The 70,627-nt window shown below is 51.3% G+C and overlaps 1 protein-coding gene across 1 annotated transcript; it reads right to left on the bottom strand.

The window, feature by feature from the left end:
* Positions 1 to 17,404: 17,404 nt before the first annotated feature.
* Positions 17,405 to 41,106, bottom strand: ADRB2 (adrenoceptor beta 2). The gene is made up of 2 exons (XM_068206190.1): positions 39,678 to 41,106; positions 17,405 to 17,755 (listed from the first exon to the last, which is right to left on the bottom strand). Exons 1-2 carry the CDS (start codon positions 40,849 to 40,851, stop codon positions 17,721 to 17,723), a joined length of 1,209 nt encoding a protein of 402 aa, XP_068062291.1. The 5' UTR covers positions 40,852 to 41,106; the 3' UTR covers positions 17,405 to 17,720.
* Between the last annotated feature and the right edge of the window lie 29,521 nt (positions 41,107 to 70,627).

Raw genomic sequence — 70,627 nt, 5'->3', positions numbered from 1 at the left:
TTGGGAGTCTCTCCCAGATTCCCCTGAGCCATCAGCTGGCTTTTGTCATTTTTATCTCGTGGTGTGGCAGGAGGATGAGCTGTGTGGTGGCTGTGCTGGGGCAGAGCACTGAGGGGCAGGGATGCATCCAAGGTGTGAAAAACACCAATCACTTGTTTTTTTAAATCTGAAAAGTTTATTAGTATAAAATAGTTATTAAAAAACAGCAATAAAATTAAAGTAATAAAAATTTGGACAATGAGGATTAGGACATTACGAGACAATAAAAAGCAAAGAATTCCGGACGTCCGGGTGTTTTTGGGCGCTGAGCTGCCAAAACCATGCCTGGTGAGCAAAGGAACAACCCTGAAAAGCAACAGCCTGGTGCACATTCATATATCTCATACATGGTGCAGAAATTCCCTGCAAATTAACAATTTTTCTGGGTTTTGTCAGCTTCTTCCCCTTACTCCTGGTGGTTCCCTAAAGACAGAGAGAAGGTGGAAGGATGTTTGTCTTTTCCGATAAGGAGGCCGGCCGTAACTCTTTGTGTGCCCTGTCGCTGTTATCTCTGTGTGAAGGGTTTCTTGATTATTTTATCCCTTTCTTGAGCTAGTAAAAAAATATCTTACATAGCATAGTTTCTATTTTAACATTGTGTTGTAACCTAAAGCTATATTTAATACACTACTTAAGAGAATTAACACAGCACAACTTTCTAACATTACACATATAACATTCATTTCAATATTTGCGAAAAGCCAATCATAAAAAATGTGTTTTTCACAAAGGGAAGCCAAACCTGGCGCCTTCAGAGCCGTCTGTCTTCTGTGCAACGCCTGTTTTGGGAGTTGTTTGGTACCCCCAGAAGATTTGGGGGGTGTCCCTGTCCTGCCTTCTCTCAGTCCTTTCTTCCTGCATCATCTGAACTCCTCCTTAAAGATCCTTTGCTGGCCTTGGCAGATTTTCTTCTGAAATCTTGCTGCTGTTTTGCTAAACTCCCAGGCATGAGCTGCTTTGTTCTCAAATCCTTTCCAAACCTGCCCTAAAAACGGGCACAAACTACTTTTGTGGTGTGTCCCTCTGCTCTCTCTGGATTCATCTCCAGCTGGAAATCCCTTGATCTTCTTATATTTCCAGCTGGAGAGGTACAACAGCCTGAGGAACACTTAGGTAGGTCTCTGTTGGACACTCTGCAAATCCTGCTGGACCTCTGGCGATTTATTTTTTGCCAGGAAGGCTCTTGCCCGTGGAATTCAGCAGGTGATGCCACAGCAGCTAAGAATTCCACCAAATTTCTCCCTGCTCACACTTTTTTTTTTTGGGTGGCCGAGATGCTGCCAGCACCCTCTGGCCCAAACCCGTGCGAGTGCAGGAGTGCAGGGCGTGGGTGTGAGAGAAACTCGGGGCTAATTAACAGCTCGTTAACATTTCCTGCTCTCCGGGCTAAAGGTCGGTACCTCGAGCAGCCTCGCAGCACTCCCAGCCCATCCCTGCCAAACCGCAGCTGCCATTCCTGTGGGATTTAGGGAAACGAGCCCTTTCCTTTTCCTTGCCCTCAAACAAGGGCGAGAGGCTTGGCTGATAGAAAAAAATAACCAGGAGCCACGATCGGGACAAAGCGGTGTCCCCGGGCCAGCTGCTGCCGTGGGAGTGCCCGGCCTCCCCTCCCCGGAATCTCCTGAACACCCTCTTCATCCCTGCGGAGTGGGATGCCGCCCAGCATCTGGATTTCTGCCTTGGTCTGGGTTCAGTTCCCAAAACCTGGCATGAAGAGCAGCGCTGCGGGAGAGGAGGGAGAGGGAAGCAGCAGGAAAGGGGGACTGGAGTGTGAAAAATGCGGATTTTATGATTGCCAGATGAACCTGTTAATTCAGCTTTAGTTACACAGTAATCACGTTTATTTAAAAAAAAAAAAAAAAAACAACAACGGATTTTTAAAAAATTACTGATATTCAATGACTGCCCAGGAGACAGGGATTGATTTCTTGCTCATTAGACAATCTTCTATTATTATTATTATTATTATTATTATTATGCATCACTGGATTGAGTTTCACATACAAAAAGTGATGAAACCCAAAGGGATAAACATGAGATACTGTTAATTTATGTGGAAGAGCTTTATTAACTATAAACGATAACTATAAATCTATAAAGCTTTTCTTATGCACATGATATTTGTCTGTTAATTGTGAGAGTCAATCCTCGCATTACTCATCTCTCACAGCTCCAAGCCTGGAACGTTCCGGGAGAGTTTTAGCCACATCCCCCCCAAAAAAGGGTTTAAAAAAAGGCCGTGTCTCACTGCCTTGAGGAGGGACAAACTCCCAGAAAAGCAGGATCTTCTCCCACCCCTCCTTCCAGCAGTGGCCACTTGGGAATGCAGGAGAATCCAGAGGGTTAAAGAATTTTGAGTGTTTTTGAGCGATTCTCGCTTCCCAAGTGCTCCCATTTCAGTGTTTGTCACCGCATCCCCTCCGAGGGGCTGTCAGGGAAATGCCGCACTCGGTGGCCCTGTCACTCCTTGGGATGTCACAGCCTCATCACGTCTCATCAGTTAATTAGAGGACAGAGGAAGAAGTCGGAGCGGCCCCAGAGAGGGTGTGGAAATGTGAAAAGGTTCAGCGAGCTCAGGCAGCAGCGCCGGAGGTGCTGCCCTGGGTGACAGCCACACCTGGGCCAGCTTGTCCCTGTCCCTGGGGATGAGCAGGGACCAGAGGTGGCTGCTGGTGACATTCCGGGACAGCTCCGCTGGGAAAAGCCGCTCAGTGCAATGGGAAAATGAGGCGGTGTTCATGAAACCAGAATAAAAAGAGAGTATCTCAGGGGAGGGAGAGAAAAGAGAAAATTCACATTTCTGCTTCCAGCAGGCGGGAGGGAACATCCCCAGAGCCCCGCTGTGCCACAGCCCGCCTGCCCAGGGCACTGCCGGGTGATTCCCGGCTGTTCCAGCCCTGGGGGTGCTGCCCGAGGTGCCTGCGATCCCTGCGGGCTGGGTGGTGCCTGCTCTGCTCCCTTTGCCCAGGGCTCGAATTCTTCCCTTCATTTATTTGCCAAACCCCAGCATTTCCCAATCTCTGCAGGCAACCACAACCAGAGAGCAAAGCCCCACCAGCACTGGAGGAGGACACGAGGAAATCTGAATTTGCCTCTGCCCAAAGCAGCTGGAAAAGTGGAAGATTTAAATTCCCAGCAGCGCTCTCCTCCTGCAGCCCCGCCACGGGCAGGGCAGAACGGCAGGAGCGACTCCTCCATGGCAAATTCCCAGAATTTGCTTTTCCAGGTTGACTTTTAAAACCCCTCTGCTGGTTATTTACTGCTGAGCTCTACATTTAGGGAGTATATTGTACCTGACTCATTTTTACGGCCTGCCTTGCCTTTTATCTTGCCTGGCTATTAATTTAACCCAGCAAATCTCTGTGTTTGTCAGCTCCGATTCCTGGGGTACCGCAGGACTTCGTTTGGAAATTGATTTGTGCTTCCTGATGCTTCAATAAAGCCATTTGGAATAAACACAGCTCTTCATTTCCCTGGCAGTACGTGGGGAACAGGCAGGAGCTGAGCACAAAAATAGACATTTATTTCACAAGTGGAGCAAGGGGAGGACAACAGGGACAGGGTTGCCTCTAAATAAGGTGAAGATTGCAGGGCAAATGAACCTGGTTTTATCCAGCAGGATCTCCTGGGTGCAATATTCTGATTTTTTGCTGCCTGCTGTGCCCAGGGAAGCTCCCCCAGCCTGGCACTGCCTCCTTGTCCTGGTATTTCCAGCCCTGGGTGTGCAACACACCGGGGAGGGGAAGAGGGAAACTCGATCAGGAATCCAGGGAAAACAAGGCAAAAGAGGGAATGGAGTTTGTCCCTCACCTTTGGAGAGGTCTCAGACTCCCTGCTGCTCCTCCCGACTGCATGAATCCCAATTTTCCATGTCCTTTCTCTCCATTCCCTTCTCACACCTGATTTCTCACCAGCTGGGAGCCCTCAGTGTGGCAGGAGAGGACAGGAGGGGTTAATTTGAAAGGTGTTAATTTGAATTTTTTTTTTTTTTGCCAGCAATTTTTCCTCTGTGTTGTCCTGCAGCATGCCAAGGCTGCAGCTTGGAGAGCTCCTCATTCCCACCCTGCCCACATTTTCCAGGGGGATGGGCAGCAGGGTGAGGTTTGGCCAGGCTGGAAGGGACCTAAACCATCCTCAACTTCCACCACCCTTCAAATGAGATGGGGAAATTCTATCATGAAGGGGGAAATTCTACCATGAAGCCAAAGAGAAGCTGAACAGAAAAAGGAGCTCAAGTGGCTGCTTTACCAAAATGCTCCATTTTCCTCTGAAATTAATTAGCTGAACCCTGACAAAACCTGTTATTAAAAGAGCACCCTTGTCTTTTTAATCATCTGAGCTGTTTATAAAGTGCTGCCAGAGGCTGGAAATCAAATCCTCTCCTCCAGCTCTTTTGTTCGTCTCTATCTGGGGGAAATTCATTAAAAAAAAAAAAAATTACTGGCAGCCCTGAGCCAACGGCAATAGGCATCTCAAAAAGTCCCGTAATGAACAACCACTGTCAAATGGCCAAATAAAAGGAAAAATAGGCCAGCAAACAAGGACTCGGGCAGTTGGCTGCCGCGGGGGCTGCAATCAGGAGCTGTGTGATTCACACCCCAGCCCTCGCCCACCGCTGCTCTTTAGAGGATGATTCAAGGATTGCATCACTGCAGCTCCCTGGGACTCTCTTTTTGGCGGTGGAAAAAAGCCATGAGGGCAGGTGGGTTGCTCTGAAGCTGCAAACGCAACTGAAAATGTAAAAGTGAAGTCGTGCTGCTGGTGGCGCGGTGCCGGGACAGCTCAGAGTCCTGGAGCTCCCTCCCTGCCACTGCGGGCTGGGCAGGGCTGCAGGGCAGGGAGCTGAGCCTGAGCCTGGGAATGGAGAGGGGATGGGGAGAGCATCCTCTGGTCCTGGGGGAGTGTCGGGATCTGTGATATTCAGATGCTCCCGGGATTGTAGAAAGTCTCTCTCTTTCAGCCCCACTGCCAAAGGAGTCGTAATTTGTCTGTGCTGGTTTTCAAGGTTGTTTATTTCTTTTTATCTAAAATATTTTCTCTCTGACTGGCAGCAGGTCTGTCCTGCAGAACAGCGTGCGGGCTCTGCCCCTCAGTGGGAATTACAAACATTATATACCAAAAACTACGTGTGCTGTATTTACAATAACGTGCCAATACCTATCACCCGTGTTGAACAGTGTGTCCCCAGCCTAAACCAACAGAAAAACGCCAACACCACAGTGAAACAGGGAGGGCGTGAAGAAGAAGAAAAAGGACAAGGCACGCCCAGTTTCCTCCATCTTGCCCCCTTTGAACCCCTTATCTAGAATCCTAAAATTCTACTTTTGCACCCGTGCCACACTAATTACTACTTATATCAAACACTCAGAGCTTGTAATTCATCCTGTGAGACTAAAAACGTTTCCATGGACAGAGATCAGAGACAGTGTCTCTCGGGGCTCTGTACAGGAGGGCACCTGACCCCTGCCAGGGTCCCAGACCTTCCAGGGCAGCCAGAGGGATGCTCTGGATTCCCACAAGGGAGGAGGCACCAGGGGAGCAGAGGGATGGAGCAGCTCTGCTGGGAGGAAAGGCTGGGGTCGCTCACCTGGAGAGGAGAAGCTTTGGGCTGAGCTCAGTGTGGCCTCACAGGGCCTGGAGGAGCTGCAGGAAACATGGAGAGAGGATTGGCAAGGGCGGGAGGGACAGGACACAGGGAATGGCGCCCACTGCCAGAGGGCAGGGTTAGCTGGGGTGTTGGGAAGAATTCCTCCCTGTGAGGGTGGGGAGGGGCTGGGATGGAATTCCCAGAGAAGCAGTGGGTGCTCCATCCCTGGAAGTGTCCAAAGATGGGGCTTGGAGCCACCTGGGGTAGTGGAAGGTGTCCCTGCCCATGGCAGGGGTGGCACTGGATGAGCTTTGAGGTCCCTCTCAGCCCATCCCACCCAGGGACCCTCTGGTGCTGTGGTTTGGCATTTTTTAAGGAGATAAAAAAGGAGGTTTGTGGTGCAGGGCATTTTTCCACAGCTGCCACGCTGTGGGGACCCTTCCCTGGTGGCACCACGTCCATGTGGTGACATGGCAGGAGTGGGCACTGCACCAACATTCATCTCTCTGCAAGCACAAACTGCTGCTGGAACTTGCTCCAGATGATTCCCATCGATCCAGCCCCGTAAATGACTCAATGCAATGTTCTCCAAACCTGTGCCTAACAGGAAAACTGATTGGATTTGCTGCTCAAGATTGGCTTGGTTTCAGTTACATTGCTGGGGATATTTTTTCCTTTTTCCCTGTGGAACATGGTGTGGTTTCACAAATGAGGAATTCCCCTGTGGTCCTTGTGTGGAGCCCTGCAGCTCTGAAGGACTCACACCTGTGTGACCACACAGCTGGGGCACCACCCGTGCCATGTCACCTCCAGGGTCCCCACAGCCGCCAGGGCAGAGCAGCTCCTGCAGCTCCTGCAGCTCCTCCAGCTCCTGCAGCTCCTGCAGCTCCTGCAGCTCCTGCAGTTACTGCAGCTCCTGCAGCTCCTGCAGCTCCTCCAGCTCCTGCAGCTCCTGCAGCTCCTGCAGCTCCTGCAGCTCCTGCAGTTACTGCAGCTCCTGCAGCTCCTCCAGTTCCTGCAGTTACTGCAGCTCCTGCAGCTCCTCCAGTTCCTGCAGCTCCTGCAGCTCCTCCAGTTCCTGCAGTTACTGCAGCTCCTGCAGCTCCTGCAGCTCCTGCAGCCTGGGCTGGCCGTGCCCAGGGAGCCCAGGCTGGAGCAGAGGGGACAGGACAGGTCCAGCAAAGGCAGAGGATCACAAAATCCCTCTGTGCCTGTGGCTGGCATCCCTAGGGACAATAACAGTTGGACAGCATGGTGCTTGTCCTGGAGAGAGCTTCCTGCCTTTACAGAGGAATTCAGAAGACAAAATGCAGGGGGGGATGGAGCTGATGTTTCAGATTTCCTCTTGGCAGCACTGGGAAGAAATCCCAAAAACAAAAACCCAGTGCAGTGCATCCATCCATCCAAACACTGCCCCTCCCTCTGCACCTCACATTTACTGTTAAATAAAAATCTCTGCTACTGACTTTGGGGTTGTTTGCACCTTAATTATGGCAGAGAAACCTCTCTAATAGTTTTAATGACCACATTTTGACAGTGGGCACCCAGAGCTTGCCCCAGCCCCGAGCTCTGTGCCTGGGCAGCCCGCTGGGAGCCGTGGGCATGGAGATGTTCCTGCTCTCCAGTCCCTGGGCCTGAGAGAAGTTGGACAAATAAAAGTGACCTGGAGGTCCAGGGCTGCATCTGGTTGGGCTCAAAGAGATGAAATCCATTTTGGGATCTCTCTCAGTGGTGTCACTCTGCTGCCAGGATTTTAAGGGCACCTGTCAGGGATATTTTGGGAAACAGAGGCTCCTGCCTGCTGCCCCTGTGCACAGAATTCCATGTCAAACAAGGTCTGCTGGAGCCCGGCTCGGGGAAAGCTGTGGTTTAGTGGGAAGCCAGGATGAGAAAGTGGCTTCTGAGCCTCCTGTGACACACAGGGCCAGCCTGGGCTCCGTGGGTTGGGGTTTGGCCTCTTCTGTGCAACTTCCACCGCTGTGGGGTCATCTGGAGCGTTGCCCATCCCCAGGGACAGGGAGAGGGCTTTTCCCAGGGACCTGCCAGGGTAGGAAGGGAAACGAGCTCAACATCTGCACATGGAGCCTGCCCCTCACACGCTGAACCAGCTCCTGGGTGCTCTGGGGTTTGGGTGCTGGGCAAGACAGGACATTCCCACAAAATTCCCACCTGAGCATTCGAGTTTCAGGAGGGGTGGGTTTGATGCCAAACCCAGAGAGGCTGAAACCCCTAAAGCTGCATGGCCTGGGGGGTCCAGCCTGGCTCTGCCCCACTGCCCCAGGACAGGGTCTGCCCACCCACAAGAGCTATTTTTGGAACGACCTCATTTTTTGTCTCCTTAATTAGGTCACAATTCCCCTGATTTTTGAGGGGCAGCACCTAAACTGACCACAGGCACCTTGCCATGGGCAGCTGGGCTTTGGCTCCACACAGAGCAGGGATTTGCTTGGATCATGCTCAGGAAAACAGGGGAAAAGCAGAGGGACAGAGCGTGTTCTGAAGCAGAAACCACAGCAGAAAATGCAGCAGGAGGAATCCTCGGAGCTGGAGAAGGACCCTGCTGTGATTTACGTGTGCACTGAGCTCCTGGGGAAGGGATGTGGGTGTGCTGCTGCTCGTGGAATGAGCAAATCTGGCAGCCAGGAACACATTTGCAGGATTATGTTGCAATTAATGTGATTTAATGTCAGAGCCTCTTTATTGCTCTTGTCCCACTCTCTCCCTACAAGACTTCATCAGACTAAAGCCTTCTCTTCAGGAATCACAGAATTGTGGGATGGTTTGGGTTGGAAGGGACTTTAAAATCATCTCATTCCATGGGCAGGGTCACCTTTCACTACCCCAGGTTGTTCCAAGCCCTGCCCAACCTGGTCTTGGGCACTCAGGGATTCCCTGGCATGGGGGAATGACCACTTCCATGAATTTCATTTATTTACGGCAGGATGGAAAGAACTGCTATTCATTCCCAAATGCAGTAAATGATCCTCTTGCTTATAAATTCTCTGCACCAGCAGAAGCATTTGATGCTGCTGAAGGCTGCATTCATCACTAAAAGACAGGAAAGCATTTCCCACTGGGGTTTACCCCTGTGCCCGGGCAGACACAGCTCTCTGGAAGGAAACTTCCCACTCAGAATCCTGGTGGTTTTCCATGGTTTCGGTTCAAAACCCCTGAGGATGGAGGCAACTGAGGAAAACAGGGATGTCAGTGTGGCTGGAGCTGCCCAGGTGCAGGAGGGAGCAGGTGAAGGTCACAGGCCAGGCGTGAGGGACACTTCTGTCATCACAGAGACACCTGGCCAGGGCAGGATGGAGCCAGGGCACTGCCCTGGGGGATTAACCCTGAAAAGCAGATGGAAAATCAGCCCTGCCATGAGTCTGGAGGGAAGTCCAGCTGCAGGTGCAGGGCACGCTGAGTCAGGCTCTTTTTCCTGCCCTCTAATAATCCCCTGAGAAGGGGCCCTGGAAGCTGGGCCACGTGAGGTCTCGGGAGAGGTTTCCAGGGTAAAGCAGAGCTTTGGGATCTCTGGAGAGCCTGGCTGTGCGTGAGTCCTGCAGGGGCTGCAGCGATGTGGGGTTTACAACCATTAAAATGAGGAGAGCCAGTTTGGATTCAGGAAACACCCCCCAAAAAACAGGCAGAAGGGACATTTTCCAGGCACAGAAACCCCCACCTGAGAGTCTTTCTGCTCCAGAAGAAAAGCCAGACAATAAATACTAGGAAAATGAATAATGGTGAATGAATAATAAATGTCATTATTGTCCCCAGTGCTGCCAGCCGTGAGCATCTTGCTCTGGACCTGCTCCATCCCATCCAGCCTGGCCTTGGGCACTGCCAGGGATCCAGGGACAGCTACATCTGCTCTGGGCACCCTGTGCCAGGGCCTGCCCACCCTCACAGGGAGGGATTTTTTCCCTAGCATTTAACCTAAATTTCCCAAGGACTCCAGCTTGGCCCTTCACTTGCCCAGCTGGGGCAGGGTTTGTGGCTGAGCAAATCCGAGCCCTCTCTTGTGCATTCGGGGCTCCTTAATCCTCCCTGCCCTCAAGCAGCTCCAAAAATAGCTCTGAGCTCCCTCCGAGGGCAGACTCAGCAACAGGTGATGCCCTGGAGGGGCTGCTTGGAGCCCGCTGGAATTTCGGCTGCTGTTATCCCAGCAGGAGCACCTGGGATGCAGCAGAGCTTGGGGTGGGGGTGGCAGGATGGGAGACCAAGGAGGGGCTCCCCTGCTCCCACCCATCCTGCCAAAATCGTGCCAAAATCCTGCCAGAATCCTGCCAGAAAGCCGCCAAAATCCTGAAACAATCCTGTCAAAATCCTGAAACAATCCTGCCAGAATCCTGAAAAAATCCTGCCAAAATCTGACAAAATCCTGCCAGAATCCTGCCAAAATCTGACAAAATCCTGCCAGAATCCTGCCAAAATCTGACAAAATCCTGACAAAATCCTGCCAGAATCCTGACAAAATCTGACAAAATCCTGCCAAAATCTGACAAAATCCTGACAAAATCCTGACAAAATCCTACCAAAAATCTGACAAAATCCTGCCAGAATCCTGTCAAAATCCTGAAACAATCCTGCCAAAATCCTGCCAGAATCCTGCCAGAATCCTGCCAGAATCCTGCCAAAATCTGACAAAATCCTGACAAAATCCTGCCAGAATCCTGACAAAATCTGACAAAATCCTGCCAAAATCTGACAAAATCCTGCCAGAATCCTGCCAAAATCTGACAAAATCCTGACAAAATCCTGCCAGAATCCTGACAAAATCTGACAAAATCCTGCCAAAATCTGACAAAATCCTGCCAAAATCCTGGCAAAATCTGACAAAATCCTGCCAGAATCCTACCAAAATCTGACAAAATGGTGCGAAAATCTTGCCCAAATCCCACCAAAATCCTGCCAGAATCCTGCCAGAATCCTGCCAAAATCTGCCCTGTTCCCAGCTTTCCATGGCATGTGGGATGCCTGTGGCTCAGCCCCAGCTGGGATTCTCCACCTCTTCACCAAAACCATCCCAAGTTTGCTCAAGGACCAGCAGGGAATTCCCAACTGCAGCCACAGCGTGGGGAGCTGGAAGTGCCACTCCACCCTGCTTAGCCACAATCTGGGGATCAAAGACCCCGATTCCATCAAACCCATCTTTTTTCTCAAAAAAAAAAAAAAAAAAAAAAAGTCATTTCTGCTTAAACTTTCCTGGGGGAGGCTTCTTAAACATAGAAAATTGAATTTTGGGTTGACGCATTCATTTCGCTCTGCTTTGGATGATAAAAGAAAAGTGGAAATTTTAATTTCCTCTTTGTTTGCTCTGTCCTGGAATGCACTTGCCGAGATGATGCCGAGGGTGTTCTCATTTCTCCCCCACCCCCCTCCTTTGCTGTTTAAAACCCACCAAAATCACAGAACCTCTCCAGCTGAGGGAGGGTGGAAGGAAGTGGAGCAATCCCTGGGTCAGTGCACTTCCCTCGGCCCTGGGAAGGGGAACAGAGCCACCATGCACTTGTGACTTCTTTGTTTTCTAGAAACAAACTTCTCAAATGACTTTTCAAAGCTGACAAACAAAACGCAGACCCTTCCCCCAAATCTGCCTGGTGTGGAATTCCTTTCTGGCTCTACGGATTTATTTTTTCTGATGTTTCTTGCAAGGCTCCAAGCCCCGAAGTCCAGCCTGGCCTTGGGCACTGCCAGGGATGCAGGGGCAGCCACAGCTGCTCTGGGCACCTGTGCCAGGGCCTGCCCACCCTCACAGGGTGGGTATTATGTATTATATATTATATATTATATATTATATATTATGTATTATATATTCTATATTATGTATTATATATTATATATTATGTATTATATATTATATATTATATAGTGTATATTATATTATATTATATTATATTATATTATATTACATTACATTACACTCCATTCCATTACATTACATTATATATTTATTTTATATGATATATTATATATAATATGCCATATAGTATATAATATATAATATATAATATATAATACATAATACATAACACATAATACATAATGTATAGTATTATATTACATAGTATTATATTATATTATGTATATCTTATATAATATATAATATAGTATAATATAGTATAATATAATAATGTAATGTAATGTAATGTAATGTAATGTAATATATTATATTATATTATATTATATTACATTATATATTATACATTCCTTCCCAATATCCAGCCTAAATTTCCCCTCTTTCTTGAACCCATCCCTCTTTGTCTGTCCGTGCTGACGAATCCTCCTTTGCTTTGCTCCTCATTTCCTGAGGTTGCCCTGACCTCTGCTGAACCAGGGATCCCTTTGGGTGCTTTTGCTTCCTCTGGGGTGTCCCCTCTGCCTGTTTTTATTCTCCTGCTTATCCCTTCTTGACCATTTAGATCCTGAGCTTCCAGGACCAGCCTCTTTCCCAGGTGGCTTCTGTGACACCTGGGGCCACCTTGGGCCCCCGTGGGCCACCTGGAGCTCCCTGCTCTGTTGCCTGGTTGCCATTGCAAACACAGCTCGTTGTCACCTGCATCCCTGGATGCCCATCCAGCCTTTCCACTGGCTTGGGGTGCCTTGGGAGGAAGATTAACCCTAAAACCAGGTGCAGGCTGCAGCCAGAACCTGCAGCAAGCAGTTAATGGTTAACAGCACTGGATAATTCCCTGCTTTTCCACTTGCCAGCCACAACGAGCTCCGGATGCAGCATGGATGAACCAGCTGGGTGTTTATAATGTCCAGATTTATTTTTGATAGGATTTTTTGTGCTTTAATGGCCATAATTTCCATTTTTGTAATGCCCCTTCTTCCTGTTTTTCGTTTCCTGCTGTCAGGTGACAGCCTGGGCTGGGCACATTCCCATTTTCTTTAGGAATTTCACTGACACAGAAAGCAAAGCAGAGCAGCCCCCATCACATCCTCAACCCTCAGCCTTAGGACTGTGCAATCCAAAGGTTCCTACCCATTTCCATGGAGACCAATCCAGAGCATCTGGGAATTCAACATTCTCCTGTTGCAATCGAAATGGTGGGAAATCACCAGCTTGGAATGCTTTCATCCAACATTTGCTGGTATTTGTGTCTTTTTAATAGATATAAGTGTGAATTCAGCTTGTGCCCCGGGAAGGAAAAGCCTCAGGAATGATTTTGGGGTTAAGGCAGCAGGGAAAAGGACATGACATCCAGAAGGGAAATAAGGAAGGTAGGGAAAGTATCTGCTGCTTATTTTAAAGCAGGATTTTAAAAGGATGCCGAGAGATGAAGGGTCATCCCAAAGGGATGTGGCTGTGCCTGGGGTGGCCGTGGCTCTTTGAGGGCACAGCTCCTCAGTCCTCCTCCATCCTCCAGCAAAATCCATGCCCAGAGGCCACAGGGCACCACAGGAGGGCATCCCACAGGGATTGCTGGTGGCTGGCAGCCCTGCTGACAAAATGACCTTAAAAATTGCAGCAGTCACACGAGAAGCCCTTGCTTTCTGTGCGGCCTCTGCAGTCTGCCGGGTAGCCCCAAATCCAGCCAGATGTGAGACTTTTAGGAACCTCTTTGCATCTGGAAACGAGGGGGCGGCCAGAGGCGACAGCGCCAGAGCCTCGAGGAACAAACAGGACAGAAAACAAGGAGCCAGGAGTGGATCTGTGGGTGGAAAAGGGGTCCTTGGATTCCTGGAAGGATTAAAGTGCCTCGTAAAACAGCCTCATTCAGCCAGCAAGCGCTGACATCTCGGTTTAACAATGCTCTTTAGCAGCCGTTTGAGAAAGCTGCTCTCAGGAGGCTTAAAGCTGCCATAATTCATGCTCATACCTCGGACCATGAAAGGATGAAGAAAGGGTTTATAGCAGCCATGTGCTGCAATCTTCTCCTCACAGCCCTTTGCTCTCAAGCTTTAGGAACTTCAGGAAGATGTCTGGACACTTGCTGGGCTGTCTGGAGGTGTGTGGGCTCTTGGCAAACAAGGCTCACACTTCTCCAGTCCCAAAACCTAGGGCTGACCCCAGAGCTCTGTAAATCCAGGTGCAAAGGCTGGGAGAAGGAAAAAATCCATCCTGGAGGAAAATCCATCCATGCCTGCAGAGGCTGGGCAAGGCTCTGAGGTGGGTGGGTGGCACACAAGGTGACTTTGGGAATGTCCACAGAGAGCAGGGATGAGCTTTTTAGTGCCCAGTGACACTAAAAAGCAGGGGGTGACTCCACAGGGATCTGTGCAGCTTTTCAGGTTGTCTTGTGGTAAAATTCCCAAATTCTCCTTTTCAGGCTGTCCTGTGATGAAATTCCCAAATTCTCCTGGCAGTGTGGCCTGCAGCTCTTGCCAGAGCAGTGTGAAACCCCAGGGTGCTGCTGCCTGGAGCATCTTTATGGATTAGGGCTCTCCAGGATCTCCACTGGTTTTAATTGGGGTGATTAATTGTCTCGTCATTAATTCAGTTGGAAATGTGTCATTTTGATTCTTCCCTTGTTTGGGGACCGATTTTTTCCCCTGCCAAACGCTCTTGAGAAGCTGCAATGCTGTCACTGCCACCCTGCCCTGGGTCACCCGGGAGAACAGCAGCGACGGGGAGCAGCAATTAAGGAGCTGATCTGAGATTTGTGTGAAGAAGCAGCCCAGGGGACAGCACGGTGCCACAGCAGACTCCAGATTCCTCCGCTGCCATCCCATGAAGCCCTTGGGATGCTCAGCACCTTCTTCATTGCCCTTCACCCTCTTTTCTCCTCGTTGGTTTGTTTGGTGCCTCCTCCTCCTGCAGCCCCACTCCCACTGCCCTGCTGTTGCCCAGCTCCACTCCGGCCCGGTCCCAGAGCCCATTCCCACCTGGAGTTATTGGCACCCACCACCCAGCAGCACCAGGAATGCCTGCAGGGGCTCTGTCCCCTGCTCCGGTGGTTGGAATAATCCCCTCCTTTTCCTGACTGACTCTCCCCCTGGTGCCACAACCCTTCCCAAACTGCCCTGGCGTTCCTGTGCTCCCACCAGCCAGGTGCAGCCCCTCCCTCTGGTGCCAGCTGGGAAAAAGAAGAGCGGCAAGAGCAGCACTTTCCATTCTTTATTTGTCGGAACAATTTGTTCTTTGACAAGAGCAGAGCTGTGACCCTCCCCGTGGTGCTTCAGCTGCACCCAGAGCTCCCCAGGCCAGCTCCCCGCGTGCCCCCAGCTCCCTGCAGCTCTGCTTCCGTGCTCAGCTGCAGCTCCAGCCCATGGGTGGGATTCCCAGGCAGGGCAGAGCACGGTTCCCCATTCCCCACATGCTCCCAGTACATCTCCACAGGGATACTGGAGCATCCCCACTGCCAGAGCTCAGGCTGGGCTTTGCTGAGCTGGGCCCAGGCTGTGTACTTGTCCCTGCCAGGGATTGCTCCCCACGGGATCACAGAGTCCCAGAATGGTTTGGGTTGGGAGGGACATTAGAGATCATTTAATTCATTAAAGGTCATGTAATTCATTAAAGATCATTCAATTCCCACCCTGCCATGGCAGGGACACCTTCCACTATCCCAGGTGGCTCCAAGCCCCATCCAACCTGGTCTTGGACACTTCCAGGGATGGGGCAGCCACAGCTTTTCTGGGAAATCCATTCCAGGGCCTCACCACCCTCACAGGGAAGGATTTCTTCCTGATATTTTGGGATACGAGTGCTCAGTGCCAACACTGATCCATTTTGGCTCCGTTTGCCCCTTCCCTGCACCCCAAATGAGGGAGGGAGCAGCAGCTGGGCACTGCCAGAGGCTGCTCCAGGGATGGGTTTGGTTTCCTCATTAATGACCAGGCTCATCCTGTGCCAGGACAGGCAGTGGCAGCAATCAGGGGGCCAGGGAGGGTCTTGGAAGGGGAAGAGGAGCCCTGGTCAAGTGGCAGGAGAACATGAACAGCAGGTGATTGAGAAGCAGCACGAGGGAAAATGGAATGAAGTTTCCAGGAGAAAACACAGGTGGAAAACTCCCAGCAGCTCCTGCTGGGGAGCACGGAGCCACCTCCCAGGGGACAGCACACTAACCCCGGGGTCAGGGCGCTCAGAAATAGATCCACCAGAGAATGGAATCCCTGGAACAAGCCTGAAGGGGCGCAGGCAGGTGGATTTGGACAGCTCTGCAAGGCAGGTCCCTGCTTTTGGCCTGGCGAATGATTGGAGTTCATCCCTTCTCTCCCTGTACCTGCTCTTGCACATCAGGGACTGGGGAGGAAGAGACCTGCCGCAACCCCATACACGTCCCTAAGCTGCAAACAACCCCAAGGACCGTGTTTCCAGTACAGAATAAGGGACTGCAGCCAGCCAGGAATCTTCTGAGGAACAGGTTTTTGTTGGGAAATATCTCCCTTCAGCAGCTTTGGACTAAGCCTTGGCAGGGCTCTTCAGAGGGAAGGGAGAAATCAGGTTCTCCTAGGGCAGCTGGGAGCTGTGCCAAGGGATTTCAGGGCATCCTGAAAGCTGTGGGAGAGCAGCAGGGCACCTGAGAGCCCCCCAGGTGAGCAACTCTCATGGCCCTGCACAGAGAGTCAGGGTAGAGGGGCACTGCTGAGCTCCTGCAGCCTCTGTCCTTCCCAACAAAGCTCTGCCTTGAAAGATCCACGTTGCATCCTCGCCCCAGCGACAGTTCTGGTCTCAGCTTTTCCTCTTCCCTCGTGTGCCCACTCCCTGCCCACAGCATCCTAGAATGGAAGGACCTTAAAGCTCAGCCAATTCCACCCCTTGCCATGGGCAGGGTCACCTTCCACCATCCCTGGCTGCTCAGAGCTCCATCCACCCATCCTTGGACACTTCCAGGGATGGGACATCCTTTTCAGATCTTAGAGAACCACAGAGTGGGTTTGCTTGGAAAGAACATTAAAGACCACCAAGTCCAACCTCCCCACCACAGCAGGACTCCCTGGTGTGGTGGGAGGTGTCCCTGTGTCCTGCCCCTCTGCTCAGTGTCCTCACACGCTGTTTGTGGGGAGGGGGCTCCTTTAGCAGCTTCACATCAAGCAGCGAGATAATAAATAAATAAATAGGATTGCACTGGAGGGAAAGGTTCTGCAGCTGGAAGCCCGAGAGGGGAGGTCTGAGATGGGGCTCCCACAGTTCAGTACCAGCACGTCCTGCCCAGGTCTGGGAGCAGCTCAGTGACCACAGAGCTGCAGCTGGGCTGCCACCTGCCAGTCCAGCACGTTTTTTATGGTTTTCAGCCAGTTTGTCCTGCTGTTTTCTGCCTGAGGCTGTAAGTCCCTCCCTCTCTTTCTCCGCTTAATGACTTAATTGACTTTCCACAATCCAAAGTCAGGAGCTCAGTGTGCTCCTTCCCACTGCTGCAGGAGAGGGATGGATGTTCTGTCATGTTCTGAGCCTCAGGTGGGAAATCTTGGCTCCCAAGGGTGGCTGGTCCTGCTAAAATGTGACTTCCTGCAAGGAAAAGGATTGCCAGGTCCCAGCCTTCCCAATGGCTGAGGTCCAGGCAGGACAGTTGGAGATTTTTTGGAGCAAGGAGAGAACAAAGGCCACATTCCTGTCCTGTGCCAATCCTTCTGCTCCTTTGTGACAGTCAGGGCCCCCCGTGCTCTCCAGAGGAGAAGAGGTAGACAGAGAAGACACCAGAAGGAGAAACAAGCACAGAATGAATCGAAGGAATCTTCCACGCTCCTCTCTCTTGGTCTTGCACAGATTCCTGTTTCACCTGGATCCCCACCCAGCCCGTGGACAGGCTGCCATGAGCACGTCCTGCTGGGGTCCTGACCTGGCCGTGAGACCTGGCTGTGCCTCTTCCAAACCAGCTGGAGACTACACGTGGGCCTGGTGCTCCCTTTGGCAAAGGCTCTTCCAAGGGGAAAAAGCCCTTGGCACCTTTGTCAGGGTTTGGACATCCCCTCCTTCAGTTCCTGTGGCTTCTCGGTGTCCTCCAAAGCTCTCAGAGCCTCTCCTGGTCCCTTGGTTGTCCTTGCCCAGCTTCTCCTGGAGGTGCTGCATGGTGGGTGATGGGTTGGGATGAGGACCTTTGCCAAGGCAGTCGCTTCCCACAGCATCCCCCGGCTCGGGGAAGCGAGGCTGTGCTCCCACTCCATCTCTGCAGAGCCCTCACGAGCTCAGGGTGGTGAGGAACAGAGGTTGGGTCATTCAGCTCTCCACCATTCCTGGGCATCCAGGGATCTCTGCGGGGAAAAAAGAAAAAGGAATACAGCATTAATTTAGCACAGCGAGGTTGGGATAGAGGAGGCCTTCGGATGCCAAAGCCAGGAGAGAGATTAAACGTCTTTCCTTGATTGTGGAGATATGAAGTGACTGACAAGTCAGATGAAAAAATGGGAAATTAACTCAGAGATAGAGAAAGGAACAAGTACAGAATATGCCAGTGTTTTTATTTTCTGGAAGTGGTACTTTTTAATAAGGACATGTAAAAGATTATCATCTGTGTGTGTAGGAGAAAAAAAACAGCTTTAAAGCCAAAATGGATCTGCAGAGAGGGGGGGAAAAAAGCCATATCTGTTCTTTGGGAACACAATGCCTCTCTCAGAAGAATTCTGGGTATCCAAACTGGAGTTGTACTTCTTGTGCAAATCAAGGATGAAGTTCCAATGTGACAGGGATGATTTGCACCAGTGTCCCTTGCCAGCATCTCTTTAAAAAGATTATTTGTACTCCATCTGCCCTGCAAACTGTGTTTATCCCTCCTTCCTTTCTTCCTTGCTCCCTACTTCCCTTCCTTCCCAACCTGTGCCAGGGCCTCCCCACCCTCTCGGGGAAGAATTTCTTCCCAATATCCCACCTCAACCTCCTCTCTCTCCATTTGAAGCCATTCCCCCTTGTCCTGTCCCTACAATTCCTGAGGAAAACTGGAAATCTTGGGGATTAGGAGCTCTTTAGAAAATCCCTGTGTGAAATAATCCCAGCTCTGCAATTCCAGCAATTTCCACAGGCAGCATTCCCCCAGGGGTCCAAGGAGCAGCAGTTTGTCCAGGGTGGACAATCCACCCAGACATGAAGGACGGATGATGAAAGCCGTGACTCTGTGCACTGTGGAATGCTGAGCACGCTGGAGATTTTCCAGAACAAATCTGGAAACTCGGCGTGAAGCTCCCCTGCCCTTTTTCATCAGCTGGGAGCCCGAGGCCTCTTCTGCAGCAATCCTATAGATGGTGCTTGTCAGCTTCCAAGGAAACCTGAATCTTTCCCGGAGCTCCCAGGACAAAGCCACTGGTGGAGATGAAGTGGGAAGGAAAAGGGGATGCTCCAAAATAATTCCATTTCTGTCTTCAGGAAATGGAGCCACAGAGCTCAGCATGGTTGTGTCTCCAGCTCTGCATCCCTCACCACTGGGGTTTAATTGCTGCTGTTGTAATTAGAGAGTTTTGCTCATTATAGTGGTGCTGCTCATCACCTCCATCCCTCCAGGGGCTGAGATCCTGGTTTGGTTTTTCCCAGGAAAACAAAGGAAGTTGATGTTTCTGGCTATCTTACCACAAGATGATCACAATAATGACTTTGTGGTGCTCCAAATCCAAGCCATGCAGTCTGACAGGAGACAGAAGTCCAAAGCCCTCGTCCTGCTGCCCCACTGCATCAGCTTCCCACCCAATCTCCAGTTTCCAAGGCAATAATCCCAGTTTGGTTTCCCTCCTGGCAAATCCACTGTGAGCAGAGCCATTCAGTGAGAAGAAAACGGGAAAATTGGGGCTGTGCTCTGCCAGCACCTCCATGGGCACCTTCCAGCTGAGAGAGGCACCTCAGAGGTCACTCTCAGAAGGTCCCAGGTCCAGCCTGATCTGCTGACCCCACGTCCTGCTTGGTGGCACCTCCAGGTCACCTGGTGCTTCTCCTGGACCTTGAAAGCAGCCGTGCCACACACGACTGCCTCTCACCCTGGGCAACCTAAGCCACTCCGAGCCATTAAAAAAGTCACTTATGAACGTTTAGAGTTGGCCAGGTGCCACCAGCAGAGGGGTGTAAATCACCCTGTGTCCAGTGGCAAGGCTGGTGGACCCTGAGGTGACCACTGGGCTCTCCAGCTTCCCTAAAATCGGCCAGCAGAATTCCAGGCACTCCTTTGCAAAGTCTCTTTAGAGTTGTATGGGGAGCCCTACAGCTTCAAGAGGAAATATCCACTTTATATCCATAATTATTAATATTAATATTCAAGAGGGAATATCCCCTGAGTGCTTAAACCCACAGGCTGCAGGCTGGAGCCACAGCAGAGAGGGGCCAGCACCTCTTTTACATTCCTTCACTTCCAATCCTTAAAAAAAATGGGAAAACCTAGAAGAACAAGTGAGGATTGACACCCTGATTGCTGCCTTCAACAACTTCTTGGGTCCTCTTGGAGGAGAAACGTGCAGCCAAGAGCAGCATTCCCACCCTCCCAGACCAGCTCTTGGCACCACTTCCAGGGGCAGCTCCTCCACGTTCTGGGACCAGCTGGGATCTCCAGTGCCTCCTTGGATATCTGCCTGGTGGCCATCATGGTATGAGGGCACCGCTGCCTGGCTCGCCATCATCATCCCAACACGAGCCAAAGGGTGGGATTGATCCCTGTGGGGCTCTCCTGGAATAGTGTCAGGCAATGGCAACAGTCACTTTACACAGGATTTATCCTTTCATTAATGCCCTGGAGCTCTTTGAGGCCCAAACCGTGCTGAAGTTACAGCTCATTTCCATCCGCTTTCATGGAAAGGGTGATAAAGTTCTGGAATGGCTGCCCGGGGAGGTGGTGGAGTCACCATCCCTGGATGTGTTTAACAAAGCCTGGATGTGGCACTGGGTGCCAGGGTTGAGTTGAGGTGTTTGGGCTGGGCTGGACTCGATAACCTTGAAGGTCTCTTCCAACACAGTGATTCTGTGAATTCTGTGAACTAATTCCAGCAATTAAAATCCATGGAATTGCTCTGCCGTCAGCACTGCACCCCAGAGCAAACCCTGCCTTGCTGCTCAGTCCCAGGACACGCTGAGCTCAAGCTCTTTTGGAGCAAATCAGCAGCACCACTCTGAAATCAAGGAATCAAACTTCGCTTCGCAATTCCACCACGGCGCCGACGTCAGCACGGCCATCCCAGATTTATCCATGTGTCACTGAGAGAGGATTTAGCCCTCGCTGATTTATTCCCCTGTAAAAGTGAGGTGCAGGGGGAGCGGGGTTTGCAGCTTGTCCAGGCCCTGATGGAAGGCAGGGCTGTCCAAAGGGCGGCATAATCCCAAGAATCCTTATTTATGGGTTCTGAGTGCGAGCGCGCGTGGAGGGAGGAGGGCTGGGAGATGGCAGCTCGAATAAACAGCACAGCCCTTCTCCCAAACATCTGCCTCGTAAAAGCACAAAATCAGATGTTGTCCTGGAATGCTGCTGGCTGCTCCCAGTGACACGGACAGAGCACAGCTCGCCTGACCCCTTCCAACATTTCCTCTGCCCTGGGAGCTGAATTCCTCAAGGTTCACAAGGCAAAGCTTAATATTCAAAACAGAAGTTGGCTGAGGAAAACCTTGCAGCCTCTGGTCCTGAGCGGTGCCTGTTCACCTGTGGGAATCTTGGATTCAGCAGGATGAATCAGCCACATCCCACAAAGCAAGGGATGCACAGCCTTGTTAACGACTTCCCAGCTGGAATTCACTCCTTTACGTTCCCTTCTTTTGGTTCAGGACAGTCCTAGGAGAGGTGGAAGCCTGATGATGACGTTTTTGATGATTAGTCCTAATTAATCCCAGGCTCAAGGACAGCCATTGCAGAGGATGAAGAGCTGATGAGAAAGTCAGAATTCCCTTTCCAGTCAATGGGAATGGATTGTTGCCACAGAGTCAGGCAGGAGCTTGAAATGGCTCCCATGGGACATTTCCCAAGGGGTCAAGGAGAGGATGAAGAGGAAAAAAAAAATCCCTGTGGATTGTCTTAGTGCTTTGCACTAAGTGGTTTTGCAAATCAGCAGGAACAGCAGTGACAGGACATGGGGAGTGGCTTCAGACTGAAAGGGAGTAGGGTTAGATGGGATGTTGGGAAGAAATCCTTCCCTGTGAGGGTGGGCAGGCCCTGGCACAGGGTGCCCATAGCAGCTGTGGCTGCTCCTGGATCCCTGGAAGTGCCCAAGGCCAGGCTGGATGAGACTTGGAACAACCTGGGATAGTGGAAGCTGTCCCTGCCATGGCAGGGGTGGAATGAGATGATTTTTAAGGTCCCTTACAACCCAGACTGTTCTGGGAATCTCTGATTCCATAAATTTCATATTTGCTTCACTCCATTTGAACCCTGTACCCTGTGAAATCTCTATGGGAGCTGGATGTCCATGGACATGGAACTCTCTGCAAGGCAGCTGAGCAGATCCTCCCCAAGCAATCCAAGGATTCAGGGTGGAATGAGGGCAGAGCAAGACAGAATTTCCTGCTCCAGCCCTCCAGGAACCAGGAAATTCTGCCAGCCCTGCCCTGCACAGTCTGCACCTCCACAGGGGTCTCACAACACAGTCAAGCCTGGCACAGCTCCTCTCCAGACTGTCCCCCCTTTCCTTTGCTGCCTCTCCGAGCTTTCCTTGAAAACTCCTGCTATTTTATCCTGTTTCTGCAACCTGTCATCCCCCATTTGCCAACAGCTCCTCCCGGAACACTTAAACAGCATCTGCTCCAAGTGCAGGGTGTGAGAGGAATCCCGGGGCACAGCAACAGGAGAGGAACCACCAGGTGCTCCTGCACAGCCCAAGGGAAAAGAAAAACCTGTGAATGCCTGATAAGAAGCCAAGGTGTAGCATAAAAAATAACCCCAGAGTGTCCCAATCCCAGATTTAGTCTGGTTTATGATCACTTTTATCTAGGAAAGGGAAAATTCCAGCTCATCCCTTCCAGTTTGCTGTGCCAAGCCCAGCACAGCCCTGCTAGGCTTTTGGTCCAGCAGCCACAAAGTCAAGCTGGGACACAAATTCCCAATTAGTTCATAGCACATGTCCAGCTTCCCCCATGAGCCAGGCACCAAATTAACTCCACATAGCCACTTGCTGGCTGTGGTATCAAACTTCTCTGAAGATCCAAGTCCTCTATGCCCTTAACCCCCACCTGGAGGATCTCCCAGCACTGGGATATCACTCAGATCTACCTGAGTGAAGATGTCTGGCTCCCACACTGGTGCAGTTCCATTCCTAAACCCCTAACCTGGATTTTCGTCTCCTTTGCTGAGAAATAATGTCCCCATCAAATGATGGGTTTGAAGGACTACATTTTTTTTCCAGGCAGAAGATCATCCAAGTACCTCTGGAAAGCAGCCAGGATGGGAACAGCTGCAAAGCAACAGGCTTTTAAAAGCTCTGTCATCCCCTTTCCCTTTCCTTCCCTTGTCCCACCTTTTCTGAGGGGCTTTTTCTTCTGTTCAGTTTTGGGGAAGTGGAAGGACACTGTTTGCTTTGGGTCTTGTGGGGTTTTTTAATCATTGAATGTTGTTCCCAACAGAAGGAGCAGGGATCAGGGACAGAATCATGGAATGACTGGGGCTGGAAGGAACCTGAAAATCATCCAGTGCCACCCCTGCCATGGCAGGGACACATTCCACTGTCCCAGGTTGCTCCAAGCTCCATCCAGCCTGGCCTTGGGCACTGCCAGGGATGGGGCAGCCCTCACAGGGAAGGATTTCATCCCAATATCCCACCTAAACCAATGCAGGCAATGCTTTTCCCTTGCTTTGTGGCACTGTAATTTCCTTTTCTTGGTGTGATGCCAGCAGAGGGTAGACTTGTCCCTAAGCCTGGCTTACACCCAATTTCCTCTGCAGATATTCCAGCTAACACAGGACTTAAACCCAAGCCAAACAAGTTAGCAATGAGGAGAACAACCTTCTCCCTGTAGGAGCAACAGATCCCTTCCTCCTCCTGCCTTTGGGCTGCACACAAAGCAAGATCTGAGATGGAATTTTGAATTCTCTCCTCCACCTGCCTTTGGACTGCACACAAAGACCTGAGATGGAATTTCAGCTCCCTCCTGCCACAGTCCAAGCTCAAAGCTCTGAGCAAGCTGCTCTCCCTGCCCCTGCTGCGAGCAGGGGATTCTGGTGGGATCTTGGGATGATCTCCAGGGTTCTCTCCCAGTTCCTGCAGCCCTGTGAAACACAGAGGTAGGAGCACTGCTGTGAGCCAAGCTCAGGAGGCCATGGAATGTCAAAAACATGGAGACACCACCAAATCCTCACAGGAAAATAGCAGACAATGATCCTCCAGATGGGAAAGAGCCAGGGATCTGACAGAAGTGGGATTATCAGCAGGTGCCTGTGAATGCCTGGAGGGGATCCACACCAAAAACATCCCACATTTTAAGAAAGCAGCATGTGTGGACATTTGGATTCCAGCAGTGAAAATCCTTCCCCAGAATCACATCATTGCTTATGGAATTCAGCTCTGAACTCTGAATTCCTCCGACTGCTCCGAGGATTGCTTGGAAAACTTGGAAACGAACTTGGGGTGGTCAGTTTGATTGTTTTATACAAAATATCTCAGCGTCAGGGGGAAATGCAGAAGGATTTTTATTTTAGGAAGTCCAACCGTGCCTGGTAAATGAATGCTTAGCCAGGGGTTTGCTTCCTACCACAAAAACCAGGGATATCCTCTCCATCTGCTCATGCTGCTGTCTCCCACCTGAGGACAAGAAGAAAATCTTCTTTTGAAGACTGAGCAGCGTGTTCTGCACCTCAGAAATTCTCTGCCCAGGGTGGAGCATCCATCAGCTCTCCTCCCCACCCCCTCCTCACAGAACTTCATGGATTCAAACTGCCCCTGTTTCTCACTTCCCACAGAAATAACTCCAGAGCAAACACATTTATTTCAGCCCGGAGGAGCGTAAGCGGCAATCCCTGCACTCGGATTTTGGAGGATGCTGCTCCTGGGGAGTTTCATGGATCTTCCATCCCATTAAATCAGTGACAAGCAGGTCAGAAGTGCACAGTTACACGGGGCAGGGAGGGGGACAGAGCCACAGCTGGCCCCTTGTACAACACATCCCCAGTGACTGTTTCCAAAGGCACTCCAGAGCTCCAACCTCACTCCCAAAATCGCCTCGGGCAATCGCTCACTCAGCAGCAGCTGCTACTGGCTGAGAGTAAATCCCGATTTTTTTTTCCCCCTCATCCTTCTCACCCACATCCAAGGGTGGAGCACAGGAGCTGTGCCAAGGCCTGGTGAACACTCCCAGGGTTAAACCTGTGTGGAAAAGGCTCCAGCACGGCTGGGTTCACACCAAGCTTTGGTTCAGCAAAGCCCAGCTGGGCTGGCAGCAGGGTGCTGATGGTATCACAGGCAGACACAACACCCAGCAGCCAGGCAGGGCCAGGCACCCAGGGCTGTTTGCCCATCACACCTGGGCAAACACAGCCTGTTTTCCCAGAGCCCAGCTCCCACTGGTGACGGCACCAGGGCGGCTCAGCCCCGCCGGGCTCTCCTGCTCTGCTCCCCTCCCTGGCAAGCCCCTTCTGCAGGGACTCAGCAAATGGTTGGCATCTGCCAGGGAGATATAAAAAGCTTTCCCTGCGGGGTGGAGCTCGGCTGGTTGGTGATCTCATGGTTTCAGTCACGGTGACCTGCTGCACTTGATGGATGTGGCCCTTCCTCCGTGCCCCTGCCAGCAGCAGCACTTCTGGAGGTTGGGGTTGCCTTGTCCACCCTTTCCAGGGCAAAAACCAGCTCACACCACAACAGCAAGCCCAGCCTGTCCTCCTGACCCCCAGAGAGGGGCTGGAAACGAGACAGACGCTCCTTGCAGAAGGAAAAGTGCAGAAATGTGCAGAAATGCAGGGGCAGGATGCTAAGAGGACAGAAGGTTTTCATTTTTGTCACTTATTTACTGTAATTTCCCTCCTGTTTAGGAAGGTTGAGAAGCCCAGCTGTCACCTGAAACCTCATTTGAAAATGGGTGGTCCCAAGACCTGTGCAGAAATGGGAGGAGTGTTCAAGGAGCTCATCTGCAGCCCTCTGAGGGCCTGACACGGGAGATTTTCGGCATGTTTTATTTTAAATCAGCTTCATAGTTATGATAGCACTGAGATCTGAAGGACCCCAGCTTTTTACAGAGCTGGGTGACATCGTCTGGTTCCTCCACACCTGGGCCTGTGATTCCAGGGCTCACTGCAAAGGCAGGAGGACAGAGCAGGGCTCGGGATCACATAAAGTGGCCAAAAAAACTGTGCTGTGCAATGACAGAGATGTTTCTGTGCACAGAAATCAGTAAGAGGGCTGTGGGGATGATAACTGAGCTTCCCACAAATTACTGGAAGCCAAACTTTAACAAATTCCATGTAAGGAAGATGAAAGGAGGAGCGGGTGGGATTTATTCAGCTCCATTATTCTCACCTCCAAAACCAGTCCAGCAGCCCTTTAATCCCTCAGCAGCTCATCTCGAGATTGTCTTTGTTATTAACAACAAAGTGCTCGCTAACCCCATCACCTTCCTTTGAAGGAGCCGTGGATGGAGGTGAGGATTCCTGTGGGCAGGGGCAGGAGACACAGATTTAGGAGGTGATGTCCCTCGGGCTTGGCAGGGGCAGGAGACACAGATTTAGGAGGTGATGTCCCTCTGGCTTGTCCCAGACTCTTTCATCCAGGGAAGAAGTGGACACCCCCTCCTTCTGCAAAGACACGGCCTGAAAAACTCCCAGGCCACTTCTGAGCAGGATAAACCATCCCTGGCTCTGCACTAGAGCAGAGAATCCCTTCAGGAATTAATAAGTTTCTCTTATTAATTGTAACAAAAAGGAATTGGAACTCCTGGCTAAACCCACAGGGGATTTATTTCCTCGAGCAAAGCCCCAGTGCGGACCTAGCTTGGCTGCTCCTAGAATTAGCATTTGTACAGAAATTGCCATTACCAGCCTGCGACTCGTCCGGCCCCATTTGCATTGATGCAATCGCCTTCTGCACTCGCCCGAGAAATGAGGCAGCCTCGGATGAATCACCCCGGAGGGGAGGGGGAAGGAAGAAAGCTGCTGCAAACACAACCTCATTTCATCAGGGCGGGGGGAAGAGAATTCAGCAGGTATTTAAGGTTAGTGGAACAAGCTGGCAGGGGCTGCAGTCGCTTTTAGGTTAGGATTACTCAAACTAAAAAAATACAACATAAAATGGCTTTCTACTACTGCCAGGCATGGATTGCACGTTTGGAGTGAAGGGTTGAGTCTCATCCTGTGGGGGTCCAGCTCTGAGTCTCATCCCCTCTGTGATCTGGAAGATGTGGTTGAGTTGTCTCACGGCCACCCTCAAGAGTGGCAAAGGAAGAGAAGGGTTTCATCCTAAAAAAATACAACATAAAATGGCTTTCTGCTGCTGCCAGGCAAGGACTGCATGTTTGGAGTGAAGGATTTTGGGGGTCCAGCTCTGAGTCTCATCCCCTCGGAGATCTGGAAGATCTCGTTGTCTCGCAGCCACCCTCAAGAGTGGCAAAGGAGGAGAAGGGTTTCATCCTAAAAAAAATCCCAAAAAACCAACATAAAATGTCTTTCTACTGCTGCCAGGCAAGAACTGCACGTTTGGAGTGAAGGATTTTGGGGGTCTCATCCCCTCTGTGACCTGGAAGATCTCGTTGTCCCGCAGCCACCCTCGAAAGAGGCAAAGGAGGAGAAGGGTTCCACCCCGAGGTGCATCTGCATCGGGCTGGGGCTCACGCTCCTGCTGAGCACGCCGAGGATGGGCCGTGTGCGGTGCCTGGGGAGCATCTTCTCCCCCAGCTGCAGCAGCAGGGTCCTGGCAGGGCAGTGGCAGGTCCTGACAGGGCAGTGGCAGAGCCTGGCAGGGCAGTGGCAGAGCCTGGCAGGTGGCAGTGGCAGGTCCTGGCAGGGCAGTGGCAGAGCCTGGCAGGTGGCAGTGGCAGGTCCTGGCAGGGCAGTGGCAGGTCCTGGCAGGGCAGTGGCAGAGCCTGGCAGGTGGCAGTGGCAGGTGGCACCGGGCTGGGCTGGGCTGTGAGTCACCAGGACACAGACTCGTTTCTAATCTGGGCCCTGCTGTTTGTCACCACGGAGCAGGGTGACGCCTTCACGCTGCATTTCTCTCTTCCTGCCACTCCACGAGCCCCTCGTACCAAAGCCTCAGGCGGGGCTGAGGTCTTGAGGAGTTACACACAAAGCCTGGAGGGACATTTTGGCCTTTCCGAGTCCCGTGTGTGTCAGTAACAGCACAATCTCTGCCCGGGCACTGTGCAGCCCAGGCAGCTGCTTTTCAGGGCTGGACACGGACACTGGACAGACATCCCTGTGCTCCAAGGGCTCCTGTTAGTTATGGCACTCAAAGGTTCCTCACTTTGCATGGGTTTTCTCTAAAACTTAATTTTGCTTGCAATAATTTGTGGGCTGGGTAATGAATAGAACAAACACTTGAAAAATTTAACAATGCATTTTGCAAATCATCTGCATTTTGCAGTGCCTAATCAAGGTGGTCTTTTTTCAGGGGAAGAAAAACCTATTCCATTATTAACAAAGGATCTCTTTTCAGAAGTATCCCATTGAAAAATGGACATTTGGACCATGGTTTACAGCCCTAATACAGCCAGGGTCCTGCCCAGGTCCCCATCCCGTGGGTTGCCGCCTTCCCGTGGGAAGTCTGGAATTCCGTGGGGCACAGTGAGCTGTGGGTCCCTCCACTCACCCCCGGGGGCTGCCCATGGATCAGCCACCTCAGCAACGTGGCAGTGACAGCTCGTGTTCCCAGAGGCACTGGAAATAGCACGGCCACAGCCCTGGGGAAAACTGCGTGATGGACACACCAGCAGAGGTGACAATGCTGACCTGTCCTTTCCAAACAAACCACAGCTTCTGGCTGGCATTGTGGAGACCTCAGGAAGACAAATAAAGAGCAAATTAAGACCAGCAAAACTCCTGGGAGAGATGCTAGTGCCAAAGCCCAGCAGCATCCCAGGTACCCAACCCCTTCCCACAACCCTTCAACTGGGAAAACCCCATTTCCCCTTCAACTCTTCTGGCTGGCAAAGTGCTCAAAGGTTGAGCTGGATTCTCTGAGAAGTCTTTCCCAACCTCAATGGTTCTGTGATTCCCCATTCCCACCTCCTTGTCACCGAGGCCAGGCAGGGGACAGGGCGGCTGTCCTGGTTTGTCTCCATACCTGTCACACACTCACTCCAAAGGCATCCCTGGTTCCAGAATGACAGGAACGCCTGCTCCACGCCCTCCCAGCCATGCCTTGGCAGGCAGCAGGGCAGCTCCGAGAAGGAAGCAAAGCTACTGCTCATTCCAGAGGTAACCATCATCTCCACAAACTCCGCGAGCAGATGGGGAATGGCCAATGTGGGAGGGCAGAGGCACCAGCCAGACTGCCTGCCATGAAACACAGACCCTGCCCTGAAACACAGATCCTGAACAGAAACACAGATCCTGTCCTTAAACACAGACCCTGCCCTGAAATGCAGATCCTGCTCTCACAGCATTTCCCTGCCCTGCTTCCTCTTCTGCAATCCATTCCTTTCTTCTTCCTCCCTTTCCAGGGGATCCAGGATCCAGCCTCTTGAGTTTCCTGCTGGTGCTTGAGTCATTTTCCCTCCTAGGACTGATTTCTCGTCTTTAATTGGTTCTCCATCTTTTTACACTCTCCTTGGGCCACATTTTACTTTGTCTCTCTTATTTGGTTGCCTTCATCTTTCCATTTAACAATTCTCCATAGATTCCTTCTCTTCCCATCACCAGTCTGTGCTGGATTTGTGACTTTCATGGCAGAGCTGATGGGAGCCTCCTTAGACACCTGCAATTGTCCAATTTTTTTGTCTGTAAAGCTGTTGGTGCCTCTGAACCTCAGCTCGTGAGCCTGGCTTGGCTCTCTAAAGGAGGTCACGAACCCCTCTGGTGTCAAGGCAGAGCCTCAGAGCAGGATTTGGGTTCTGCTGAGGCCTCTCCCCAGGCCAGGCTGATTCAGGTTTAGCTCAGCATCACTCTCTTGCACAGGGCTGGCCGTGCTGCTGACACTTTTCCTCTCAAAAAGCACCATCAGTCACAACTCCTGATTCTTCTGAGGCAGAGCTCAGCTCAGAGGGCTGGAACAGAGGGGTGGCAGCCTGATCCCAGCCTTCCCCAAGCAGGTGAGGGGAATGGAGAGGGAGGAAACCTCTGAGCAGTGAGAACGGATTCCCCAGTGAACTGACCCAGTTCCCCCACTCTGCTCCCCTACAGATATTTTGGGGCTGCCACCAGCTCTGCTGCATGCAGACACACTTCCTCTTGCTACCACCATCAGAAAACACACACAGCTCCCACTGAGACATTTGATTTCAAGGCCAGACAGAAAGAAACTTATTTAGGTCTCCAGTTTTTCTCAGAAAAAAATGCCACACATTTCCACTCATGTGTCCAATACATCAGGGTGGGACTTTCAGGCTTTGGAATCCTGTAACCCCAGGGATATTTTGCACTGCTTCTGAAGTCTTCTTCAAGGCTGCCTCACAATTTGCAGTCCCATGGGACCTCCATCCAACAGGCACCAAGGAGGTCCTGTCCTGACAAGTACCATTTAATCTGATTCCAGTATGGCTTTGGGGTTGATAAGAAATGTTTTCAGCAGTGTGGTTCTTGCTTCAGCTGCAAAATATCAAGATGAAGCTGTTCCCACCCAGGGATGAACAAGCATTTCCTTCAGCCAGGAAGAAAAAAAAAGATTAAGGAGAGGTTTTTCACACTCACATACACTTAAGAGGAAAAAAATATTTATATGAGGGGAAAAAGGACTTGGCAGGGCCTCCCCTGAGGCTATTTGCTGTTTATGCATTTCTCAGGCCTGGGCTGAGGCTGCAGAGCCTGGACCTCCCTGAGCCACTGGGGGACTGATTTTAGGGCTGGGAGATCCCCTTGCTGTGCAACTGAGCCCCCAGGCTCTGCCAGTGGCCACCGTGGCTCCCTAAAGCCTTTCCTTTGGCATTCCTGGAGGATCAGAGCCAGGAGGGACTGCTGGCATCCTCAGGGGAAGTAAGGACTGGCTCTGAGCACCTCTTAAGCCCAACCACCTTTCTAGGTGAAATATTCCCTGTCAGGAATGTCCTGTTTCAACAGGAATAGGGAAAGGTGGGTGGCAGCTGCTGCTTCCCCACAGATGTTGAAGGTCTGACTGTTTTTTTCCTCTGCAGTCAGCCATGGCTGGGGCTCTCTATCCCTTGAAAGCACAAATTATTATAATTTGGCAGGAAGTGCCTGGTGCAATCTCTTCCCGTCCGAGCTACAAAATTCCCTGCTGTTGTTTCTGGAAAGGAGAAGCCTCAAAATGTGCCGGCCACGGTGTCCTCTGCTGCCAAGGCTTCATCCTGGGCTTAAGTGGCACAAAGGACACAAAATCCTTGTCATTGCAACATTCTGGGCTGGCATCCTGCTTTGCATCACTCCTGTTCTTTCCTCACCCCCACCTGAAGCAGGAGGGACGTCGGGACACCAGAAGACAGGCCAGGAGGTTGGTACCTCGCCAAAGAAACACCTCTGTGAGCTTTTCCAAGGTGAAGCAACCTGGGGCAGACAGAAGTGCCCCACACTGGGCTGCTGCCACCCCGTTCCTGCAGGACAAGTCACCTCATCACCTTCCCCCAGCCCCAGCTCCAAACCCCCCCAGTTGGGAGCCTGCAGCTCCCTCCCAGCACCAGGGGAGGATTAAACCCTCCCAGCTGCTGGAAGTGCTCCACTGTTGCCAGTCCAAATGGAGAAGCAGGTGGGTTTTTAAACCCCTGTCTGCAGATCCTGATGGGCGAGGGGAAAAGCAGAGAGTGCTGAGCACCCACAACCCCCTCCCCACTGCCAGGGCTCAAAGCACTGGATAAATTAAGGAAGTTTTTGTCCACACTGTGTTTCCTCCCTGCTCCTTGAGGTGTTGGTTTTCTTTAATGAGCCCTGAAGGGTTCACTGGGGAAATGTTGGGAAATATGGGAGAAATGGCTTTAAGCAAGGACACTTGACTACAGCATAAATACCATAAATCCTCTTTATTTAAACACGTCAGTCAATAGGACCTGCAATAAATACTCGGAGTTTTGAACATACAGATCTTCATCTCTGCACTTAGCTGGCACAGCAAGCCCTTTACATTTCCTTGTTTAGGTACAGCTCTACGTATTGCTGGAAATAGATAATGGATATAGACACACAGACATATATCTGTACGTGCACTTGTGCAAAAATGACCTTACCAAGGACAGGAAACAAGTCAATATTTCCCAATCCACTCTCCCTGGCACTGGAAATGTTGCACAGAAATACAGCTGGATGCTGGATGCTGGATGCCATAGGGAAAATGGGAAAACTGAAATTGCATGCATGGAGAAGCAGCAAATCAACCTTTTTTTTCATGATGGAGAAAGTTTAAAAAAATCTCAGTGCCCTTTTAAATACTGTGCTTGATTCAGCACCTTTACACACAGCAATTCCAGCTGCCAGGTCCAGGGGGATGGGGGTTGTGTCCTGCTCTTACAACACTCCAGGAGAGAGAATCTCCTTCCAAGCTGAGCAAACTCCACTTCCAGCTCTGTCTAGAGCTGGGCTGCATCCCTAAAACCCCAAGGGAGCTGGCTGGGCTTTGTCTGTGCCAGGCAAACACCAGGGTATGATGGGGGAGAGGTCGTTCCACAGGGTCTGCTGTGGGAACAGCATCTCCCAGGAGCCAGTGCTGATGGAATATTCCTGCCCCGCTCTGGAATATGACAAAAGGCATCTCCAGGTTGCTGTGGGTGCAGCTGGTGTCCCACAGAAATGTGTTGATGTGAGGGTGTAGCCAAGTGCCAGCACCCTCACAGCCCGGGCTGTGTGCTCATTGCAAAATGTTCTCTCTGCCCCCAGCAAGAGAGATTAGTGCTGCTGTTTGCTTTCAGAAGAGCTCCAATAAAAGTAGAACAAGGGGGAGAAATGCTGGGGCTGCTGGGTTGAAGTCTCAGAGAGAGCCAAGCTTTTTACAGTGGAAGAGTTTTTTGCACAGGGAGGAGATGCCAAGGTGGCCACGGAGCAGAGAAACCAAGCAAAGTGTGAAAACAGCGATGAGAGGAACCCTCACCCTGCAGAACACGGACCTCAGGGAGCCTGGAGTGGCACTGCCTGTCCCCTCTGTGCTCCTCTGAACCTGCAGAACCACTCTGGGTCCTGTTCCTGTTACAGGAGTTACCAAACAATGGGGTCAGCCAAGGGGCTGCCCCAGGGCTGGGGAGGGCAGCTGGGGAGGGCAGCATGGGGGGAACGCTGTGACAAGAGCAGCGGCACCTTCCCCAAGTCCCCCTTCCATCCCCACAGCCCAGGGACACTGCCTGGTGAGGAAACCTCAGCTCCCCTGCTGCTTTTAGGGTGGCACTTTGACAGAGAGCAGAGAAGGGAACGGGCAAGGCAGGCCATGCTCCCTCCTGCCAGAGGAACGAACGTGCTCATAAACCCATCTCCTTGGGAAAAGGATTCATCACCCAGGGAAAATAAACACCGGGAGGCAGAGGGCTGGCAAAGGGAGGGACAAAGCCCTTGCCTCAGTCTGTGGGGTTTGACACTCCTGGCAGCAGCAGATGGAATTAAAGGTGCAGGAACAGCCTGTGCCCGTGTGCTGCATGAGCCAGCAGGGGAGAAAACAAGGCTGGCAGGGCAGAGAGTTTTGTCTGGAATTCAGGATAAAAAGGAGAGTCTAGGGCCTTTGGGACAGGGGCAGGAAATTCAGGACAACAAGGTTGCAGAGAGATGCAGGGAGAAAAGTTAGAGGGACCAAAGCCCAGCGAGAATTTAATCTGGCTGGTGCCAGAAATGACAATTAAAAATGCTCCTATAAATACATCAGCAAGAGAAGGATGGCTAAGGAGAATCTCCATCCTTTACTGGGGAGACACAAAGGATGAGGGAGAGGCTGAGGTACCCAATGCCTTCCTGGTCTCAGTCTTTGACAGTAAAACCAGCTGTCCTCCAGGTACCCCCTGAGCTGGAAAAGAGGGACCTGACCTCCTGTGACAGGATGAGCACTCCATGGATGAGGAAAAGGCTGTGGGTGATGCCTACCTGGACTTTAATTAAGCTTTGACACCGTTTCCCACAGAATTCTGCTGGAGGAACTGAATTCCTTTAACTTGGATGGGTCCATTCTTCACTGGGATAAACCTGACGGGGTTAAAAGCCCAGAGAGTGGGGAATGGAGTAAATCCAGTTGGTGCTCGGTCACCAGGGGTGTTCCCAGGCCTCAGTTTTGGGGCCAGTCTCGTTTAATATCTTCATCAGTGATCTGGATGAGAGGATTGAGTACATCCTCATTCAGTTCATAAATTGGAGGGGAATGTTGTCTTGCTGGAGGGCAGGACAGCTCTGCAGAGGGATCTGCATCAATGGGAATGCTGAGTTAACCCTGGACTCCACCTTCAAGGCCTTTTCCAGCCTAAAAGGGTCTGTGACTCTACACCAGAAGGGCAAGAGATGCTGGGAGGTAAGTAGAGGCTGCCTGGCAATGCCCCCCTGGGGTGGCACAAACACGGCCCTTGCAGTAAATAAACCTGACATTAGCTCTGCAAAGCCCAGCAGCTGGGAGAGAGGGGGCAGAGCCGTGTGCTGCTCACACATCTGCTCCCTCTGCGGGCTCTCCTTTCCACACCCCTAATCCCTGGCCCGTTTTCAAACATCTGGGGGCATTTAGGAACTGAAATCTCTGCCCTCCCTCTCTGCTGTGCTGGGGCCTCACCTTCACCTGAGACGCAGGGTGGGGTCTGTGGGAAATAGTAAAGATAAGCTCATTATAGGTGAGCTTTTACCATCTTTCCATTGTCTCAACCATGTAATGAGGCTGATGCTGCAATAAAAGCTCAAAGAACGTACCCCAGCAGTCCTGTCCTGTTTGTGAAAACAAACTCCAAACACAGGGTCCAGTTCCAGGGTAAGGCTGGGACAGACACAGCCCTGACACCCCAGGACAGTGCAAGATGCACCTGTGGGCAGTGCTGGACTGCAGGAATTGCTGAACAGTTTGGGAAACGAGGCACGTTGGGAACAGCCAGTCCTAAAAAGGCACTCGAGCCACATTTCCAGGTGGGGATCTGCACCCAGACCCTTTTCCCTCCTCCCTGTTCAGGTCCACATCTCCCCAGTGCCACAGCAAGCAGCATTTCCAGCCCTTTGCCCAGACAGCCAAAGCTGCCCAGGGATGCTGCCAAGAGGCAAAGGATTGGTGTAACCCAGCAGCTTTCTGTCCTGGGGGAACGGAGCAAAGACAGCCCTGGTGTGGAAGCTGCAGCTGGCCCAATCCCAGGCAGGAGCCACAGCCAGGGCAGGACTTTGGAACAGCACCCAAGCTGTGTTTGTGACGTTCACTCCACCAAGACTTTAAAAACAAAAACAATCTGTTTGGCCAAAGTGGATAAAAGCAGTGAATGCAGGGCCAAGCTCCAGCTGGCTGCACAGCAACACCTGGGGGTTGTGTCCCCTCTGTGTCCCCACCTCTGTGGCAGTGGCACGAGGTACAAGCCAGCAGCACAGCGTTTGCTTTAGCCTGCTCTGTTTGCAGGAAGAATTTCATGTTTGTCACTGATTTCCCTCAAATGGAGTCACCACTGTGTGTTTTATCAGATGTGTTTAACCTGAGCCAACTCTGCCAGTGTAAAATCTTAAAATCCAATTTAAACAGCGACTCCTGACTTCAATGCTCCATTTTTAATGTGTCTATAAAACTTTTTCATATAAAATATTTTAACAGGGCAAAGTTGGTTTTTTTTTTTTTTTTTTTTCTAACCATAGAAAGGTTTGGCTTTGGTGGTGCCATTATATTTTTTCCTCCACTATTTCTCTCTTTTGATTCCAGCTGCCCCCAGAACTGCACAGTTTATATTTCACCAGTTTTAGTAATGTTGCCTTAGAGCAAAGAAATCACTTCTTCAACACCCAGACTCCACTGCAAGCTTGAGGTTTCCTGGCAGTGCAGCTGGGCTTTGCAGTACCGAGGTCATTTGTCCAGTGCAAACAGCCCAAAATTCCCTGTCCCTTCCACACCCACGTGCTCTGGGTGCTGGAGTGGTTCTGCAAATAATCACTTGCTCATCTCTCAGCTTTGGCTACCCACAGCCACAATATTTGAAGTAAGAAGAGGAAGCCAAAAAAAGAGAACAATTATTTGGACAACAAATCCTGCTCCGCAAGTGCTACCGAAATGCAAATAATTCATCATAGTGAAAATACAAACCACAACAGGGAATTCTCTGTGCCAGAGGGTCCTGCCTCCAAATGGTGAGAACTGGAGCCTGCTGGGGGCTGGTCTGACCCCCCCATCACTGCAGGACACCTCGTGCCTCTGTGCCCTCACTACCCTCAAACCCACGGTGCCCTGGGCAGAGCAGAATTCTGCCCATTGCAGAACAGAAGTGACTGCCAAGAGCCAAAATACAGGAGATAAACCAAGGCAGAGATATTGATCTCTGCAATCAAGAGGTTAATTCTCATTTCTCCCGAATGCTGTTTAATCATCACAGCCTGCACGGAGCTAAATTGCATCTGCAGCCCCAGACTGAGTGCCTACACCGTGTGCACCTACACCGAGTGTGTACCTGCACCGAGTGTGCACCTACACTGTGTCCCTACACCGAGTGTGTACCTGCACCGAGTGTGCACCTACACTGTGTCCCTACACCGAGTGTGTACCTGCACCGAGTGTGCACCTACACTGTGTCCCTACACCGAGTGTGTACCTGCACCGAGTGTGCACCTACACTGTGTCCCTACACCGAGTGTGTACCTGCACCAGGTGTGCACCTACACTGTGTCCCTACACCGAGTGTGTACCTGCACCGAGTGTGCACCTACACTGTGTCCCTACACCGAGTGTGTACCTGCACCAGGTGTGCACCTACACTGTGTCCCTACACCGAGTGTGTACCTGCACCGAGTGTGCACCTACACTGTGTCCCTACACCGAGTGTGTACCTGCACCAGGTGTGCACCTACACTGTGTCCCTACACCGAGTGTGTACCTGCACCGAGTGTGCACCTACACTGTGTCCCTACACCGAGTGTGTACCTGCACCGAGTGTGCACCTACACTGTGTCCCTACACCGAGTGTGTACCTGCACCGAGTGTGCACCTACACTGTGTCCCTACACCGAGTGTGTACCTGCACCGGGTGTGCACCTACACTGTGTCCCTACACCGAGTGTGTACCTGCACCGGGTGTGCACCTACACTGTGTCCCTACACCGAGTGTGTACCTGCACCAAGTGTGCACCTACACTGTGTCCCTACACCGAGTGTGTACCTGCACCGAGTGTGCACCTACACTGTGTCCCTACACCGAGTGTGTACCTGCACCGAGTGTGCACCTACACTGTGTCCCTACACCGAGTGTGTACCTGCACCGAGTGTGCACCTACACTGTGTCCCTACACCGAGTGTGTACCTGCACCAGGTGTGCACCTACACTGTGTCCCTACACCGAGTGTGTACCTGCACCAAGTGTGCACCTACAGAGTGTGCAGCTACACTGAGTGTGCCCCTACACCGAGTGTGCACCTGCACCAAGTGTGCACCTACACTGAGTGTGCACCTACACTGTGTTCCTACACCAAGTGTGTACCTGCACCGAGTGTGCACCTGCACCGAGTGTGCCTACACTGAGTGTGTTCCTGTACTGAGTGTGTTCCTACACTGTGTTCCTATACTGAATGTGTTCCTACACCGAGTGTGTACCTGCACCGAGTAGGTGTACCTACACTGAGTGTGTACCTGCACCGAGGAGGTGTACCTACACTGAGTGTGTACCTGCACCGAGTGTGTTCCTACACCATGTTCCTGTACTGAGTGTGTTCCTACACCAAGTATGTTCCTGTACTGAGTGTGTTCCTACACTGAGTGTGTTCCTACACCAAGTGTGTACCTACACCGAGTGTGTTCCTATTCTGAATGTGTTCCTACACCAAGTGTGTACCTACACCGAGTGTGTTCCTATTCTGAATGTGTTCCTACACCAAGTGTGTACCTACACCGAGTGTGTTCCTTCACTGAATGTACTCCTACACAGAGTGTGTATGTGCACCGAGTGTGTTCCTACACCGAGTGTATACCTACACTGAGTAGTGCTCCTACACTGTGTTCCTACCCCGAGTGTGTACCTGCACCGAGTGTACCTACACCAACCCCACAGCTCTCCACAGCCTCTCAGCTCTCAGTGCTTGCGCTACACGGAGCAAGCAGCGCCTGCCGGCCAGCCCCGCTCCTGCCCTGTTACTGCTTATCCGAGGGGCTGCTCTGCGGCCAAGTGTCACCGTGTCACCGCACCCGTCCTTTGCCGCGCACACCGAGCGCCTGGGGCACTGCTGGCATCCCTCCCGCGGCAGCAGGTGAGGGCGCGGGCAGGCAGAGGGCAGGGCAGGGCTCCCGGCCGCATTCCCTGTCCCTGCTCAGGGCTGAGGTGACCAGAGGAGCCGAGTCAGTCACAGCTTGGGGAGGAGAGGGCTCTTAGGGCTGCTCCTCCTTCCCAGCGCCCTTCTCAGGCAGGATCTGCAGCACTTTGGGGAAAAAGGAGCAGCAGGAGTTCCCGGAGCCCTGCGTTTTCCCCTGAGGGTGGGAGAGCTCGAGCAGTTTGTCCCCACAATGACACCCTCCTCCCTGCCCGTCCGGGGGATTCCCCTCCAGCCCTGTCGGCACCAGCGCTCGGGGCGAGTCCTCAGAGCAGCCAAGGCCACACGGGGACTGCCGGGGGTGTCGGTAACCAGAAACCCCGCTCCACCCTCGTCCCAGCTCCGGCTCCTCCGGCACGGGGCACGGCGCTGCCCCAAAGCCGCTCTGCCTCCTGCTGCATCGGGACTCGGCTCCGGGCTGGCCACTCGCCACCCACCCAGGTCTTCTGGGCACCCAGGGACCCCCACAGCCCCAAACTGAGCACGGCGCGAGCCGACAACGCCACCAACACCCCCGTGGTGCGGGGCGAGAGCGTGGAAATGCGGGGGCTCCGCACGCCCGAGCATCCCCCGAGCATTCCCCGGGACACCACGGCCCGAGAGGTCCCGGGAGAAGCTTTTCCTGCCCCTTTCCCGAGTATTCCTGAAAGGGTATTCCTGAAAGAGTGTTCCTGGAAGAACCCCGCACTGCACACCCTCCCGGCACCGGGGTGCGCCCCCAGCCCAAATCGCTGCTCCCCTCCAGGCAGGGACTGTCCTGTCCTGTCCTGTCCGGTTCTGTCCGGTCCGGTCCTGTCCGGTCCCGCAGTCCACCCTGCCCGGGGACACCTGGCAGAGCCTGGCACACGGGACAAACCCCCAACCCAAGCGACCTGCAGCCGTGCCGCGGTCGGAGCGGCGCTTCCAAGGTGCCACGGAAAATCCAAAGCTCCTCCCGTCCCACCTCCCCGGGCTCGCTGTCATCTGAGCCTTGCAGTTAAACAAACCGGGCGCTTTACGAGCTTTTGGCTGGGCTGTGATTGTAGCCGCGTGTCACCCGACTTCCCAGTGCCACATTCCTGAGTCCCACAGTCACAGGCTCACATTCTAGGCAAACGCTCCGTTTATTTCTATTTTTTTTCCCTGCAGCACTCGGCAAAACAAAACCCCACAGAGCACTCGCAGTTTCTGGGCGGTGATCAAACTGTCCCAGTGCCGGCAGCACCGAGCCTGCCCCGCTGCCTGCATCCCTTCCCCGCCGGTTTTGTCGCAGATCAAATTCAGGGGTTTTGCCATTTCCGCAAAGTGCCCCGGGCAGGACAATCCTGCCACCCCCGCCCCAGGTGCCCTCCTGGCCTGGAGGGCTGCCACAGCCACCAGCGGGGGTGTGACAAGGGGACCGGGAGCAGTCCCACCGGGGCAGGGGGGGTCCAGCCCCGCTCCCAGCTCCCAGCAAGGTCATGAGGTAGTTCAGTCCCAGGCCAGTTCAGTCCCGGCCACGGCCAGAAAGTCCCTCCGGGGACGAGCATTCTGAGCAGCCTGGCGTCCCCCATCCCGCTAAGGGACCCCCGGGTCGTGCCCCAAACCAGGGGGGGCTGCCAGCAGCCCCTCTGCCCTGCCAGGGGCCAGCCCCACTTTGCAGAGTTTGAGTTTGGGGTTTCTTGCAGCTGTTAGGTTTTAGGCGCTCTCTAAAAAAGCATCACTATTGTTATGAAAGGAGGTTGATTTTCCTTGGAAAGGCTCCTCCGTGCAACCCCCGCCCGGGCCCCCAGCACCCTCCCCGCCGGGCACAGTACCTTTGCCGTGCAAAAAGTCCTCGGGGCGAGGGAAGGAGCCCTCCTCGCAGAGCAAGTCGCAGGTTTTATCCGGGGCCAGGGGGTAGCCGTTGTCCTCCTCGTTGTAGTCGCTCCTGCCGTTGCTGTTGGAGTAGCCGTTGGCGTACATCTTCAGGGCGGACCTGCGCAGGCACAGCAGCTCCTGGAAGGCGTACCTGAAGTCGGGGCTCCGGCAGTAGATCAGGGGGTTGAAGGCAGAGTTGATGTAGCCCAGCCAGTTCAAGAGGATGTACAGGTACTTGGGAATGATGTTGTCCTGGATGACGTGCACGATGTTGACGATGAAGAAGGGCAGCCAGCACAGCGTGAAGGTGCCCATGATGATGCCCAGGGTTTTGAGGGCCTTGTGCTCCTTCAAGAAGAACTTGGAGGAGCGGCGGTGCCCGGCTCCCCCTTTCTGCTCTTGCTCCTTGTTCTGGGTGTGAAACCTCCCCTCGCTCCTGTCTATCTTCTGCAGCTGCTTCTTGGCCACCTGGAAGACCCTGGCGTACACGAAGACCATGACGACGAGGGGCAGGTAGAAGGAGATGATGGAGGAGGCGATGGCGTAGGCTTGGTTGGTGAAGAAGTCGCAGCACATCTCGTTCTGGTAGCAGCGGATGGCGTCCTCGTGGTCTGCCCGGTACCAGTGCATCTGGATGGGCAGGAAGGAGGTCAGGCCCGACACCACCCACACCACCAGGATGACCACGCGCGCCTTGCCCTTGGTCAGCAGGCTCTGGTACTTGAACGGGGAGGTGATGGCGAAGTACCGGTCCACGGCGATGACGCACAGGGTCTCGATGCTGGCCGTGACACACAGCACGTCCAAAGAGGTCCAGAACTCGCACCAGAAGTTCCCAAACTTCCACATCTCCATGATGATGTGGCAGGCGCCGAAGGGCACCACGGCCAGCCCCATGACCAGGTCGGCACAGGCCAGCGAGGTGATGAAGTAGTTGGTGACAGTCTGCAGGCGCTGGAAGCGGGCGATGGCCGTGATCACCAGCACGTTGCCGAAGACGATGGCCAGCACGATCACCGACATCAGGATGCCCATGCCCACCATCCACACGTCCCGCGACACCGTGGGGTCGGCGGCGCTCTGGTTGGCGCTGGCGTTGCCGCCGGGCAGCTCTGTCGCCGCCGCGGCCATGGCCCGGCGACAGCCCCGGGGCGGCGGGGGGGGGGCTCGGCTCCGCTCAGCGCTCCCCAGCCGCGGCGCCGCTCCGGGAGCCGCGCATACGGGACAGGTGCGGGACAGGCGCGGGACAGGCGCGGGGCCGCTCGGCTGGGGCACCTGGCACCGCTCCGCTCCGGTCCCGTCCCGTCCCGGCCGTGTCCCAGCCCGTGTCCCAGCCCGTTAGGCGCCGCGGAGCTTTTTAAGTGACAGCAGCCCGTGACATCAGCCCGCCGCAGCCAATGGCAGCCGGCACCGCACCCCGACCCCCCCGCGCCCCGCGGCCACCCCCGCCTGCCCCACGCGTGTCCCCGCCCCGCGTGCTGCATCCCCGCCGTGTCCCCGCACCGCGGGCTCTGCCCGCTCCGTGTGCGCTCCCCTTCCCCGCGGTGTTCTCCGGTCCCCCGCCCCGGGGTGCGCTCCACGCACTGCCGTGTCCCCGTGCCTTCTGCCTGCAGTGCGCTCCCTGCGTCACTGATGTCCCCACGCTCCCCGCCCGGCGGTGTCCCCACCACACCGTGCCCCCTGTGTGCTCACCAGGACGCACAGCGCCAGGAAAATGCCGAGGACTCTGGGGGTCCTGGCAGTGGAGAGCCCCTGGCACCCCATTGTCGTTGGTGGCACCTCGTGACAGGATGTCACCCAGGTCCCCATCCCTGCCAGTCCCCAGCTCAGTGCTCTTGCTGCTCTCCCCAGTTGTGGGGCGCATCCACGTTTAGCAGCCACAGAAATCCCAGAGCTGGTCAAGGGTAGGGACACCCCTTAACTGTCCTGAGAGCACTGACCAGGCAGGGAGTGACCACTGGACACTGTGGCCGGCCACGCTGCAGCCAGGCATGTGGTCAGAGCCAGACACTTTCACAAGCATTCCCCTCCAAAACAAACAAACTGGCTAAATAAGGGCTACGGAATCCTGAAAACTTCCTTTTAGCCTGACAGGAGATAAAACGCCGCCTCTGGAGTTTCATTTCTGCCATCCCTCTGAAGCAGCACTGTTTACCCTGAGACCCATTTCACTCTGCTGGCCCTGGCTGCTTTCAGAGGTGACAGCTGAAAGCTGTGGTTCTAAAACTGCCCTGTACCACGGAAAGGGAGAAAATAAAGAATTATTTTCACCCAGATTACCCCAATGCCACCAGCAGCAGCTGCAGGTTGATCCCTGGTTGGATGCAGATCTGTGGCCCTCCCATGGCACAGGCAGTGCCAGCCTCCTGCCTTTGTCAGCAATGAAACACTTATCAGTGGTGAATCTTATGTGAAACTCATCAGCTCTGGGGCTCTGATGCATTTTCATGATTCGGCCTCATTTTTCCTGCAGTACTGGGGTGCCAGGGCCAGGTTCCCCACTTTTTGCCGTCTTTGCCCCACTGCCCCACACCACAGCCTGCTGGGTGTCCATGCCATGCCCCGGCTGTGCTGGGGATATTTATAGGGAAGGGAGGAAGTTTTCTGCTTTAAACCAGAGGGGCAGATGAGGTACTGGAATCAGGAAATGAGATTAAAGGCACTTATGAGTGTCTGTCTTGCCCTGAACTGGCGGCTTCCCCGCTCTTCCCACACTCCACCTCTGCATCCACACACTTCAGAGGCTTAAAAATGAAGAGACAAGGAAGAGAAGATCCAGAAGTCACCCCCCTCCCACTGCAGACATCTGGCAAAGCAGGGACCCTGGGAGGAGCTCATGACCTGAGCTGATTATCTGGAGCTTCCCCTGCCCCTAAGATAAATACGGTGAACGGGGCCATCCCTACACACACACCCAGGCAGAGCTGGGACCTGCTGGGTTCAGCTTGTGGCACCGAGGCTTTCACAGACCTCACCCCAGCAGGGCTGTGGCCCACAGGGGCTCGGGGAGCCCAGCTGGGTGCAATATCCATTCCCACCCTCTGCCCCAGGCCAGCAGCGCTCACCTTGCAGGGAAAACACAGCCAAAAGCTCCTGGGAAAGCAAGGATGTGGAGGAAATGCAGTAGTGGGAAAGAAAAACCAGGAGGAAAAGCAGAAATTGTGGGATCCACACCTCATCCTCAGCTCCCTTTCCCCTTTTTTTTTGGTAAGAGCTGATGTGACAACTCTAGGAAGCACTTGAGGTGTCAGGCAGTGACCAGGTGAGTTTGCTGGGCTGTTCCTGAGTATTCTGACACCAAATCCAAGCATTCCTAAGAATTAAGCCCCCTCTCCTAATAAACATATGGGTGTTCATCCCACAGAGGTTCAGCCTTGCAGGCAGCACTGGGTCCTGGCAGGAGCAGAAGCAGATTTGGGGATGTGGTGGGAAACCGCTGCTCTGAGAGAGACAGAGGCGAGTTCTCTGCTTTGCAACAAGGGTTTTAGCCAAGGCAGCCCTGGCTCTGGCCATCCCTCTCCAAAGGCAGCTCCAGGACTCTGTAAATCTGTGCCCAGGGTGCAGGGATCAGCCAGCCCCGCTTCCAGCTCGATATTTTGTCTTTGTTGTACTCTGTTCAAAGAAATCTCAGCCTGGGCTTTGGTCAAGAGGCTGTGCCGGAGGAAGAAGGGCAAGGTTGATTTTTGTTCCTTGGTTTTCTCCCTTGATTTCCTCTTTGGCAATCTTTGCTCACCTTTTCGGGTGGGCCCAGGGCTTGAGATGATTTTTGTCTTTGACAACACAGCTGTGGCCCTCAGTGAGTTGGACAAGTGACCACAGGTTCTAAAAAAAAGGAAGGAATTTGCCTGACATAAAAGTAAATTCCATCACCCCAAGTCTCACTGGCTTTTGAGGTTTGCTTGACTTTACCTGTGCTTTTGAGTAATTATTAGATTTCCATCAGGTTCAAGGCTTCATATTGGAACAAATACAACACCAAACCTCCGAGATGTTATGAACACAGTTCAGTTTGAATTTTTTTGGAGGGGAGAGTCCCAAAATGCCTCCTTCTGGGTTCCTTGGACTTGTAGGGTGTCAAAACCAGATGGATCTCATTTGTTTCATGGCCCACTGGCCCTGGTGCTTTGTCATCACCCTGATCTTTTCCCTTTTCATAATTGGATACGTCCTCCCTGCTCGCTGAGTGACATTTGAAGAGCAGCCTGTGGGATCAATGAGAAAGCTGGGCTGGGAGAGAGAAATAATCACTTTTATCAGCCCAACTGACATAATTGGAATAAACAGCCGGGCTTTTGGGCATGGAAGGCTTTCCTGAGGACTGTGAGGAGCTGGATGCTGGCCCTGCTGTGCCTGCCCAGATGCTTATCATAAACTGGAATTTAGCGCCCTGGCCAGATCAGGCTCTTGGCAGGAGCTTGGAAGTGACAATCCTCAACAAAAGCAGTGTTTGGCAGCAGGGGAATTTGTGAAATCCTCTCAGGGAAGGGTGTGAGGAGGCAGCAGGATGCAGAGAGCGGGGAGGGATCGCTCCCCCTCCGGCTGCTGGCTCACAGCAGCCCTGCTGCACACCCTGAGGCACAGCGGGCACCCTGTGGCCCTGGCAGTGCCCGCTCAGAGGGGATTCACTCTGCTCTCCCTCTCCTTGCTGCTGCATTCCTCTGGATGTGCCGGATGTGATGGCTGGGAGGGACAGGGGCACTTTCTGTGGCTCACCTGTGCCTTCCTCTTGGGATGCAATTGCAGCCTTCCAGGACCTGAGGGGACCTACAGGAAAATGGGGAGACACTGTTTACAAGAGATTGGACAGAGGGGACACAGGGAATGGCTTCAAACTGCCAGACAGTAGATTTAGATGGGATTTTGGGAAGAAATGCTTCCCTGTGAGGGTGGGGAGGTGCCCACAGAAGCTGTGGCTGGCCCTGGATCCCTAGCAGCGCCCAAGACCAGGCTGGACAAGGCTTGGAGCCACCTGGGGTAGTGGAAGGTGTCCCTGCCTGTGGCTGGGGATGGAATTCAATGATCTTTAAGGTCCCTTCCACCCAACCCATTCCATGGTTCTTTAGGCTCCCTCAAGCTCCTGCTTCAGAGCAGCCAGGCAGGGTCAGGGTGCTCTGGGCAGGTTTTTGGGGGGATCAGAGTGCAGCCTCCTGGCTCCTGGTTTCTTTTCCTCTCTGTCCCTCCAAGCCATGAGAGGGAGCCACCCCTGACTCGCAGCTCCTCTTTAATGTCTCCTTTATCCTTGTCGGGAAGAACGGTGCAATCAGAAAGAGGGTTTGAGTGGTAAAGTGGAGGTTTTGTTTGCTCCTTTCTCTCTGGAGCTCCCTGCATGGCCAGGAGGGAGCTCTGGGCTGTCTCCTTGCTGCAGGAGCAGCGAGGACAGCCCAGGGTTCCCTTTGCACTGCCCTGTGTCAGAAGGGGCCGTAGAAGGGACAGAGACACTCCTGCCTCGTTGAAAGGGGGTGATGGTGCCACCTCTGCCCCCAGGAACGGTGCCCACCCCGTGCCCTGCAGGGGAAGGGGCAGTGGGGGGGGGGGAGAAGGGGCACTCTGGGGGCTGCAGGGTGGTGTGAAGTGCCTGGGACAGCTCCTGCCTGACCCTGGAGCTGCCCTAAAGCTCCCACAGCTGCCACCGTCCCCACCTGATCCCACCCGAGGGTGCTGTGAAGGTGGGAAGGGAAATGGAGCAAAGCAGGACCTGGTGCACCAGGACTGGGGGTGCTCTGGTCCTCCCCGTGCACCTGCAGGGTATCCAAGTGTGGGATACCCAGCTTTTGACCCTTGCAGGGAAGCAATTGCTGCGTTTCAGAGCAGACCCAGGGAAAGGAAACTGCTGGACACGAGCGATGACCCCGGAGCAAAGTGAGGCGCTTTGTGTGGAACATGACACTGCTGGAACAGCTGAGCACCGGGGATTCATCGTCTCTGGGCCAGAGACTGAGCTGCTCATCCATCAGTCAGCACTGCTGGCGCATGCAGGTGACAGAGTGACACAACATGAGGGCAGCAGAGGAAACGGGGAGAGCAGTCACAGCTGCAGATAAAAGATGCTTATCACTGCTTTTTTCTCCCCCTTGCTGTTTTTCCCACGATCAAACTTGGTGTTCACAAGCACAGGAGATCGCTGTCTCCAACCCACACCTCCCTCTCTCGTCCCTGCCAGTGCCTCCTGAGCCCGTGGTGCCAGCAGTGTCCCTTGTCCTGTCCCCAGGCCTGGTTTCCTGGCAGGCTGGGAGGCTGCAGAAGGGGAATTTGCCACATATGGTGGGTTTTGGAGTGGCCTCTGCTCCATCAGCCCCACCCAGGGGACACCAGCCGGGTGCAGTGGGGCCACCTTAATGCAGCCATAAATTCCCAGCAGCCTGGGCTGGAGTTGCACACTCATGGTGTGAGGCCAAGGCTAGTTCCAAGACAAATTCACCAAATTTTGGTTGAATTGAAGGTGCCTTCTGATTTAAAACCTTTTTTACTGCCCTTCTGAGCTGCTCAGACAATTCTCAGTGTCATTAAGCAGGAGGCAAATGATGTGGCACCTCCCCTGGTGTAAAGCTCTGACTCCCATAAATAATGGCCATGGATACAGGAGATATTCCATGAAAACAACACAGCGAGCTCTGCCCTCTCCACCTCTCCATCCAGGAGGGTCTGCTGTGCCCCCAGGGTGAGGCCTGGAGCTGAGGACACAGGTGCCTGTGTGCAGGGAGGACAGACCACCTCACTTGTAATTTTAGAAAGCTGCTCCATGAGCTGGTAGGAAAAGGAACTCCATGTGCTGGAATATGTGCGGAGTCCAAGAGGAAATTTGGTTTTTCCTGAGAGCTTTCTTATCAAATCTGCCTCGTATCAAACCCGAAATAGCTGAGTGGCTGCTGAGCTTTGCCTCAGCTCCTAGGGGATGGATTGAGGAGGAATTGGTGCAGGGTGGGATGCCACAGTGGGATGTTCTTCATCCGGGGCAAACCCAAGAGGCTTTAATTTGGTTTAATCACCTTTTCCTCCTGGATCCCATGGACCTTTGCAGTCATTGTGCCCACAATTTTCTGCTTTCCCTCAATGAAACACAATCAACAACTCCTGATTTCTCCAGGCATATTAAGAGGACATTCACTGGAGTCTGTTCTTTTGGAGAACTTCACAAGATAGTTGTAAAAAGTTTGGGTTTCTCTGTGGCTACAGCATAAAGGGTCCCATCCTTTCCCTAAAATCCTTGCTGGGAAAAGAAAATAACAATTCAAAAGTGGCTAAGGTTAATTGTTGGAACTCTTTGTAAAGCCTCAGCCTGTTCCACCAGTCATCCTGTTTTACACAGACCCTGGACAGTTCCAGTGGGAATTGTCACGGGGATTTTGCTTGGAGCACGGAAGTGAATGAATGCCCTAAAAGAAAGCCACTGACTGAATTCTGCAAGATTTGGGGAGTGGAGGATCCTTTTAAAAGTGACTGGGCTGGAGAAAAAACACCCCGAGAATCCTGGACGAAGCCATCCCCAGACCATGCAAAGTCAGTTGTTTAATTGGCTACCACCAACTTATTTGCTTAATTGGGGGCCGAGTCTGGCGGCAAGAAGGGTGGGAAGCGCGAAGGAATCCGGCTGAGGTGAACAGGCAGAATTGCCTCCTGCTCTCTCCCTCTCAGCCTGGCCATGATGTGAACCCCGTTAAGTCATTCCTTGCTCCGGGGGAATTCCACAGCCCGCTCGTCTCGCACATCCCACCTTTTATATTCCACTCATTTTCTCATTCAAGAACTCGCGCTGAAGGCAGAGCAGCCCCTGGAAGGGAAAGGCACCACCCTGTGAGGAATTTTGAAGGAATTAGAGACGAGACTTCTGAGTTGCTTTAGATGATGCGATTTATTTTTCTTATCTTCTGCACCGGCAGGAAGGGTGAGTTCGGCTCACATCTTCACTGCACGGCTCCGAAGGTTGCAAGACCTCACGTTACAAGATTTTAAAGTATTTATTAACTAATAAAACCCTGCTAACAAGGATATTTATGCTTTTGACTCAATCTTTAAATATTTTGTCTTATGGACTCATGCTACAGTGTAAGCTTTCTTAGATAATCATGGTATGACACACAAACTCACAGTACTCTACTCTAAAACTCTAATCTTTCCTCTACTTAGCTTATGTGTCTCTGCTTTAAACTATAAATCCACACTCTCGCTTCTAGCACCTAAGTTTGGAGGCTTTTTCTAAGCTCTCAGATCAAATCCTGTGTTTAATTCTAGGCTTTGGCTTCCAGGCCCAAAGTTCTGAGAGTTCTCTGCATTTCGGATTCCAGCACCACCCGGGCTCTTTCCCCACCTCAGCCCCTCTGGAATGTCAGACAAACCCTGTTTAATTCCTTAAACAAACCCTGTTTAACTCCTTAAACAAACCTTATTTAACTCCTTAAACAAACCCTGTTTAGCTCCTTAAACAAACCTTATTTAACTCCTTAAACAATGCCAGTAATTGCTTTTAGATGGGCTATTGTGTGCGGCGCCCACCTCGGAGATGGTATCAGGGGACGGGGCTTTGTGTGGTACCGAGATTTAATAGCACGGCCAGATTACATCTCTGACGAGTGTTTTTATTTGCTGCGCGATGGTAATTGGGTGATTTTAATCTGGGGTTGATTTTATTTTAATTTTTCTGCATGTTGCCAGCCCTAAGGGAAATGGTGTAAGGCTGTCTCGTGCTAAAATTAGCCCTGGCAAGCTCAAATTCGCCCCTTCCGCCAGCTCCCGGCAGAATATTTGGGATAAAAACCGGCTTCGAATCTGACCAGACAACCTGTAGTTCCTACCTCTCCTACTCCCACTATTAACCTTTTCCATGGAGGCACAGACTCAACGTTTTTAGAACTTTGTATCCTCCAGAATTCCTCCCCATTCCCCAGAGAACAGGAATTTTCTCCCTCACTTCACCAGAAAGTATCAAAGGCTCAGTTTTTTGCCTTATGAAATCCACCCTTGTGTCTGTCTGAGGACTGTTAGGTTGCATCCCTGGAGATGCTGCTGCAGAGAAGAAATTCTCCAGGAACCAACCCTTGTGCCTGCAGTTTTCTCTCAGCGTCACCTCTGTCCATCTCTGAGTGCAAGAAATCCCTGAGAGAAGTTTTCTCCATTATATTTCCAGTTCTAGGAATATTTCCAGTTCTAGGAACATTTCCCCCCACCCCAAAAGAAAAATCTCTTGGCTTCCCTCCTGCAGCTGAGCTGCTCCCCAGGGCAGGGCAGAAGGCCAGGCCAGGTAAACCAAGATAATAATGAAGATTTGAATGCTTGAGGTGAGCACAACACCGTGCTGGCTCCCTGCCTTCTCCCCAGAATGAAAGAAATTCGTACAAGCTTCCTGCTGTGTCCGTTAAATATTCCTGCAGAGAACTGAGCCCTGCCCAGCCAGTGATTCCCCACATCAAAGGTCAAAGCCGTTTGGTTTCATAATCACTTGTGTAACCCTCTGGTGGAAGTGGGAGCTTGGGAAAGGTGTCCTGGAGGAGCAGGTGGAGCAAGGAGGGAGATGCTGCATTGCCCAAATGCAGGGCTGGGTGGAAATGAGGATCTGGGGTGGGATTTTAGGAGGGGAAAAGACAGAAATGCCATTGTGATGCCTTGTGGAGGTTGAGCTAGAGCAGAGGCTGGGCAGAGCTAAAGAATAAAGCAGGGATTCATTAAAAGGATCTCCTCCATGGATCCACCTTGGGCAGCACAAGAGCCCAGCCAGGGCGGCACCCAAGATGAACCAAAATGGCACAAAATGAACCAAGATGAACCAAAATGGCACAAAATGAACCAAGATGAACCAAAATGGTCCCAAAATGCACGAGCGCTTCCGGGGGCTCTCACTGTGATCAGCTCTGCTCCATTTGCACATTGGAGTTCATTGTCCCATTCCAGCTCCAGCCCATGCAGTCCCATCCTGCTTGTTTTCCTCTCTCCAGCCCACGTTGTTTGTGCTCTTGGGCCTGAGGTTTGGATCATTTGTCCTTGGTCCCCAGCTAAGCAGGAATTGTTTTGTCTCCCTGCTCTGTGCAGAGAGCTCACCGTCCCCTGATAGGAAGCTCAGACCCACACACTAAAGCAGCTTAGAATGTGAGAAACAGAAAAGCTGAAACCTGAGGCATCAACTGAACTCTCATAGGGTGGAATTCCTCCCTCCAGGCGTCTGCAGCTTCATCCATGGGGTTTCTAGCTTCTCTCCTGAAAATCACTCTGAGTTCTTCTCCCCTCCACTGCCAGGTCCCTTGGAGTCAGGGGCTGAAGGCTTTAAAAGCTCATTCCTGTGTCTGGCAGCTCTGCTGCCCAGCCAGAGAGCAGCAGGCATGAATTTCATGGAATTGCACAGGATTTTGGGGGATTTTACAAATACAGATGCAAACAAATCGACTTCATCCTTCAAATCAGCCAGTCCTGGGCAGGGGCCTGTGTGATTTATGCAGGGAGAGCAGAGAGCTGGGCTGGCCTTGTCCCACCTCCTCTGCTCCATCTGCTCCCCAGCAGGAGCACTTTTATCCCAGTTTCTAACCTCCTGGGCTCTCTGTTCTCCCTGTCCCTGTCCCCTCTCCCTGCTGTCCCTGCTTTTGATGAATTCCCGAGCTGTCCCAGGTCCATTTGGGATGGAAGCAGCGGGATGTGTGAGATCTGTGGGTGCAGGGCTGGCCACATCCCTGTGCACTCCAGTGGCTCCATTCCGGCAGGATTAGCCAGGAGAACGTGGGGACAGGACCCTGGGGACTTCCCAGGGCACTCAGGGCAGGTTTGTGTCTCTTCACCCACTGCTGCTCTGGTTCTCAAGGCTCAGGTGTGGTCCAGCAGCAGCTCCTCCATCCCAGAGCTGACAACTCAGGGACAGAGAGCAGGAATTTTTTGTCTGTCACCTGTTCACAAATCCCTTGTTCCTCGAGGAAACAAAGACAGATCCTTGGTTTTGTCTCCTAAACTGCTCTTGCACTGATGTAAGGAAGAGATTGAGGAGGTCACAGCAACACAATGTCCCCATGAGAGTTGGGGGCACATCTTGGCACACTCAGCTTGGCCTAAGGCAGGGCAGGAGCTGTCACCACCAAGAACTGATGGGAGCACCAGGCTTTGTCCCACAAAAACAAGAGGTGACTGCAGGGAAGGAACTCTTGTCCCTGTCATTTGAGAGCAACCCACTCCTTTAGTTTCCACAACATCTTAAATTGCTTCCTGAGGGCCTGGCTGAGGTGAAGAGGCCAGGATTTTACAGGCACAGAGGGTGTGGGGCAGATCCAGTGTCTGATGTCAGGCAGTGCATCCCAGACTTTTCATCTGCAAAAAAGCCTTGTCCCTGTCCAGACTGAGAGTTCCAGGCTGGCTGTGGCTGATAGACCCTGGTAAGGAACATTTTGCAGGAAGGTTTGCATTCCCTTTCCCTGGAAATCTCAGCTCATTCCTGTTGCATGAGTTAAGGCAGCTGCCGAGTTCAAGTGGGTGCAGTTTTAAAAGGGAAAATCCTGCTCGAAGCCCAAAATAAATAATTATGGATACAGCCATATGAAAAGTAATTATAAGGCTTTAAATAAGCTAAACTAAAATAAACAGCACCCCTCTCCCTTACCTGCTGGCAGCCTGAGCCCAGCACTCCCAGCCATGGATGTGGATGGCTTTTTGGAGTAGGTAAAGGAGATTGGAGAGGCTGCATCTCGCTGGAATCTGGTGCCAAGAGTAACAACCTCCTCCTGCAGAGCAAGAGTGGGACCAGGAGGTCGTGGGTCTAGCCCCAGCACTGTCACCACCAGCCAAGTCACCCACGCTTTCCTTTCCCCCAAGGATTTAAAGCTCATTAATTACCCAATCCTCACAGTCTGGGTTATTGTTGTCATTATACACGAAGTCAGCAGCTTTTGTGGGAGATGTGGGAGACCCCAGTTCACAGGAATTTCGCTGTGGGGGGAGGAATTCCAGCGTCTGGGCCAGCCCTGACAGACCCAGCCCTCAGCTGTTTGATGTTTCTCTGCAGATAAAATCTTTCCAAATTTGTGCAGGGCCTGGAGCTGGGGGATTCAAAAGCTGTCAGTGCCACAAGGGAGGGCAAGAAACAAAATATTCCTGCCAGGAGCCCTGCGTGAGACACCATCAAAATGGGGCAGGAACTTGGTTCTGAGCTCTCCAGCAACCACAGGGAACAGCTCTGGAGTGCAGGAGGGATCTGTGGTCCATGCCTTGTGCACCTGGATATCCCTTTCACAGGAAATGTCCCTTTAATCCCTGGATTCCTGCTCCTGAGCCACCAGCAGTGACAGCAGAGATGTTGTGGATGCACAGCCATGGAGCTGGGACAGCCACAGGGCAGGGAAAGGCCCGGAAGGCACCCCTGCCATCCTTTCTGCAGCTGAGGAACAGGGGAAATCCTGGGGCTCTCCCTTCTAGGCAGGGAATTCTTTGAATGCTCTGGACTTTCCTGGTTCATTCATCCGCTTTTGCACATTTTAATTCCTTAATGCCAGCAAATCTGCACCCAAATCCACAAAGCACACCTTTGCACCTGGTCCCTGCACCTCTCTCTGCTTCAGGCTCAGAATAGTTGGGAGATATTGATTAAAACCCCTTTTGTTCCTGTAGTTCAGGAGAGCAGAGAGCTAAAAAGGGCAGCCTAAAGGGCCTTTCCTGGAAGAAGACACGAGAGCTAAGAAAATCAGGAATCCACTGAAGGGTGAACATTGGTTTTATTGTTGTAGAGCTGCAGGGATTGGACCTGAGGGGACAAACGGGATGATTGAGGGTGTTGAGCTGCACAGGCTGGAGGAGCTGCTGTGGCTCTTCACGAACCTCCTCTACTCCCCAGGGAAAACCTCTGAGCCTGGACATGACTCAGAGCTGCTGGTGGGAAGGGAAATTTGAATGCACTGTAGAAGACTTTTTTATTATCCCTGCAGTGCTTCAAGAGAGAAAGGAAAATTTGCCTTTGAACCAGAGACTGCACTGAGTCCCTGCTAGGGCTTTGCTGACAACAGGCCCTGGAACATTGTAATTAACTTTAAACTGTGTTAATGAGGTAGAAAAAACAAAGGGCAAAGAAATGAAATGGCTGCTGCAATAATGTTTTCACCTGCTTCCAAGAGAGGAGCAGCTCTTTCCTTATTGTTTTGGAAGGGATTTCTCCCTCTCAGAATAAAAGTTCATTTTCCAGCACACTGGGATGGGATGTGTGAGCTCACAGAGAGGGAATTGTGAGGATAAATGTTCCCATGGATGCAGGCAGAGGAAAAGGTGGAATGAGAGGGAAGAAGCAATGTGCAATTAGAGGGAACTTTTGCAGTATTGACAAGCCAGCGCTGTCTAATAATTAATTTAGGCAGCACCTAGAATTACAGGACATTCAAACTTCTGTTTGCCTGCTCCAGAGCTCCTGTTCTTGGTATTCCATGGGGATGAACCTTGTGTTCCCCTGCCAGGGAAAGGTGATTCCTCTCAGCTCCTGTTACAGCTTCCTGTCAGGCAGCAGCAGCAGGAGCCTTTCCAGCCTCCAAGGGATCCCTAAAATTCCCCTTCCAGTGGGGCTGGGCTTGGCTCTGCGCTCAGGACAGTTCTGTGGGGTAGAAATCCAACTCGTTCCCTTGGATTTGCATCCTGCACTCCATCCTCAAGGCAGGGAACACACGGCCCTGGTGAGTGCTTGGGCCATCAGCTGGCAGGGCTCCGAGCAGGGAATTGTCTTCATATCTGACCATGTAGGGAATGAAGGTCCAGAGTCCCAAAGTGTTTTAATAGGAAAACAACACGAAATCCATATCCTGCATCCAGGGAAGGGAAATCCTCGTCCTGCATCCAGGGAAAGTTTGCATTTCTGAGCACTGGGAAGAGCTCAAGGCTGCTCAGTGCACTGAGAAATTGCTTTAAATTATATTAAATCCTGCAACATTTCGGAGTTATAGCTCAGAGAACTCTTGGAAATCCTAACTGCGATCTGAACTTACAGGTAATGAGGAAAATCATGCATTAAAAAAGGTATGGAAAGGAACTTTTGGATGTGTCTCTGCTTTTCTTAAGGAGACAAAGCACTTAATGGAAAAGGAAAAAAACTCAGTTATGATAAGGGAGATAGCTCTACCTGTTTGCCACAAGAAAAGCAAAATCAATGGGTTTCTAAGGGCCAGGAGGAATATTTCATAATCTGAAGGGTAAATCCGTACAAACTGGGGATTTCTGACTATAAACACAAAATTTAAACTTTAGCACTAAGATAAATCTTTATGGAAAAAATAGCTTTGTTTTCTATATAAAGGCAAGATTTAGAAGGCATTTACTGATTCCTGGTTATGATAAGACTGACAGATACAGAAAGATTTTTAGTGCTGACCTCCTCTGTCCAAAACTTAATTTGAAGGAGACGGAAACAACTCTGTGGAAAACAAACAAACAAAGAAAACGCATTAAAAACTACTTTCCCTCCTGTTCCAGGTGCGCAGAACACCTGGGAAAAGTTTCCACACTGTCCATGGAGGTAAAAGTTTGGTCAGCTGTACAAAAACCTCCCTGAAATCTTTCTTTATGTCCCTTCTTTCTGCTGGGAGGTGTTTTCTGGAATTCTCCTTTTTCTTTCCAACTGAAGGTGATCAGAAGAAGGCAAGACAAGACTTGGTAACCTTTTAGATGATAAAAAAATAAATTCAAATGTCAGTCCAGTGTCAAGGACCTTTACACATCATACCCCTGCTTTTCCAGACTAGGGTAGGTGGGAATGGGGATCGGGGTTATTAAAGCTCAAACCACAAGGAGCTTCTGGAAGTTTTCCCCTCTCTCATTTGGTGGTGCCATCTGGGAATACAAATGGAATTAGGAACTCCTTGTGCAGGATGGATGTTCCACTGATGTTACAGCACATCATCCATGGTTTATTCCCCTTTTTTTCCACGTCTCCTCGATCCTGAACATCTTAAATTCATCTGGAGACGCTTGGAACGTGCAGGAAACTCCGGGATTTGTACAGCACGTTTGGCCAAGACCCTGGACAGCATCAGCCTCATCCCAGGGCTTTTGGGAACTTCCCAGCCTGGTGCAGAAAGGCTGAAGAGTCCTTCTGACGTAAACAGAGCCTCTCACCACGGAAAGAAGACCAAAGGGAATTTCTGGCACAATCCAGAGTGAGACATAATTTTGTGATGACCTCTCCCAGCTCCATCCCTTTGCTTGGCACCAGGTTCAGCATCTGACACATGAATTTCAATTTCTATCCATCTACAGGACTTAGAAGACCAAAAAACTCTCGAGGTCCTGGTCCTCGCTGCTCCCTGCAGAAGCAGAGGAACAGAGTCAATACAATTTTTTTAATCCAAGAGAAGAAGAAATATGGGAAGGTTATGCCCAAGGGCACGCAGGAAATCAGCAGCAGAGCAATTCCCATTTCCCAGATTCTCTCTGTGTGCTCTGAAAGGTTTTCTCCCACTGCCACAGGACCTGGAGCAGCGAGGAAATTCCATCCCACTCCAACCTCTTCCAGCAGCAGCTCTGCCCTGTTGGTTCACTTGGTTTCCCAGGAAATAAAACTCTGGAATTCAGCCTGGCAGCCTGGCAGCCGTTAGCCTTAATGACAAGCAGAGCTCCCTCAGCAGCACACGAGAGCTTTGCTGAGGCTTCCATTTATTTTCTCCAACTTCATCCAAAGTGAGGCCACCTGGATGGGACAGGAAGGATCTCCTGGCACCTTGGAGTCACCTGGAAGGAAGCAGCAGCAGGAGAGGCATTAGGAGCAGTGCTGCAAACAGCTTCAGGGAATTTGTCTCTCCTGAAGAGTTCTGGTGTCAGAGGGAGGATTGGGAAAGCCTTGGCAAAGAGGGGCTTGTTTGTCTTGGAAGAACCTCAGGGGATCACAGGGGAAGTTGGAATTGAGTGGTGGAAATGACCCCATGCAGCTTTCTGCAGGATCCCTGTGGAAGCTGTCACTCCTCCAGATTCCCTGGATCTCTCTGGACAAACCCTGAAATGCAAAGGCCTGGCTCCATCCCTGTTGCATTAATCAGAGCACCCAGTGTGTCTCCTGCTGAAAAAATGATGCGATTCCACCAAAACCAGAGCACAGTCAGGCACAGGGATGCAGCTCTAACGTATGTCCATGTGTTTTGTACACTCACTTTGACTTGTTCAACTAAAATGTCTTTAAAAGTCCTTTAAGTGCTCCCAAACTTCAGAGGGTCAGAAATATGCATCAATCTGGAAGCAGGAAACATCACAGAGGGACTTGAGAAAGTTTGCAAAACTTTGGGATAGGGGGTTTGGAACACCCTAACCCTCATCCACGGTGTGAAATCTGTTCTTCAAGGGGTTCCTGTTGGCTTGACCTTTTCTAGGGAGCTTTTCCTGCCAGGACCCATCACAGTTTGTACCCAGGAGAGCCCAAATCCATCCCTGGAATGTCCCTGGAGGGCTCTGCAGCTCTCAGAGGCTCTGACACCTCGCTGAGCCCCAGCCCAGCCTTATCAGCCTCTTCACCCAGATGACTCAAAGGAAATACCAGCAGCCTTTGAAGCTCTGAACCAGGCAGGGAAGCGCTGCCAGCTCGGCACTGCTCCAATGCCGGCAGGAAAAGAGCAGGAGCACAGCCCCGTGCCCAGGGTGAAGCTTTTCCAGGCATTATCCCGGGCATTTGGGTTTGTTTGCTGCTCTCAGAGCAGGCCAGCAGGATCTGGCCGTGCTTTCTGGGATTCCAGGTTTTTCCACTGCCTGCTGACGTCAGGAATCCATCATGGCACGGGCTGATCCCACAGGGAAACCTCCACCAATTCATCATCCCGGCCTCCTGCCTTATCAACACCCTGCCCAGGTGGGAGAACTGGCCAGGGGGATGGTTGGGACTGGATTGTTTAAGAGTGGGGTCACTGCTGGAACGGCCCCAGAGCATTTCACTGCCACGTTCCCACTTGTGTGCCTGTGGATTTGGAAAAGTCAGGAGGAAATTCCTTCACATCTTTAAAGCAGAAACTTCTGTAGATCCTGGAGACCAAGTAATGCAGTGACGAAGCAGAATTTTTTAAAATGTTTTTTAAAATTTCAAATGGGTTTGAGCATAATCCAGTGGGTTTTGGCATTAAAAGGAGAATGAACAGAAAATCCATGCAAATAAAATTCATCCTGGGAGAGTTTTTTGGATTACATCTGAATTAGAACTCATTAATTAGAATTAGAATATGACATTTGTGCGTGTTGGCATTAAATGATGCCAAGGCCATGCCACCACATGTGTGCTGTCAGCCATGACCAGACCTGGACACCCACAGCACGAACATCTGGATCCACAGCCCAAACCTGCAAATTCCCATCATTTCCTGGGGGTTTTGCCACCATCCACAGGCCCAGCATCACCAGCACTGCAACACCCCTGGAACCGAGGCCTGGCATGGCCCCAGTGCTCGCTTCCCCCAGTCCTGACCTTCAGCCTCTCTGTCACCAACTCAATCCAGATTTCTTGGAGCTCCTTCAGGCCCCGCAAGGCCACAGTTAGGTCAGCCCAGAGCTCCTCCTCTCCAGGTGAACAATCCCAGCTCTCCCAGCAGAGCTGCTCCATCCCTCTGAGCATCTTGAACTTGCTCCAATCCAGGAAGCCACAGCAGAGGATTTCATCAGACCATGAGCAGCTCACACGTGATGTTTTCACCATCAGCCATGAAGTTCTGAATAGACAATATTTGCCTAACTAGGCCTCTCAGAACCCAGATAATAAAATAAAATAAAATATAAAATGAAAATAAAATAAAATAAAATAAAATAAAAAACTAAAAAATAAAGTAAAATAAAATAATAAACTAAATAAAATACAATAAAATAAATAAAATAATAAAAAATAAAACAAAATAAAACAAAAAATAAAATAAAATACAACAAAACAAAATCAAATAATAAAATAAAAATAAATAAAATAATAAAAAATGAAATGAAATAAAATAAAATATAAAATAAAATAAAATAAAATAAAATACTAAATAAAATAAAATAAAGTAAATAAAATAAAAATTAAAACAAAATAAAACAAAAAATAAAATAAAATACAACAAAACAAAATAAAATAATAAAATAAAAATAAATAAAAAAATAAAATAAAATAAAATAAAATAAAATAAAATAAAATAAACATAAAATAAAGATGGCATTGCCAACACTGAACCAAGGTAGAAGTTGCAGACATTTTGTTATTGCAGTGCCCTGAGTGTCAGTGCAGACAGCAAATCCACATTTCCTCACTGTTCTCTGACATCCTGCCCCTGCTGTGCGTTCCATGAGGTTTTTACTGAGTCCACTGGCACCGAAGTTCACCTCCAAGCAAAACCTCCAGCCCTAAAGGATCAGGAACCTCCTGTAGGGCTGGAGCTGCAGCGTGGAGGGCGTGAACAAGTCAGAACCTCACGGCAGCAGCACCCCCTTGTTTGCAGCTCCTCAGTGTGAATGAGCTGGATGAAAACCTCTCCGAGGCTCTTTGTTCCCAGGGCAGACTCTTGTTTTTGTTAGAACATCTTGGGCAGAACCTCGTTTTGCTTACATGGATAAAAATCCTGTTCTGCTACTCCAGCCAGCTGAAGGATTTCAGACCCATCCCGGTGTGGCCCCGAGCAGAGACTGTCCCTGTGCTCAGGGGACTCCTGGGTGTGAAAAATGCACGTGTTGTGATTGGCTTTTCGCAAATATTAAAATTAATATTATATGTGTAATGTTAGAAAGTTGTGCTGTGTTAATTCTCTTGAGGGGTGTATTAAATATATTTTTAGGTTATAATACAATATTAAAATAGAAACTGTGTGATGTAAGGTATTTTTTACTAGCTGAAGGAAGGGATAAGATAATCAAGAAACCCTTCACACAGAGATAACAGCGACAGGGCACACAAAGAGTTACGGCCTCCTTATCGGAAAAGACAAACATCCTTCCACCTTCTCTCTGTCTTTATGGAACCACTAGGAGTAAGGGGAAGAAGTTGACAAAACCCAGAAAAATTGTTAATTTGCAGGGAATTTCTGCACCATGTATGAGATATATGAATGTGCACCAGGCTGTTGCTTTTCAGGGTTGTTCCTTTGCTCACCAGGCATGGTTTTGGCAGCTCAGCGCCCAAAAACACCCGGACGTCCGGAATTCTTTGCTTTTTATTGTCTTGTAATTGTCTTAACTCTAAATTCTTATTACTCTAACTGTATCACTATTTTTATAACCATTTTATTATTATTAAACTTTTTTAAATTCTAAAAACAAGTGACTGGCGTTTTTCACACTGGGCAAGTGCGTGAACAGCAGCTGGAATCCACAGTTTGGAGAAAACACCATGGGCAAGCGCCACATGTCAGGCCATTCCCATGAACAGATGATGACAAGATTAGGCAGAGCTGTTCCACTTCATTTTGTGTTTCTCTTGCTCCTGAAACTCTGCTCTGCCTGGGGAAGCAGGACAGAAAAGGAGAGGGGATTCCAAGCCCAAAATAACTGAGCAGCCACTTTTTCAGGTTCTGGCCAGGGGCCAGGATTGGAAAAGGATGTTCATCACTGTGGCTTCAATTCATTTTTAGACAAAGGACAGAAGCAAAGCAGCTGAAGGTTTATGTGGATCTCACAGATGAGTGTTGCTTTCACCACTTTTATCTTCTCCTGAGGGAAACCAGGTGAAAATTGAGGAATAAATCAGAGCTCAACACAGGCTGAGTCTTCCCCTGAGCTTCACTGCAAGTTCAGGGATGCTGGGACACTCAGGAATTCAGAGGCCACCTGCAGCCCAGGTGGGATTTTGACCCTCATCTCTGGGAGCTGCAGCATCAGGACCAGGGCATCAGGACCAGGGACCCCCTGAGCTGCTGTGCTGTGTCCTGTAACTGTGGCACAGATGGGACATGGTGAGTGACACCCTCACAAGGGACTGTCAGACACCTGAAGTAACTTCTGGATAAGGACAAGCTAAAAAAAGACAACAATTTCATGAAATAAATGCAATTTTGGGGTATTTGAACAGGTAAGAGACCCTACAGCCTCCCACTGCACATCCCAGAGCTGGCACAGATCTGTGCTGGCAGCTTTAGTTTATTCCCTGAGGAATGGGGGGACATTTACCCTGGGGAGCTCTGTTTATCAGTTTCCATCATCCAGCACCGTGGTCTGTGTTCTGGGTGGTTCAGGACAGAGTCCCCTCAAGCTCCAATGACCCACCACCATCTTTCCCTGGACAAAATTCCCTCTCCAGGCTTTCCTGAGGCTCATGCCCACACTGTGAAAGAACAGAGCTGACATCGCGCTGACGACACAGGATTCAAGGCAGAAATAGCAGAGGGAAAATTTATTTTTCTTTTCAGGCCCAAGTGGCCGCAGATGGGGGCACGTGGCTCTCCAGCAGATCCACACTATGATGGAAACAGAGCAGCTGGACACAGAGTGCAGCCAGCAGTTGCTGTGCTGCTGGTGCCCACAGGAGAGCTGGAAATCAGTCCCTCGATGGCTCCAGGGAGCCCTTCCAGGAACAGAGCTTCCAGCACTGCTCCAGTACCAGGAAGGAGCGAGGGCGAGAAAGGAGGGAAGAAGGGATTTGGGAGAACCACAGTTTTCAGAGTGAGGATTTCTGAGGTGAGGCTGAAGATGGGTCCATGTAGAGCCTGAGTGCAGGGCAGCACCTGTGCCCACACCTGCAGCAAATCTGGGCCGTTCCTCCCCTGATCAGCCTCTCCTGCCAGGGAAATGTGGATAGCACACTGTGCCCACACCTGCAGCAAATCTGGACCGTTCCTCCCCTGATCAGCCTCTCCTGCCAGGGAAATGTGGATAGCACACTGTGCCCACACCTGCAGCAAATCTGGACCGTTCCTCCCCTGATCAGCCTCTCCTGCCAGGGAAATGTGGATAGCACACTGTGCCCACACCTGCAGCAAATCTGGGCCGTTCCTCCCCTGATCAGCCTCTCGTGTCAGGGAAATGTGGATAGCACACTGTGCCCACACCTGCAGCAAATCTGGGCTGTTCCTCACCTGAACCTACTGGCTTCTGCCCCTATTCAATTGCAGACACCCCACACAGGTGAACAACAGCCAAGACCCCACCAGTTCTGAAATGTGATTCCTGGGATTTCTGTCCAATGCTCTCACACGAGGGGCAAGAAAACTGGGCAACATTTATTTTCTTTATACAGAGGGTTTTTTTTTTTTGTAAGTTGTTGATCTGTAATGTAACTTTCTCCACTAAATGTCTTTAATTTTTTAAAAAAATGGTGGATTACACCCAGAAATGTGGATAACACACTGTGCCCACACCTGCAGCAAATCTGGGCTGTTCCCTTCTGATCAGCCTCTCCTGCCAGGGAAATGTGGGTAACGAGCTCCAGCTGAGGTGGGCACTGAGCAAAGCCTGGCTGAATCCTGAGGGTGTGGGGTACAAAGCCAGGATTGTCCCACAGGCCTGGCAGTGCTCAAGGAATTCCTCATCCTCCAGGGAGCTGCTGCAGGAATCGTGGCCCTGCTCTCCTGCTGAATTAAAGATACAACTATGCCTCTGTACCACTGAGTTTAGGACAAGAGGGAGGAGCAGGCCACAGCTCCTGCCTGGAAGTGTCATTGCTGTGACACCAGCACAGGGACACTGGGGTTTTCCCAGGGAAAGCCCAGGGAATTCCCTGGTTTGGGCGGGAGGTGCTGTTGGAAGATCAGCTGCACAGATGTCCCGCTCCCTGTGAGGTGTTTGGGAAGGGCTGCAGGTTCACTCTGGGCTGTCCAGATGGGACACACCGCACATTCCAAGGGGACAGAGAGCTCAAGGCCACCACAAGCTGTCATTTATCAGGGCTGGGTATTGTAAAGGCAGGTGAACCCGGTGGAAGAAATGCTGATGTGTGACTCCAGTCCAGAAGGCTGAATGATTTCTTTACTATAACTATGCTATAATCCATGAATATTCTATTTAAAGAAGATACTAAAACTACAAACCTACTTTTGTAACTCCCATATCTAATGCCTCACAACTCATGACCCTCTCTGAGTGCAGCCACAGGTGGGTTGGATTGGCCATCAGCTCCAACAATCCTCACCAGAACCCAACCAAGCAATCACCCCAGGTAAACAACTCTCCAAACACATTCCACATGGGAAAACAAGGAGCAGAAATAGAAATTGTTTTCTCTTTCTTTCCTCTGTGCTCCTCTATGAAAAATCCTGAGAGAGAGAAGAATGTGCCTGCCACAGGCTGAGCTCTTCAGCCACTGCAGGGACAGACCATGCCCTGCTGGAGGGTGACATGGCACAGGGAATGAAATAACTCCCCTTGGGTGATCAGAAATGAGATTATGGTCTGAAGGCATTTCTGGGACATCCGTGGTGGATTCAGAGGAGTCAGCAAGGGCTTGGCTCTTCAGGAAGCTTCTGGAACTACCAGTGCACTTCCAAGGCTTTTGTTGAGTCCTCACAGCTTTGAAGGAAGTTAATCCAGCGCAGGAGGTAAAACTGTCAGGAAAGGCTCCTGAGGCCAAGAACTTTTTTAACTCCCAAGGATGCTGGGCAGACATTTGGCATGTGCCACTCACTGGTGATTTCCCCCAGGCAGAGGCTCATTTTTGAATGAGTGACCCCAAAGCCCCTTTATTTTTAATGCTTTTTTTCCTGCTAAAGTAAACTACTTTCTCCTGAAGCCTTTGTAGCTCCTTATCTGTGCTATTGCATCAGTGCCACATAGAAAGGGATGTTATTGTCCCACTCTCCCAGTCTCTTTCTCTTCTTCCATCTCATTTGTAACCTGTGAGATCTGTGTCTCGTTTACACCCCAAATTAGGCCTTTTCTGTTCCAAAGAAGTTTAAAATTTTACAACATTATGCCACAAATCAGTGAAATCAGTAACAAATTTAAACTCTGAGACTACAAGAAAGTTACTATGCATTAAAAATGAGAATAAGACCAGAAAAAGCATCTTGGGAAATTACAGTTGAAGGGAAAATGAGAATATGAACAGAAAAGCACCTTGAGGAACTACAGCTGAACATCAGAGGAAAGTCCACATCCACCACAGGCTCAGTGATTTTTTTTTCTCTTTCTGTCCTGCCTGATTGGAAACCTTTCACCTTTCCAAAGCAATCATGCAGCTCCCAAATGGGTCAACAACACCAAATCTGGGAAAAGCAGCCAAAAGTGAAGTAATATTAATTGCCTCTTGCCATGGCTTGTGATGAGCAGAGCAGAGTTCACTGGAGCGTGGTGGGAATTGTCCAAGCCCTGTGCCTGCCCCACACAGCTTCCCCAGGGAGCCTCTGCCCACTGCTGAGTTGTATTCCCAATCCCCAGCATTGGGAAATTCACATTATTGTGTAAGTCAGCCCTACAGTGACACCTCTGTGTGTGACCTTCTCAGTCAGCCTTTAGCACTGCTAGCAGGTGACCACAGGCATTGAAATATGCCACGGGCAGCTGGATTCAGCAGGCTGGGAAGGAATTTCCATTCAGGAAAGCCTCCTGCTCCAAGATCTCGAAACAATACAAGGAATCTTTCAGAATCCCAGAATTATTGAGGTTGGAAAAGACCTCCAGATCATCCAGTCCAATCTGTGGTTGATCTCCCACCTTGTCACCAGCTCAGAGCACTGAGTGCCACCTCCAGTTTTCCTGGGACACAAAGATGTGTGACACAGCAAGGAAAGCAAGGAAAACCAGAATTTTCAGGGAATTTTCCTGCCAGTGTGGTCTGAGACAATGGGAACTCTTGGCAAACTTCAGGAGCCAGCCCAGATTTTCAGAGCAGTCCTGTGCCCATCAGGGATGGAAGCAAAGATCTGGAAGTGCTGTTTTTCTCTTGATATCAAATTCCAGATCAACCCAAACTCCCTGTGCTGGGAGTTTATGACCAATTCTGTGATTTCCAGAATTCCACACGTTTTGTTGGGACTTCGCCCCTTTTCCTATCCCCATGGCACAGGAGAAAGGAATGGCAGGTGGAAATCAGCTCCATCTGAGCTGGAAAACACCAGAGCACCCATCCAGGCAGGCAGCAGCTTCCTAGACAGGCAATTCCAGGGATCAAGCTGGCACTGCTCACAGGAGTAAATGAATCAGAAAATGACTGCGCCTTGCAGAGCAGACAATAAAGATAAAATCAGAACTTGAGGTTGTTTGGCTTTTTGTGAACTTCAGGAGAAGGAAGGGCTTGAGGCAAACACGTTCCATCAGTGTTGGAGATCTTTCCATGGCTGTTTTATGGAACCAAAGGTCTGTGCCTGACCAGGAGTTTCAAGGAATGAAGGATTCCTGTGGTGAAGGCTGAGTGGAAATTTAGTTGTGTTTTATGGACTTTAACATAATTTTTGTTTTCAAAACAACTGTGACAAGAGCAGAGGCTGCGATGGAAGCAGCTCAGGCCTGGGCTCTTGCCAGGTCAGTGGCGGACTCAGTGTTTGACTCAGGGTTGAACAGCTCAGGAAATCTCATTTCGAGCTTGTTCCACAGCCCTGAGCTGCTCCCACTTAGGAATTATTTCCTGACATTCAGCTGACACTTTTCTTCAATTAGTCATTCCATTTCTCTTAACGATCCCCCTAATTGCTTTCCTTTCCTTGTTGATGTGTGACCCTCCTTCTGTTTGCAGTGTCCTATTAGTCACGGCCTAATTTGTGCCACTTCCATTTCCCTTCATGTGTCAGCAGCTTCAGCCTTCCCATTTATTTCCATTTACTTCCAATTATTGTTTCTCTGGCCTGCTTCTCACTGGTGTCTCGAAGGTCTTGCGGAACCCTCCAGTGCCTGCTCTGTTTCTTATCCCACTGTCAGCACAGGCTCAGTGACACCCAAAAGTGGAACTTACCAGAATCCCAGAAAAATTTAGGCTGGAAAAGCCCTCCCAGCCCATCGAGTCCCAGTTGTGCCACATCCCCACCTTGCTGATCAGTGAAACCCATGATGGGAAACACCTAAAGAGATGGGGAAATGGTTTAAATATTGGCAATTATAGCATGAGGGCATCCTATTCCTGCCCGTGGAAAAATTAAAGACTTCTTAAATCAGTGCTTCAGGCCCCTTGCTGCTGGCCCTAAGACACCCCAATTTTTGGGAATGGGAGCTGTGAGTGGCCATTCCTGAGGTGTCCTTTGTCATTTGGTGTCACCAGTGCTCCATACCAGGTCCCAGGCATGGCTGGTGTCACAGAATCCCAGGGTCACTGAGGCTGGAAAAGCTCTCCCAGGTCATGGAGTCCACCCTGGTCCCCACCTTGTCCCCAGCCCAGAGCTCCGAGTGCCACCTCCAGCCCTTCCTGGGACACTCCAGGGATGGGGATCCAAACCTTCCTGGGCAGTTCCAGTGCCTGAGCACCCTTTCCATGGGGAAATTCCTGCTGCTGTCCACCCTGAGCCTGCCCTGGCCCAGCCTGAGGCCGTTCCCTCTCCTCCTGTCCCTGTCCCTGGCAGCAGAGCCCGACCCCCAGCTGTCCCCTCCTGTCAGGAGCTGTGCAGAGCCACAAGGGCCCCCTGAGCCTCCTTTTCTCCAGGCTGTTGTGCTCTCCCACAGCCTTGGATAAAGACATCACAGGTGCTCCCAAGACCGTTCCCATGCTCTGTTTTGGGTAACAAATGACAGCTCTTGGTCTGGTTGATGCCAGCCAGGGATGTCCCAGGTGCCTGGGGCTGCCACCTCAGCTGGACAGTTTTGCTTTCAGCCTTTAGCACAGCGTTGCTGGGAAGTGAGGTGTGATGGTTTCCAAAGGCATCCTGCCTGCCTGAGCCGCTCCCAGCTGGTTCTCACAGGTCTCAGTCACAAAATCAGCTCCTGCTGCCCTGGAGTCACTGCTGGAGCTGATCTCAGCTAATCCCCAAACCCAGCTCCACCCAGATACCAATGCACAGCCTTTTCCTCTGTGCTCACACCAGGACTGGTTTCTGCCAGGCTGGATTTAGCTTGAGAGTCCTTGCTCTTGCTTTTGAAGTTTCACATGTGAGGACTTCAGAACATAAGAACTTCACCATGGCAGCTGGCAAAGAGGTGTCACTGCTGGGGGGATTTGCTTAAATATGAATCTGATGCCAGCCTTGGCACCAGGCACACCCAACCTCTCTTGGGGGACATCAGAAACCCAAACTCCCTTTTGGAGCTGTTTTTTAGCCAGGCTTGAGACACCTGATGAGGTGCCACAGGCAGTGTTTTTCCAGGGACATCATTTCCCAGGCTCTCTCCATCACCCCACTCCTGTTTTGCCATGTTCTCCCTCGATCCCATAATAATTTCCCTCTAAAGTCCAGTTCCATTTACAGACACATATCCAGGAATATTTAGCTAAGATCTCTACAACCTTTTCCTCTGAGCAGATGCTGCTTCAGAAACATTCACCTGCTTTTTAGTTCTTGTCACTCCCCCTGAGCTCTGCGTTCCTCCCTCACTGAGCAAAGTGCAAGTGCAGCCACTCCATGTGAAAAACCACAGATTCCCATGAAGAAAATTACCTTTATTCCTTCCACTCCACCCAGAACTGCTCCATGGGCAAAGCTGCAGGAGAATAGAGGTGTGAGAGAGAGGTGGGAAGCACATGGGCAAATAAATTCCTTGGCTGTTGCTCATATTCTGCTCCTTCAGATTTTATTTTTTTTAAAAAAATCACCTCTGAAGCGTGTGAAAGAGGGAGTGTTCCCATCAGAGGAGCTGTGCTGCAGAGTGTTCTCACATTTACTCACACCTCTGAGTCACGGGCAATCCAAGCTGGGCTGATTTCAGGGCTGATTTCAGGGGTTGCCACCTCCCCTGGAGAAGCTGCACTCAGAGCCTGGACCCCAATTCCTCATCCTGCTGCTCTGGGGGATAAATTGGGCAAGGCTGGGCAGAGGAGGCTGCACTCGAGGCTGGCCTTTCAGCACCTGCACAACCCTTTTTTGGACAGTAATACCTCGATATACATTTATTTTGTGGTGCTCAGAGCTGCACAGAGCAAGAGGCAGAGCCAGCCCCGCACTGCCCACGCTGTCACATCACTGGGTGACAAAACCCTGGCTGCAGGTGCTGAATCACAGCAGAAGAGGAGGCTTCATCAGCCCCACAGCCCCAAACCACACAAAGGTGGACGTGGAGCTGGGAACAGCCCCATGTCCCACTGCTCCCCCAGCCCAAAGTGAGGATTTAGGAGCCCCAGGGCACAGGGACAATCACAGCATCCCAGCTGCTCCTCAGCTGATATCCCACGTGTGGCACACTGCAGGGCCATGGCAAAAAGTGCTGGCTTCACCTCTGCTTGGCTCCTCTGCTGCCTGGTTCCTGGAATCCCAGAATCCCAGGATGGTTTGGGTTGGAAGGGTCCTTAAGGATCAGCTCCTTCCAGCCCACCATCACAGGTACTGTCCGCTGGAGCAGGTTGCTCCAAGCCCTGCCTGAAAACCCTGCAGCAGCTCCTGAGTGCTGCTCTGCAGGCACACATTTTAATAAAATTAATAATTGATGCCACCATTTATAAACTTTTCATAGCAGTTTTCCATGTGAGTCCCCTTGAGACTTCTGGGAATAATGTCAGCAGTTTAATTTTACTCATTTGTGAACATGAGTCAGACTTTTATTTTTTTTCCTTAATATTTACCAAACTCTGGACTTCCAACTTCTCTGTCAACAAACTCCTTCTTCAAGAGCAGCTCTCCAACTCTTCCCTTCCAAAAAATCCTTCCCTAAGTTCAGCTCCAGCCACGCCACAGGTTGTCTGTGAGGTGGAGTTTTCTGGGATGCATCAGCAGCCCGGGAACTTGGAATTTTCATGAGTTTGGATGCTAAATGCTGACATGGAGGTGATGAAGAAGACAAATCTCACCTAGGTCAGCTTTTAAAGTGGTCTGGTGTCCCCGAGATGTTAGGAGACACAGCTCTGAGTCTTTCTCCTCTCTCCCCATCTCTGAGGTGCTCGACTGGCAGGGCTGGCCCAGAATCCCAGAATCCCAGAATAATGAGATTGGAAGGCTCCTCTAAGACCATCAAGTCCAACCTATGCCCTAACACCTCAACTAGACTATAGCACCAAGTGCCATGTCCAGGTTTTAAACACATCCAGAGATGGTGATTCCACTACCTCCCTGGGAAGACAATTCCAGTACTTTGTTATTCTTTCGGTGAAAAATCTTTTCCTAATATCCAACCTGTACCTTCCCTGACGTAGCTTGAAGCTGTGTCCTCTTGTTCTGTCAGTGCTGCCCGGTGGAAGAGACCGACCCCCCCCTGTCTACAGCCTCCCTTCAGGAAGTTGTGGAGAGCAATAAGGTCACCCCTAAGCCTCCTCTTCTTCAGGCTAAACAACCCCAGCTCCTTCAAACGTTCCTCATGGGGTTTGTGTTCCCAGCCCCTCTCCAGCCTCATTGCCTCCTCTGGATGCGCTCAAGCGTCTCAACGTCCTTCCCAAACTGAGGGCCCAGAACTGGACACAGTTAGGTTTGGAGCAGAACAAGATGAAGCAGCTTTTCCCCTCTTCATTCCAGCCCTGGCTCCCAGCCCGAACAGCAACAACGGGCCGGGCGTGGCACGGGGCTTTGAAGTCCCGAGCGAATCCCGAGCACTTTGTTTTCTTTCCTTTCGTGCTCTCGGTGGTTGCCTGGCGTCTTCCTGGAGGAGCGCAGTGCCCTTCACCCCGCAGGGCTGGAGAGCTGCCTGCACTCCCTGGGAATGGGATGGAGCCCTGGGCTGCTCTTCAGGCAACTCCCTCCTCTCTGCTGCATCCACAGCCCTGGGACGCTGCCGTTCCCAAATCCCTGCTGGTTGTGGCAGTGTCCAAGGGGATTCAGTGCCTCATTTCTCCCTCTGTTTCTCCAGGCTGTCCGTTCCTTGGTTCTTATCTTCCACTGAGCACGTTGTTCATCTGATCCTGGTTTTGCTCTTTCCCTTCTTTCCTAGAGTTCCTTATAGTGCTTTTCCTGGAGAATTCTCCCTCTGGCTCACCAACACATTCCCTCTTCCTCCACTTTCCAATCCTTCCCCAGCAGCTTCCTGCATGGACTGTCCTCCCACCAGCCACTGCCAGTTTGTGTGGGTGGGAAGAACCCCCCACAAATCCAAACTGAGAATTCCTCTGCATTGTTGGGAGGATTTCTGGAGCCCTCCTTTCCCTCTGTCCCAAGGGAACGGGCCTCTCTTTCTCCCAGGGAGTGGGATGCTCAACTGGGTCATCTCTTCTCATGTCAGGAGCCAAAATTCTCCTCTTTGCCTCTCCTGATTATATGATAGCCAGGCAGCTGGATAACAACTCTGGGAACATTGGGCTCCAGGGAGAAGTTTGTGTCACTCCAAGGTACTTCACAAACAAATTATCAGGATGTATTTCCCCCGCTTCATCTCCCTGCATTTTTTTGGGATATTTGTGGGATAGAGGCCTTAAAAAGAAACTTTCCTCCTTGGTAGCCTCTTGAATTTGAAGGAAGCAGAGTCTCCCAAATATTTCTGCCTGTCCCTGCCCATTTTCCTTTAAAACAAGCCCTCTCCTCTCCCTGGCCACAGGCTATAAATATCCCTGAATTCCTGGAGGAATGTCCACATCCAGGGAAGGTGTCCACAGTTCCTGCTCCACTTGACCTCTGGAATGAGTTCAGCCAGGAGAAGGCACAAAAGAACAGGAGTTCTGTGATGCTTCTTCCTGGGGAAATGGGAATGTTTCATAAGCTCTCTAACACTGCTGGAAATGATGCTTTGACATCAGCAAGTGGCAGAGGACTGAATCATAATTCCAAGGGTACAAACCAGGCACGCAAGGCCCTTTTCCAGGGTCTTCCATTGTTGTTATTCCACGTGGCCCTGGCACTGGACCTGCAGCCCTTCATGGGGAGTCACCAACTTTGCCCAGCTCCAAACCCACACCAGCCTGGCATAAAATTCCTTGACTTTTCCCTTGCACAGCTCATGAATTTCATCCAAATGAAGTGGCAGGGACAATTGGGAAGACATCTCCTGCCTGCTTTCCAGAATTTCTCCCCACTTTGGCATCACCTCCTCACCAGAGCAGCCCCATCCCAGTCCCTCTGCAGCCTTTTCCCAGCAGAGCCCTCCTGCTCTCCCTCTGGAGGAGGGAACCAGTGAGCACCAGGAAATAAAGGCCACCAAGGGCCACCTGGATTGCTCCCATAGCCAATCATTCTTCCAGAGGGCTTGTTCTGCCAGACAGGAGCTCCCTGCTGTGCCACAGAGGATTTCCCAAAGCCCATTAGAGTCGATGGAAAAGCTCCTGCTGCTTTGGATAGATGTGGCAGGAGGCCTTATTAGATGGGATTTCAAGTGAATCCTTGACATTTTGCTGTGTGTTTGACTCTCCAGGCAAGCTCCTTTCAAGCCCACTGAATCTCACAGTCCAATATCCTGAACCTTTGTATTTCTGGTACAGGGTTAAAAAAAAAAAAGAATACTGAGGATTAGATTGTAATATGTGTCTAAAGCAAGCCTGAGAAGGGGAGCAGGAAGGGAATTATCCTGCTGAAACAGCTCTGACACTGAGCCTCCAAGTACCTGCACAGTGTTTCCTATCCTAAATCCTTCCTTGTTCTTCCAGGAGCTGCACAAAGCATGAGCTCCGGTTAAATACTCAGACAGGCTTTTTATGAGAGCCTCAGGAGCCTTTCCTGACAGTTTTACCTCCTGCACTGGATTAACTTCCTTCAAAGCTGTGAGGATTCAACAAAAGCCTTGGAAGTGCACTTGTAGTTCCAGAAGCTTCCTGAAGAGCCAAGCCCTTGCTGACTCCTCTGAATCCATCATGGATGTCCCAGAAATGCCTTCAGACCATAATCTCATTTCTGATCACCCAAGGCAGGAGTTATTTCATTCCTGAGCCTGGGTGTGTGGATTTGGTGTAAATGCATTCCCCCCCTCCCCCCCAGCAATCCTGGGGTGCAACCCTACTTCAAGGTGGCAGAAGCAGCACTGGCACCAGGCTCTTCCCAGAGCAAAGAAAATTCAGAATGCCAGGAAGGGAAGAAAAAGCCCCATGAAAAGTGCAAAGGCTGTGCCAGGGGCTGTGCCAGGGGCTGCC

This window comes from Anomalospiza imberbis, chromosome 15 (assembly GCF_031753505.1).
Source record: "Anomalospiza imberbis isolate Cuckoo-Finch-1a 21T00152 chromosome 15, ASM3175350v1, whole genome shotgun sequence".
In the NCBI taxonomy this organism is placed as follows: domain Eukaryota; kingdom Metazoa; phylum Chordata; class Aves; order Passeriformes; family Viduidae; genus Anomalospiza; species Anomalospiza imberbis.
Note: the sequence above shows the minus strand (reverse complement) of the source record. Positions and strands in the feature narration are given on the sequence as shown.

What these genes read in the sequence shown, in the direction of transcription:
- ADRB2 (XM_068206190.1), bottom strand. Translation starts at nt 40,851, where the DNA reads ATGGCCGCGGCGGCGACAGAGCTGCCCGGCGGCAACGCCAGCGCCAAC. An exon ending in GGACTTTTTGCACGGCAAAG is followed by an intron (nt 17,756 to 39,677) that starts GTACTGTGCCCG and finishes TTTTCCCCGCAG; the next exon opens with AGATCCCTGGATGCCCAGGA.